The sequence below is a fragment of the Spinacia oleracea genome, chromosome 5 (assembly GCF_020520425.1).
Source record: "Spinacia oleracea cultivar Varoflay chromosome 5, BTI_SOV_V1, whole genome shotgun sequence".
Classification (NCBI taxonomy): Eukaryota; Viridiplantae; Streptophyta; class Magnoliopsida; order Caryophyllales; family Amaranthaceae; genus Spinacia; species Spinacia oleracea.
This window is the reverse complement of record NC_079491.1, coordinates 24,711,579-24,783,667: the sequence shown is the minus strand read 5'-3', so window position 1 is coordinate 24,783,667 and position 72,089 is coordinate 24,711,579. Positions and strand designations below refer to the sequence as shown.

Genomic DNA, 72,089 nt, shown 5'->3' with positions numbered 1-72,089 from the left:
TTCCATCAATATTTCAACTAAGTACGCGAGACAAAGATAAAGTACATATGCATGTAATTGTGATACTCTTTTGAGTTATGAGTTAATCTTGCTATTCCTTGTCTCCATGATTTCATACTTTGAAGTGTTCAAACCCAGACTCATTGAGAGGCGGGGAGAAGAAATATGAGTAGAAATCGCTAAGAGTAAACTCACGATAAACATGTGGACTTTCATCCGACACAACTCTAATAGGTCCGTATAAATTTTCAGAAGATAAAACACCCCTTAAAAACATTGACCACCACTGCAAACTCCATGAAAAACTCAATGTAGACATGAGCTCCTGCAATTGACATGAAATAAGCGTTCTTATAAGTTCTTAGTAACATGAATCATCATATCATTCCCTAAACTCAATTTTCAAAAACATTAAGCATTCAACAAATCCCCAACCCTAACTTTTTTTAAAAAAAAAAAATTGGGTTAATTTCATTGATTGAATCAATAATGCATCAAAACAAAAATACAAAATTCGCATATTCAAATCATTCACACACACATATTTTCTCAAAAACTGTCAAAATTATCAACAATTTAATCAAATGACTACTTACAAATTTTAATGCATAAGGATCCCATTCATTTTTTATTTACTGTACCTTGATTCTGCTTATTTCACCCAACAAATTGAACGAAAATAAAAAAATGAATGAAATCCATTAATCAATTTCAAGCTTTTGGGTGCAAATTAGTGATTAACCTTAAGGTTTGATGAACGCAATTGAAGGAGAAGATGAACATCGTGTACCTTATGCAGATTCTTATGTGCTAGATGTTGGAAGTAGGCCCCATTTCACGGAACAGTTAACGGTTTCGTTAACAGGTGAAAAAAAATAAAATTAATTTTTTTAGGTGGTAAAACACAAATTTGATACGGAGTTTTTCTTAGGTGGTAAAACACAAATTTTCCATATAATTACTCTTATTTTGGATAATTACCCTTTTTGATAACATTATCTATATGATATATGATAGTAAATATAGAATAAAAAGAGTTACTATATGATATAGAAGAGTAACTATTTCTATACGATAGAAATATTTACTATATGATATAAAACAGTCAATATCTTTGTGTATACATAATTAAATAATATGATTCTTATCAAAATGACATCAAAAATTTATTGTATGATTATTAGAGTAATTATATTACATATAAGTACAAGTGTACAACTATATCAACTTAATAGTTACTATATGATCTTTGCAATAACTATGCTACATATATTAATAATTATATTGTTAAAATTTACCATATGACTAGTAGAGTACCTATATTACATAGAATTATATACAACTATATCAACGTAAGAGTTACTATATAAACCGTGCGTTTTTTGGATCACATGTCTTTAAATGCTATAAAATACCTAAAATATCCTAATCCGCATTAATAATAGCATGAACATGGTCCATGTGAGTGAAATTAATACAGATGGTGATCATATCATTAATTAAGTCACGATTACCTTAAAGGACGAGGGGATTACATTATTCGGTAAGACTTCGAAATGGGTGTATGAATTTCAAAAGATTTATAATGATATTACTCACGAGTCACGAGTCACGAGTCACGAGTCACGAGTGTCTTGCTTTGTTGAAAATAAGAAGGTGATAAGAATAGGACTAGTTACAACCTTCCCCACCAAAAGCCATGTACTCTCGATGTACCACCAAATTTTAACTAGCATCCACCCACTGGCCACTACATGCCCATTTTTTCCACTTCTTTACACGTAAACATATATAATTAAATATTCTACTATTTTTATCTATTTTATAATTTGTCACTTTCTCAATAATATATTCTTCTATTTTATTTTTTTATGACCAACCTTCCCACAATATAAACTGGAAATAGTATAGATTTCTATTTGAGTGAGGTTAGTACCTAAGAAAGGTCGTTTATAAGTACGGCACTATCTTTTGGAGAGGGAAAGAATATTTATCAACCCCACTCTCCACCCATTTTCTTTTTCTTTTTCTATTGTATCATGTGATTGTGATAAGAACATCAATCGAATATCAACTCTCTCCTACACAGGTCGGGCAAAAACCAGCGATAACGGATACTTCCTCCGTCCCTTAATACTCGACCTGTTTTGATCGGATACGCTTGCTAATGCACAACTTTGACCACCAATTTCTTTAACTACATATTATAAAAACTTATAAACATATTATATTTTGAAAATACATATTAAGATGAAACCAACAATATATTATATACTAACATTTGTTTTCATATACTAGAAATAAAATAGGGTCAAAGTGAATTATGTGAATAGTGCGAAAAGTCAAAACAGGTCGAGTATTAAGGGACAGAGGGAGTACCTTTTGACAGTTGATAAATTGATATTTTTTAACGGTTGAGTAGCGGATAACCCCGGCTATTTATTAATGTAGTTGTTAATAGTATAAATGTTCAGCATAAGTAGCGTTTTAGACAACACAATACATAAAAGATACGTATATTCTTTTAAAAAAAGAAAATTATTTCTAGTTTTTGACAAACTCTACCCGCTACTTTTAAACTACAATATATTTACGTCAAAAAAAAAAGCTACCCAACGGATACCTAAACCGCTATCTTGCCTAACACTTACAAGTTTTACAAATAGTTATTGGCTATCTTAAATGCTATTGCCAAGCATGTCCTTAGTCCCTTGAAATAATGACGACACTGTTAGTTTTAACCTATAATAGACATGGTTATTGAACAGAGTAACCCATTGTGATATACTTCGTATATGATTAAGGTCATATCAAAAAGGATTTTCTCGGACATGGCTCTTACCAGACAAGGTCAATACAGGGATAAACAAAAGCCCAATAATTTTGGGGGAAAAAAAACATATGTAGTATGATTTAAAAAAATCCAACCCTTGTATACCTTCATACTGACTTGTACTCGGTTTTTTTTTTTTTTTTTTTTTTTTTTTCTGGGTTCATTTTCCTAGCTTGTTTATTGAAGCAGCTCCTATCAACCCATAATTAATTCGCCACCTGTTTTGATCCATTCAATATTGACTCGCTTCAAAATGGCTCTTTAATAACTCAACCTGATTTTGAGCTGCACCAATTCTGACTCAACCCCCGACAACCAGGTATACTTAGGTCATGTTCTTTAGAGCTGAACTGAACTGAACTGAACTGAACTGAATGCTCCTGAACTGAACTGAACTGAACTAAATTGAATGCTCCTGAACTGAACTGAACTGAACTGAATGCTCCTGAACTGAACTGAACTAAACTGAATGCTCCTGAACTGAACTGAACTGAACTCAACTTAACAGAATATATTACGGAGTAATTAATAATTAATAATAAATAATACGGTGTAATTAATAATTAATAATTAATAATTAATAATAAAAAATATTAACTAATAACTAAAGAATAATTATTAATTAATAACTAAATAACTATATAATAAATAATAATAATAATAATCTGTAATTGATTACTCAATAATTACAATAAATGATAAATATTATTAATAATAATAATTCATATTTAATAACTAATAACTAAATATTAAATAACTAATTAATAAATACTCCCTCCGTCCCGAAATACTCGACCCGGTTTGACCGGCACATAGTTTAAGGGACTTGAATTGACTTATTTAATTTAATAGGTAGTAGTTGATAGTGGAGTATTATTTTAACGGTTTTTTCATGAAATACCCCTGAGGTTTCACGAAATTCACCAAATACCCCTGCGCGTTTCAAAATACATAATATACCCCTATTTTTTTCCTATTGTTCACCAAATACCCCTATTTTGACTTTCCGTTAGTCCTCCGTTAAGTCATGTTTATAATTCACCAAATGCACCTATTTATACACTTTTTGCACAATATACACCTATTTGTAAACTTGTTTGCACCAAATACCCAAACTGCTTTTAAACTGCATAATTTAAATCTTACGGCTTTGCAGTTCTAATCAGAGCTGTTTGTAACAAATTAGAGCAGTAAATAGGGATTATATTCCATAAAAGATGATTAATTTGCATAGTAACTTTACAAAAACTTTGATTGCCATAATCTATTTGTGCATAAGGTTTAGGAATCAAAGCTGAATTTTGGTCAGTCCAACTTATATTGCAATGAGCTTTGTCTCCTGGACAAACATCAGCAATCTGGCTTTTGGATGGCACATCTTTTTGTGGCTTCCCTAATCTGTCCCAAACACTTTTCCATGGTTGGTTGATATCGGAAGACGGAACTACTGGAAGTATAGAATAAAGAAAAAAAATCAAGGGAGCAGAACGCATTTGTGAACACTTTGCTACAAACAAAAAGTATTAGAAGAAGGCAATGCTTGTGAAAGCCTTCGGTTGTATGACTTTGCAAACTTGACAAACCCCTGTTATTCCTTGTCCTAGATCGCAAGCCTTTTATTTTAGTTTAATCCTTCACTTGCCGCACAAGAGTGTGTTGGAAATTTATATGGAATAACATATGATGAAGTTTCATTTTCTTTTGAGAAAACGCAAACTAAGGATTTACTCTGATCTTCTCAAAGTTCTGCTCCTCATTTGATCAAGAAATTCCCATTAAAAGTTTTAATCTGTTTTTCGCAAAATATACACAATGGATTGACACCCAATCCCTTATATTATAAAAAAAAACAAAATCTCACTCTTAAGAACTGACTTCTTGCACCTCATATGACCAGAAATTTCAAATTAAAAAAGTGAATGCTGAGCACTTTTATTCTGATTTTAACAAAATATACACAAAGGATTAACACTCAATCCATGTTTTGTTTGATCTTGATGATCTTCTCAAAGTGCTGCAAGTCATTTGATCAGGAAATTCACATTAAAAAAAGTGAACATTGAACATTTTTATTCTGTTTTTTCCCAAAATACACACAGAGGATTATCATTCAATCCCTTTAGCAAAATACACACAAAAAATGACATTGAAAAGCCTGCCAATCCCTTGCAAACCAATTAGCTTTTCGAACGTGATATTTGATCAAAATAGTGTTGAGTGGTTCCGTTCGAAATTACAATAATGCAATTGCAATTTGCAAGGTCTTAGATCGCAATGTATTACCAAAAAGCTTCTTATACCTTCAGCTTGCTCAGCCAATTTGGCCAAGTACACATTCTCTTCCCGAGATCCTTCTACAGGCGACATTGTTTCTCACTTCAAGCAAAAATTAACGACCCAGGAAAGCATTCGGGTCAGGGTTCCTCCGTCTGGAGTTTGGTAGGGAGGAGGAGGTGGTTTGAGGAGAGAGAATTGAGAAGGCGTCGCCGTCTTCTCCTTCATTCTCTTCCGTCGCGCTTAATCCTCTCCTCCCAATGAATTTGTCCAGTAAAATGGATTCGTCGGACTTCCTCGATCTCTTCTCGCCGCCAGCCTTCAAGTCTTCAACCTTCATCGGCGGAAATGGTGGATTCGCCGGACTTCCCACCACCTGCACTACCCAATCACCGGAAGAAGAGGCTTGTATTTCTGGGTAGTTTGAGGTGAATCAATGGCTATTGATGAATTGGGGGTGAGATCGAAGATGGGTTAGAACTAGGAGATGAGAGGAGAGAGAAGAAATGAGATTTATTTTTTTAAGTTAAAATATAGAATATTAGGTAAATAAGGGTATAATCGTAAATTAAAGCTAACGGAGAACTAACGGTCGTTAAATACAAGGGTATTTGGTGCACTTTAAGTTTAAATAGGGGTATATTATGTATTTTGAAACGCGCAGGGGTATTTGGTGAATTTCGTGAAACCTAAGGGGCATTTCATGAAAAAACCGTTATTTTAATGTAGTTAGTGGGAGGTGGGTTAAGAGGTGGGATTGGGGGAGAGTAGGGGTTGAATTTTTAATTATTTTTTGTATGGAGTAGGGGGTAGGTGGGTTAATAGGAGTGGAGTGAGAAAGAATATAATATTGTTAGAATATTTTCATTTTTAGAAACATGTCAAGTATTAAGGGACGGCCCGATAAGGAAAACAGGTCAAATATTCCGGGACGGAGGGAGTAATAATAAATTATACTTTTGTCACTATTCATATAATCTACTTTGACTATTCTTAGTGTTTTTTATATTAGATAAAACATAGTCATGTGGGATCTTGTTAGATTCGTCTCAATATGTATTTTCAAAATATCAACTTTTTATAATTTTTGCATAAAGAGAATTTAAGATATAAATGATCAAAGTTGTGCATTGGCATGCGTGAAACTAACAAACGTTGCGAGTATTAAAAGACGGAGGAAGTATTAATTATTAATAAATAATTAGTTATAAATAATAATAATAATCATAAGTAATATAATAATATAAATATAAATAATAAGTAGGAAATTTTGGTATTTACTACCTTTAAAATACACCACTTTTGTTTTTACTACCTTATGAAATTTTTATTTTAAATTACTACCTTAAACTTCCAGATTTTTTTTATTTACTACCATTTTACAGTTTTCTCATTTTGAAATTAAGATATCTCTTTCGTTTCTTAATCGTTTAAAGTGATTCGAAGTTCATTATTTTCCTTTTTCTATAGGGATTTCATTGAGTACGTCATTTCAAAAAAAATCGTTTGATAATTCATAAATATTTTAAAATTTTAAAAATAATATTTAATTTGTTTAAAATTTTACGAAATGTTAAAAGGTAAGATCCCTATGGAATCCTTACATATAAATGAGAATAATGAGCTTTGAATCACTTAAAATGATTAAGAAACGAAAGAGATATCTCAATTTTAAAATGAGAAAACTGTAAAATGGTAGTGAATACAAAAAAAATGGAACTTTAAGGTAGTAATTTAAAATAAAATTTTCATAAGGTAGTAAATACAAAAGTGGTGTATTTTTAAGGTAGTAAATACCAAAAAATCCTAATAAGTAATACAATAAATAATAACATAAGTAATAATAATAATAATAATATTATTATTATTATTAAATTTAATTTAATTTAATTAAACTGAACTGAACTTAATGCTTCTGAACTGCACTGAACTGAACTAAACTGCCAAATAAGTCCTGAAACTGAAATTAAGCCAAAAAGGACAGGGCCTTATAAGTATAGTTATGTATATGATTAACTTTCAGAGTGACAATTTTTTTTTAAGGTAAGATGAAGTGCCCTACCGGCCGGGTCGGAATCCCGCACGGGTTAGCAGACTAGACACTTTGAGAGTGGGGGGATGGTAAGGGAAACCCTCCCTCAAAGTGCCCCTGATGGGGATTGAACCCCCAACCTTTTGGTTGGAAAGTGGAATCCTTTCCATTAGGCCAAGGCATTATTTTGACTTAATCCATGGACAGTTTCAAAAAGAAAAGGGTTGAAACTGAAGTATTATATATGATGTATTCCATACCACAAATTCTTATTTACAATGGGTGTACAATAAACATTGTACACCGGAGTAAGAAACATGCCGGCCTCCAAATCTTCTAGTACCAATTCTACTGCTGATGAACTCAAGAAGTGGGATGCCGAGTTTATGAATGTTGACCAGAATACCCTCTATGACCTTATCTTGGCTGCTAATTACCTGGATATCAGGAGCTTGTTAGATTTGACTTGCCAAACTGTCGCCAATATGATCAAAGGAAAGAATCCCGAGGAGATTAGGAAGACATTCAATATCAAGAATGACTTCACACCGGAGGAGGAACAACATGTTAGGAAGGAGAACCAGTGGGCCTTTCAATGATTAACTTCATATAATAGGAGTCTCGATCTTAATATCAGATCATCACGATCGATCGAGTTACTTAATTAAGTTGCTCTTTGATTGTTTTTAATTTTGTGTTCTTGCATTGGAAGTACAAGCATAACAATGTTAATTATCTTATCGTTTTCTTATAACGTACTTAGTGTATCAACAACTTATGATGGCCGGGTATGCAATATTCTGCTGGTATACACTGACAAACAAACAAATCCAAATAAATACTACTCCGTATATGTTCTATACTAAATCCATAAACAGAATGTCCTGTAGCAATTAATAATACTCCACAATTATTAGATGACGGAAACACCAATGTTGTGATTATTAGAAACGGGGCCGTAGTATCACATTGTTAATTCAAAGTGATATTTTATTAAAATACTACGTACATTATTGGTAAGTCACTCTTATTATTATACCACCTTATAAGTTGCCATAAAATACCACCTTATAAGTTTGGTAAGTCACTCTTATTATTACCAATTGGTTTTAGAGTGGAATTTCTATTAGACTTATAACTGCAATCGCTAACTGCTGTACCCGGGTATAGCCAGCTCTGGCTGTACCCCCCAAAAACGACACGCTCATATTGTTTGTTCATTCTTGTCGACTGTTTGTTCTTTTTTATTGTACTGTTTGTTCATTCTTATTGTACTGTTTGTTCTTTCTTGTTGTACTGTTTGTTCTTTCATGTTGTTTTTTAAATTCATCATCAAATTTTCATAATTGTCGTATTTTTTGTTCTTTCTTCTGGAATTTTATGTTCTTTTTTATATTTTTTGTTCTTTCTTGTTTATTTGTTTGTTTATAATAATCATATGGTTAATGTTCATAATTAAACTCTTCATTAATCTTTTATTCTTTCTTTTTGTATTGTTTGTTCTTTGATTTTATGTTCTTTTTTATATTGTTTGTTCTTTCTTATTTATTTGTTTGTTTATAATAATCATATGGTACGTTAATGTTCATAATTAAACTCTTCATTAATCTTTTACTCTTTCATCTTGTATTGTTTGTTCTTTCTTGTTGTACTGTTTGTTCTTTCTTGTTGTTTTTTAAATTCATTCATCAAACTTATTGTTGTATTGTTTGTTCTTTCATGTTGGCTTTAAAATTCATCGTAAAATTGTTCATAATTGTTGTATTGTTTGTTCTTTTTTCTGGAATTTTATGTTCTTTTTTATATTGTTTGTTCTTTTTTGTTGAATTATTTATTTTTTCTTGTTTATTTGTTTGTTCACAATAAATATATGGTTAATGTTCATAATGAAATTTTTCACTTCATTGGTCTTTTATGTTTTTACAAGCGCCTATATTGTTTATTTCCAAATAAATAAAAAAATGTTCATTTTCAAAATAGTAAATGTTCATTCCAAATAAATAAATAAATGTTCAATTCCGAAATAGTAAATGTTCATTTCCGAAATAGTAAATGTTCATTTTTGTAGTTTATTTCCAAATAAATAAATAAATGTTCATTTCCAAAATAGTAAATGTTCATTCCAAATAAATAAATAAATGTTCATTTCCGAAATAGTAAATGTTCATTTTTGTACCAGTATTTTTTCTTTCTTGTTGTATTGTTTGTTCTTTCATGTTGACTTTAAAATTCATCATAAAATTGTTCATAATTTTAGTATTGGCTGTTCTTTTTTCTGGAATTTTATGTTCTTTTTTATATTGTTTGTTCTTTTTTGTTGAATTATTTGTCCTTTCTTGTTTATTTGTTTGTTCATAATAAATATATGGTTAATGTTCATAATGAAATTGTTCACTTCATTGGTCTTTTATGTTTTTACAAGCGTCTATATTGTTTATTTCCCAATAAATAAATAAATAAATGTTCATTTCCAAAATAGTAAATGTTCATTCCAAATAAATAAATAAATGTTCATTTCCGAAATAGTAAATGTTCATTTTTGTAGTTTATTTCCAAATAAATAAATAAATGTTCATTTCCAAAATAATAAGTTCATTCCAAATAAATAAATAAATGTTCATTTTCGAAATATTAAATGTTCATTTTTGTACTAGTATATTAATGTTCATTTTAAACAACACAAAACGACATCGTTTTGGATGGGGTACAGCCAGCTTTGGCTGTACCCGGGTATAGCCAAAAATTTGCGTTATAACTGGACCAAACTCTCTTCTCTCTTATTGGATTGCCCAAGCCCATTTATAAGGAGGAGAGTTCGGTCCACTTATAAATAGCAGTAGAGTTTGGTTCACTTATAAATCCAATGGAGGTTCCACACCAAAATCAATTGCCAATAGTGGGAGTAACTTCACATGCTTATAAGGTAGTATTTTCTACCATCTGTCTCCAATGCGGGACAACTCACATATTTACAAAATAGGGTTCCAACGGTCTCATATTAGTTGTTAATTACATTCTCTACGTAAAATATTATACTATTTTCGTTTTAAAATGATCTTTATATTTTTTATTTGGGAAATTCTCTTTGGTAACCTTAAGTTTCTTAATTTTCTATCTGGTCAAATGAAAACAACAAATTTCTCTCTGGTAGCCTTAAGTTTGTATACATAATTAAATGATGGTTTTACCATATTTTTGGTTAAAAACTACATTATTAGACTAACTGTGGTTAACTATAATTAATTAACGATGAAGTTACCTAAATACCCTTAAAATATAGTTTTCCCTCCCATATGAAAATAGTATTTCCCTCCAAATCATTTCCTCTTATATAAACCCAAACCGATAAAAATTAACACCCAACTCATTATTGTGCAACCAAGTAGTTGCTTACATCATCAGAAATGTCAAATTTGCAATGTTTTTAAATAATCATCTTTATTTTCCCACATTTTCATTCGGATAACACTTCCATTGATTTGCAACGGTTTTTGTTTGAAACGCTTCAATCGATGAAAAGCCAGTGAGTATAGGTGAATGGTGTACTATCCCATTAAAGAGGGTACTTTGGTACATCCAGATGTTAACCATGGTTAATCAAATTGGTCAAACCATAATTAATGTCATTGTTTAATTATGTACAAAAACTTAAGGTTATCAAAGAGAAAATTCTTATTTTTATTTTACCAAAGAGAAAAATAAGGAACTTAGGGTTACCAAAGAGAATTTTCCTTTTTCTTTTAATATGTTTAATACGGAGTAATGTTTTTTCCATTGTGTATTATACTATTTTTTGACATAAAAATTTACTATATATCTTACTCTTCTTATCCCAAGACATTTATAACTCCACTTCCTTTTTCTTACTTTTTCTTCTTGCACTCACCCTACTTTTTACACATATATCTTACTTTTTATATTTTTATTTATATTCAACCTTTTTCCTATACAATCTCCCTCTTTTATCTACACAATCACCCTCCTTTTTACACATACATCTTACTTTTTTATATTTTATTATATTCACTCTCTTTTCTACGCACTCTCCCTATTTTATCTTTGTATTTGTGCGAAGTATTAATTATAAAGATCATCGATCATGAAACGGAGGTAGTATATTTGTATTTCCAATCGTACGTGAATAAAGTTTCCGAAAACAATTAGAAATTGACAATTCTATTTCTTATGTTATGTGACCTAGTGGCGGATCTAGGAATTGGGAACGGGGTACGAAATTAGACATTAAAAAAAAAATCTCAATATTATGTATTTTTTTCCAACTAAAACTTATGTCAGTAATTCATTCTACTATCTTTTAACCTTGTACTCCGTACTCGATCTGTAGTGTGTATGATTTTTCTAACAACGAAGTAAATAATTAAGATAAATAATAACAATGATAATAGCTTTCAAAAAAGACAGACGGTGGGTTCAATGGGTTAATATCTACTACATGAAGGGTCAGTCACCTGTATCGTGCAATATTCCTCACTCTTGCTCCTGGGCTTTGAAGAAAATATTGGGATGCATGGATCTTATTCACCAGGTGGGTGGGTGGGATAACACTGTGCAGAAGGGTAGATACTCTATTGGAAAAGTCTACAGAAGATTGCAAGGTGACCATGACAAGGTGTCTTGGAGAAGGATCATCGATCTGTAACAACAAAGCTAGCCCAAGGAGTATTCTTAATAGATTGTATACTGATGATAGGATTCAGAAGTGGGGTATCTCATGTTCTGACAACTGTGTGGTGTGCTCAACAGATAAAGAGAACATTGATCACCTTTTGTTTAAGTGCCCTGTATCTGCTGCAGTGTGGCACAAAGTTTTGATGTGTATAGGGGTGGATAAGAGAAGTTCTGGGTTTACTAATGAACTTGAAGCTGTTACAAAGAGAAGCAGGAAGACTGGAGATAGTTCAAAGTTGTATGTAATGTGTTTCATTGAGACAGTGTATCAGCTATGGCTTAATAAGAATGCTATTGTATTCAGGAAATCTGGGAAAACGACTGAGGGTCTTGCAAAGGAGATCTTATTCAGAGTTTCTTGTAGGTGTTCAGATAGTCTTAAGGAGAAAATAGTTTATGTGTAGTTTCTGTTGAGCTTGTTGAGATAGCTTGCTGTAATTAGTTTTTGGTGTGTTGCTTTCTTGCTTCTGGTTACTAATAGTTGTTTTGGGGGCTTGTTCCTAAACTGCTTTCCTTGGTTTGCCAAGGTCTCTCTGGTTATTAATACAATTAATTAATTAATTAATTGCCAAAAACAAATAACAATGATACTAATAATAATTTCATTAGCGATTACCCTTTATATAAAATTGTCAACTAATTTTTTTATTCAAGTTATGACTTTTTTATATATGTTAAAACATACACGTACGTAGCAAGATTAATTGGTTTAAATATTTTTTTTATTCAAGTTATGACTTTTCATATATGTTAAAACATACCCGTAGCAAGATTAATTAGTTTAAATAATTATACATATTTAATAAATTGTATTAATTTAACATATATGGAACAGTGAATTTTTAAATATTGTATTTGATATCTATTGGGGGGGGTTGAATTAATAACTCAATTTAAGAGAACACGTGCTTCAAATATCCGGTATGAACTTTTAAACAAAATTTTAAAGCAACAACTAGTCTTTTATCCATGAAGTTCAAACACCACGCGTCTCAAAGTATTAATCTCTACTAACTATGTCTAATGGTTAAGATTGAGAATCTGTGTATAATAGGTTTTTGGTTTGAATTCTCTCACCCCATTTGCAATTTATATTGTCCTCCTGCCTTATTCACACCAAAAAAACGTACCAATCTCTTAGTGTTATTAAGAATTTGACAGTTGTACCTCTATTCGCGATTATTTGAAACAACTGGTCTCTTAACTTTACGGAAGTACATTTTTTTATACCCCTTGGATCCGCCCCCTAATAGATCCGATCTCAATCGGTTTCGATTTCGAAAAGTTTGATCGGAAATCGCTGACGTGTCACTCACATAGAAATTCAGATGAAGTATATTGCAAGCACATTATTTTCACAACTTATTAAAAAAAACTACTCCCTCCGTCTCTTTTTATTCTTTACATTTGATATTTTTCACGTGTTTTAACGATTAATTAATTTGCATCGAGATGAGAAAGTGTATGTGCTAGTTCTAGGTGCTAGCTTACTGTCTCAAATGTTTTGTTTTTTTTTTTGGCAAGAGGACTAGAAAAGAACAACAAACAAAATCAAAATCTATAGCGGATAAGCTGACGACGCAGAGCTGAAGAAGCCAACACATGAGCTGACCGAACAGCATGGCGGGAGACCTTGCGAATGGTAAACGAGTCCAACGACCTGACCGTGCTACGAACATCCTGCGATGACCAAGCAATCGAGATGGGACCATGATCCTTCCCGGTCAGCAGGGCGGAAAGGCACGCCGAGTCAGAAAGCACAGACACATGAGAAAACCCCAAACGAATAACCATCCGCAACCCCTAGAGACAGGCTAATAACTCAGCTTGAAGGGAAGACCCCAGAACACAAGTCTGGGCCCCTCCTCCTATGTGACACAGGTTCCGGGGATCTTGAAGAATCCAACCTAACCCAGCCTCATTCGAAGAACGTAACCAAGCTCCATCAGTAATGAGGAAGACCATAGGAGTTGAAAGAAGATCCATACCAGTCCCAGATGGTAACCCATCCCTCGACAAGGAAGAAGTCTGAATCTTGAGACGACCGACATCATACGAAGCACGAGAGGTACGAACCACCGAGCAGTGGCGAGTCCATGGATCCACTAAAGCCCTGAAAGCTCCTGGATCCCAAACCTGATTCCGAAACCTAATGTTGTTCCGCAAATTCCAAACAGACCATAACGTGGCAATGAACTGGTCTAACAAAGAAACAGACGAAGCCGAGGAGGAACAGTTAGCCATAAAGCCAATGCACCAGTTCTCAATAGAACCTAAGAATGCGGGGGTGAATAGGTGAAGATCAGAGGAAGCCCACATAGGCCTTATTAAAGGACAATCCCGGAACAAGTGCTCATTATCCTCTGGAACCTGATGGCAAAACGAACAACACGGATCAACATGCATACCTCGACGGCAAAGAGACGAAGCCACAGGCAGGCCCTGCCTAAGAAGTTTCCAAAAGAAAATCTTGATTTTGTGAAGGATATCCAGGCCCCAGAAATGCTTCCACCAGGCCGCTGATGGAGTCGAAGAGGGTGACGCTACATTGTGGTGGTTGCGCAGGAGCATAGCATAAGCCGAACGAACCGAGAATGAACCATCACAGGAGAATTTCCAGTACACAAAGTCAGCCGTTGGCAACGAAGGCCTTTCCAGAGCCAGAATCTTGTGAGATTGTAAGGTTTGGTGTGTTTCACTACTACAAAAATGGGCAAAGAGACCCTTAGCAAAAGACCCGTTGATCGACATAACGGGTCTTTTTAGTATGAGAGATCTAATATTATATATAACGGGTCTCTTATGAGTTAAAGGGCCCACTTAAAATTAGAGGGAAAAATAAAGAGACCCGTCATCTGAATTAATGGGTCTCTAATGTATAAAAAAGGTCCTTTTTTTACGTGAAAAAAAAATGAAAAACACCAGAGACCCTTGATTTAACAAAATGGGTCTCTTATATATCATATGACCCACCTCCCATACAAATTAAAGTAAAATAATAATTAAAAAAAAAAGTAAAATGCGGAAAGACCCGTCGTTTAATCCAACGGGTCTCCACTTTCATTCATTTGCCCCCCAAACCTTCGCTAAACTGCTAAACCAAAATTCACCCTATTGTGTTTGCCTCTTTCTTCTTCCTTAGATTCAAGAGCTAGGTTTCAGGAAAGACAACCATTGGCGAACTCATGGACGAACTCACCACCACCGGCGAATTGCACTACCACCGGAGAACTACCGTACCATCGGCAACCTCACCATCGTTGCTAGCGAACTACAAATTTAGGTTTTTTTTTTCTCAACACTCTCTTCATTCTCTTCTTCTCTTTAATTTTATTTTTTGAATTTCTGAATACCTTGTGGGTTTATTCGATTTTCGATTTCAATTTGTAATTTCTGCTACAAGATTGGGGTTTTTTTCTTCTGAATTTTTCAACTTCAATTTCTCCTACGAAGTTGGGTTTTCCCCCCCTGAATTTGTGAAATTTCAATTCCTGAAATTTTGTGTTTAAATGTTCATGTAATTGCAATTGTGGGTTAGGATTTTTCCAGTTTCACGGGAAAATATGATTTTCACCTTGTCATGTTTACATACTTGTTCTACACGGGGACATTTTGATCAGCAATATGTTTCTGGGAAAATGCTTTTGTTGTACAGACTGCAGAATGCTTGTTCTGTTCCTCTTCTCCTTTTCCCAGTAAGATTAAAAAAAAGAGTCGAATGAGAAAGAGTATTGCAGTTGATAGACTGAATAAGTTCTTATGTTTTCTCCAAATTACATTATCTATTGTATTTTCCCTTTGAAAAACAATAATATGGCTTCAACATGTGTAAACCTAGATTAATTGTATGATTCTATTACGGTAAGAAAACATAGTCTTTTATCTTTTAGGAAAAAAAGCATAGAGCTCGGGGTTGAGAGTTTCAGCATAGAGCCCTGTCTTCCTTCTTTTCTTTTCTTTTTTTTACAACATTGACCTTTGTTGATTTTAATTTGTCTTCTTCGACCTGATCTGATAGTCTATTGTTGTGGCAGTGGCCAATAATATGTGTTCATTGTTGAGATGCAATTCCATGTCCATTTTGATCTAATTGGTTCAAATGTGTTGTATGATTTGAGTTTAGTTGTTTGCTACTGTGTTTTTCTGTTGAAATGTGCCAGGAAGAAATTTTGGCATTGCTAAGTTCAAACACTGTCATTCCCTTAAAAAAAAAAGTTCGAACACTGTCTTTGAAGTTCAGTTAAACCTTTTCTTGTGTCTATTTTTCAGCTGTTGTCAGATCAAAGTTTTGTTCTTTGGCATTCTGTTTATGTAATTTTGCAGTTTATGACTTTTTCCGATTGTAATCTATCATATGGACTCTGTACTGACAAGCATATACATGTGACACAGTGAGGCTATCTTCTTTTCTCATCCTTTCCCCTGGAGTTATCTTCTTTTTTGGCTCATTATGAAAATGAAAATATAACTTGAAATATGTATGATTGAGATGTGGGGACAAGTGTAGGTTAATACCATTGGATCTGTTTTAATTTCCTTGGTTGCTGCTTACTGTTATGAGTAGTCGATAGTAGATCTGCTATGTGTTTGTATTCTGGAAGTGTTTCCGTTGTTGCTGCATTATAGGCAGTCGATAATAACACTGCTACGTATTTGTGTTCCCATTGTTGCTTCTTACTAATATAGGCAGTTGATAGTCTCTCTGCTATGTGTTTGTTTTCCGTTTCCATGGTTGCTTGATATATAACTTATATTTTTCCTATCATACTCAGGTTACTTCAATAGAAAAGGCTGAATATGAGAAAATCTTAAAAGGCGCTGACAACAGAAGATAGTACCAATCTGTCTCGTTCGGCAAAAGGCTACAATCATAAGGTAGTTTCTTGTTGTTTGAGAAACTTGCAGATTGTTTCTTTTACTTATCTAAGAAGAATTGGCTGCCAATAAGGGTGATTAGCGTGTGATGTGTGGCTAGAGTAGTGCCTGCTTTAGATGGATGTAATGTAGATGAATGTGGTGATAGGCTTTTCGACGTTGAGTCGTTGACAAAGTATAAAATTCTTCCCTTCAGTGTGCATTTCACTGATCTATAAACCCCTCTTAGCTGAGTTAATTGGTGATATAATTCTATTTGTTATATGCATATGAAATTGAATTTAAATGAACAAGCTCAGGAGGTCCATTCCTGTGTTTCAAAACTTGTTAAAATATAAGATTTGCTATATATTTATGTTGTGAGTTGTGACGTTTAAGTGTAAGAAGATCCTAAAATGAAATTTAGCTTAAGAAAGAACATCTTTACCTGATGTTGTTGTTTGTTGATTTAGCTTGCTTAGGAGTTAATTGCATGAATAGGTTTTTGAGGACTAATGTGTCCAGTGGCAAAAAGCTTGGAGGAATCTGTGGAATAATGCAAGGCTTAGCTCTAGTAGTTAAATCGTATGATATTTAACTGTCTTATGTGCTTCGTGTTTCTTTTCCACATATAAGCTGCTTGTTGGATTCTCAGATCATATTTAAAATAGTATTGTTATCTTTATTCTTATGTTCTTGTTTGCGCTTTGCTGTAAATTTGAATCATTTGGAGATGAGTAAACACAAAGACAATGACTTGTTTAAGTGAATTGCATCTGCAGCATGGTACACTTCACATACTTGATTCCTTTCCCTTCAGCTTCTTGTAAGACTGTCCATTCTTTGTGATGTGTGGCAAACACCATACCTCATCATCCAAAGACGTATTTTCTTTCTTTTGATAAGCTGAATGAGCAAATTAACTTACTCAGCAGCTACAAAGGATACAGAAGACAAGACGAGACACCAAATCCAAGTAAACACAAAGACAAGACACCAAATTTTGCTCCCTTCCAAACACATAAAGGTGAGATACACTTACACTCACCACGACGTTCTTTCACCTCGAAAGCTTCACTTATTCTCTCGCTTATTATTTTGTCGTCCAGTTTATGTGTTGGTTTTAGCTGCTCACTGAATACTTTGTAGTCAAAACCCAAAGACTTGTCTATTTTGTTCTCATCTCATCCCTTTACAATCTTATATAGAGACCAATCTTAAGCTATATACTATAATCCAAGATTTCAGCATAACATATTTTCTTATCATAGGTTTATTTTAATACCCTATTGCAATTTTTTTGTGTTTTAAATAATGTACTTTGTATTCATATTATTTTTTAGTGTTTGATAAGTTTGAATTATAAAATTCTTCTATTCCACTTCCTCTCCTCACTTGCGCTATCTCTGGTGTTTCTTCTTCTTCTTCTTCTTATATCAGTAGTCCGACTTCATTGCACTAAACTGTATTTTGTCAAATTTGACTAAGTTTGCGCTTGTAGCTAGCTTCTAATCACTTAATTAATGGTTTAACTCAATTTTCTATTAAACTGTGTTAGCTCAATGCGCAATATATGATTAAGATTATTATCACACTGTAAAAATTATATATTTGATATAGTTCGGAGAATTTCTTTCTTTTCAAACAAATACTAACTATGCATTTGCTTAAATAATAGTACTAATTATTTTTACTTATTTACAGTTTTCTCAAGAAACTTATTCATCGGAAAATGTGGATGAGGTTAGAGACGTGTGGGTCGAGTATTTTCTCAAGCAAGATGAAGACGAAGACGAAGAAAACAAAGATGTTGGTATGGAAATAACTCCATGAGTTTCGATTCCAGTTATTGGTAAATTGGTGTGAATGATTAGATTTTAGAACCTTTTGTTTTACGTTTTTGGAAATTATGATGTCAAGCTTTTACGTTTATGGAAACTACAGTTAATGTAAAACTTTTGCGTTTTGAACATTATTTATTGGAAATATATTTTTGGTAATAATATGGATTATTATGGAATTGTTAATGAATTAATACGAAATGGTATAGCAGCAGGTGTAAGTTACAAGTTTAACACGACTTCTGAATGCAGCAGGTGTAAACACGTTTAACAGCAGGTTTAAAGTTTAATAGCATCAGGTTTAAGTAAACTACAGGTTTATACCTGCTATTATCTAATGTGTTTTTAAAAAATATAAATGAAAAAAGACCCGTTATGTATAAAAAGAGCTCTCTAGTTATAATACTAAAAAATTTCAAAGAGACCTCATATCTCAGATATGGGGTCTTAATTTCGTGAATAAAAAAATTAAAGAAATTCAAAGAGACCCCCTATCTTACCTATGGGGTCTGAATATTTTTAACAAAAAGATCCCATATCTCTAAAAAGGGGTCTCTTTCCCCTCTAAAATATTTTTGACAAACTTTATATAAGAGACCCCTTTTCTTACGTAAGGGGTCTCTAGCTTTTAACAAACAGACCCCCTCTAGGAGAGGGGGTCTCTTTTAAAAAGAGACCCCCCCATCTAGAGACCCCCTTTAAGGAGGTCTCTTCGGCTATTTTGGACGGGTCTCTTTGCCCATTTTTGTAGTAGTGTTTGGTGTGTAGTTGTAATCTTTATTCTTGGTAAATAATAAAATCTCTTATTTGCCAAAAAAAAAAACTTAAGGTTAGGGGTTCAAACCTTATACAAACCATGTGTTAACATATATTATGTATATAAAAATTTATATAGAGTGAAAGACTCGTAAACAGATCATCACGTGTAACACATACTTTCTTATAACGTTTTTTAATATATACTCCCTCGGAGTAATATAGCTGTATAGATGATACAATGGAAAAATGAAACGGTTCCTAGGAAATGTACAGTAGTATATTTTGGCAGGATTGCATAAGCTATCAAAAACATACTACGGTGGAGTACTAAAAAGTAGATAAGGGGTAAATTGGTAATAATAAAAAGGAAAGTATGAGTGGGTTTAACACTAAAAACGTACAAGAAGGGTGCACTTGAAATTGTCCTTTCCTTCCCCAAATAAACTCTCCCCCCAATAACAACCGGTCCAGTTCTTTTATTACATCTGTCTTCTTTTTTTCCCTTTTCCAAATTTCCAAGAATACCCTCCTTACAATTCTTTATTACGCATTGTCCTTGCTCGTCCTTACTCGTACGGCATATCGCTGTCCTTATCTTTTGTCCGTTTTACCCTTCTTTCTACGTTTCGAAACTTCCCTCATATGACCTTTTGATAGAGGCGAAAAGGTAAGCAACTGTGACGTTGCCACTCGAAGTTTGATGTGTTGTCTATTTTATCTAGTATCTAGACTATATTAACGTTAATCCTCACCAAAATTTACTGAAAATGAGGTGATTGCTACTCGTTTGTAAGAGTGTTAAATCGGGTGATCGATTAATCGATTCAGGAATAATAATAATACCGCACAAAATATGTTATTATTGAGTTAAAAAATCACCGACTTTACTCTCTCCATCAAAAAAATAGTTTAAAGTATCAAGTGAGTAAAAGTTCGTGCGAAGAACGAACCGAAGAAATAGTTAAATAAAAATACGGATGTAATAAAAAATGAGGGGAGTATCGAATTATACGGAGTATCTTTGGAAAACAGAGAAGGGGCAACTTTGTCCACAAACCAAAACGACAAAAGAATGACCTAACTTTTAAAAAGGGACAATATTGTAAATTTGACAGCACATTATAAGTTTCCTCTCCGATCACTCTCTTCTCTGCTCTTCCCATCAATTACCTCCCTTATTATCCCCGCCTTCTCTCTCTTCCTCTCTTTTTAACCGTTAACTCTCATTACAGCTACCTAATCAAATTTTCATCACTCCAGAAATTAACTTAAAAATCCTGAAAATTTCCACCATTAAATCTCAAAAATGAAGAAGCAGAGAACATCTACAATGGCGAAAACTTCATCTTCTTCACCATCCTCACCGTCTTCACCGTCAACTACAAATGTGTTCGATCTGATTAGTGAAGAACTCGTGTTCATCATCCTCGATTACCTCAACGACAACAATCCGCAAGACAAGAAATCATTCTCTTTAGTATGTAAGTCATTCTACTCAATTGAATCAAAGCATCGACGAACCCTAAAGCCTCTCCGCTCCGAACACTTACCTTCGGTTTTGAATCGCTACCCCCAAATTTCAACCCTAGATTTAACTCTTTGCCCCAGAATCACCGACTTTACTCTCTCCGTCGTCGCTACCACTGCCTGTGTTAACACGTTGCGTTTTGTTGATTTGTCGCGGTCTAAGTTTTTCACCGGGAATGGTCTGGCGGCGTTGGTGGCGAGTTGCCGGAGTTTGACGGCGTTGGATTTGTCTAATGCCACGGAGTTGCGTGATTTGGCCGCTGCGGCGATTGGGGAGGCGAAGAATCTGGAGAAGCTGTGGTTAGGGAGGTGTAAATTGATTACTGATATTGGGATTGGGTGTATTGCTGTTGGATGCCCTAAATTGAAGATTATTGGCTTGAAATGGTGTTTGGGAATTGGTGATTTGGGTGTTGAGTTGATTGCTGTTAAGTGTAAAGACCTCCGCACTTTTGATCTTTCCTATTTGCCGGTATAATTTCTTACCCCATTTTTTTAAATATAGGTTGCAAAATTGTGATTAAATTATGCTTTGATTTTCTGAGAAAATTTTATTTCCCATTTAGCTGCAAATTTAAGTAGATTTTTTTGCTGATTTAGCTCCCAAATGATTTATTATGCTTGCTAATCTCTCATTTTGAAGCTTGTTTTTGACTTTCTAGTATAAAAGGAGAATCTGGGGTAACTGGAATAGTTTTCCATGTTTTATGAACTTCAAAAAAAATAAAAAATCGAACTTTACTTTTATCTTTACCCTATTTGCCAATTTTCAAGTCCTGGATGGTGTGAATTTGTTCATACATTCGGTTTATTAACTTTTTATAATTTTTATTGGTACGTAAATGAAGATATTTTATTGGTTTAAGACGTGTCTCGGTTGTCATGAAAAGTTAAATTGGGTAATCTTTTTGGGATGGAGGGGTATCTGGGTGTATTGTGCTTGCCAATATTTCTCATGGTACATGTATGATTCTGGTAAGGAGTATTTCAAGCTGTTTTTTATTCGATATTGTGTTGGAATCTGATTTATATTTTTTGCTTGAAGGATGTAATCAGTTTTGTGGCATGTGCTTTTTCTGGAGTAGTCCGGTGATATTGACACCTTTGGTTTGTATTTTCCGCACTCGAATCTGTTTAGGTTGGTATTTCAATTGGTGATGACTGATGAGATAATATGAAAGCCCCTTTTTCTGATAATATTAGATGTTTTGTGATAGTTTATAGTTAAAGACGGTATTGGTATTCAGCTCTAATGGTTACTAATTTATTGCATGTTGAATTAGCAGTTCTTGATTATTTCAGGAAAGTAGCTTGGAAACATTTTCTTTTGTCCTTTTTACTGTTGACTTGAATCTTCAAAACATGATAGGTTGCTACTGAGTGAATAGGAAAGGCTGATTTTATCTTTTTCTTCTCGATTCAGATCACAAGTAAATGTTTACCAGCTATATTGAAGCTACAATATCTTGAAGAGTTAATTCTAGAAGGATGCTTTGGGATTGACGATGATAGCCTCACCTTGTTGAAGCAAGGATCCAAGTCGCTGAAGGTATTTCATAGGATTTCTCTTTTATCCTTCAAGATTGTCTAAAATCAGTGTGTATTTTAAAAATTCCTCTCTTGGTCAAATAACTTGTGCAAAAATTGTGGATGCAATTCGATGGGTTGAAACCCATTGAGAGTCATCTCCACACTGTCGGTGAATACTTGGGGTGGATTGATTTTATGTTTTGTTATATCCTGGTACATACAGCTTTGGAAAATGTTGAAGCGGGGTTTTATCACGATTCTCGAAAAATAAAGCTTACCCTTGATTCCTTTCATGAATGATACTATAGCTGTTCTGTAAGGTGCTACCTAAAAGAAAATGATTGTCTTAATTGAAATGCTTGTGTTTGTAGACTCTCGACATATCAAGTTGTCAGAACGTGAGTGACACCGGCCTATCTTCATTAACGAGTGGGATTGGCTGTCTGCAGCAATTAACTTTAGCATATGGTTCTCCTGTAAGATATTTTTACTCTTCGTTTCAAAAAATAATATGTATGTCATTTTTCCTGTTCCTTATCTTTTCTTGGGTTTCAGGTCACTCTTGACCTTGCTCGTAGTTTGCAGCGGCTGTCTAAATTGCAATCAATCAAACTTGATGGTTGCCTAGTTACATGTTCTGGTCTTCAGGCTATTGGGAATTACTGTGCTTCACTACGGGAGCTGAGCTTGAGTAAATGCTCTGGTGTGACGGATGAAGGCTTGTCCTCCTTAGTTAAGAAACAAAAGGAGCTCAGGAAGTTAGATATTACTTGTTGTCGGAAGTTAACCTGCGTATCTATTGCCCATGTTGCCTATTCCTGCACCTCTCTCACTTCTCTCAGGATGGAGTCTTGTACTCTCGTTCCTAGGGAAGCCTTTGTTCTGATTGGTCGGAAATGCCATCTACTCGAGGAGCTTGACCTTACTGATAATGAGATAGATGATGAAGGTTCGATGTTTGCATCTGTTATCGTCTTTTACTGAAGTTTGTGGTGCATTGTTGCTGTGAGCTTAAGACTGGCTTTTCTATGCAGGTTTAAAGTCCATCTCCAAGTGCTCAAATCTATCTGTTCTGAAACTTGGAATCTGCTTGAACATAACTGATGTGGGACTCAGTTATATCGGCGATCGTTGTTCAAAGCTTGTGGAAATTGACTTGTACAGGTTTGTGGATTAATGTATGCATTTCACTGTTAAGTTTAGGTGTCTGTACGTTTCTCAGTCCTAAGAGCAGTTGTCTGTTACGCGTAAAAATTGTTTCAAAAGGTACTGTGATTGAGAAGATAGAGCCACAAATTTTGTGTATTAGACGCTGCTTTACCAAGTATTTCCCCGTGAACCAGAAAACATAGAATATTCACATTCTGCTAAGCTTTGCTCCTACCATAATACTGTTCATTAATGTGTCATCTTCTCTTTTGTTAGATAGCAACGGAAACTTGTAATATATGGAGAAATACTAGAGAACAATGACATTTTCACTCAATGATTCTGTGAAATTAACTTTTCTTTTTCATATAGGGATTGAATTTACTGTAGAGAATCTCGAATAGAATAAAATATCCATTCATACAGAGTATCTGGAAGAGAAGGTCACTGGAAAACAATAGGCTTAGTTAAATCATGGTACCTACATACAGTTTCAAAATTGCTGGGTTTATAAAACTGTGTGTTTCTTGTAAACAGGAATACCAAGATGTTTATTAACTTCCTCAGTCTACTAGGTCTGCTTAAGCACTGGAGATGATCATTTATGTCTTGTTTTTTGTTTTTACTTTATTAATTACCCATTCCCCTATATTTATCTAACTGCTGTTTGCTTGATCAGGTCCATGGACATCACAGATTCAGGCATCACAGCAATTGCTCGTGGTTGTCCCAGTCTAGAAATGATCAACATATCGTACTGCCAACGCATCACGGATGCTTCTTTGATTTCAATATCAAAGTGTGCAAAATTAAGCACATTAGAATGCCGAGGTTGTCCTCTTATGACATCTCTTGGCATAGCAGCTATTGCAGTTGGATGTAAGCACCTCACTAAGTTGGATATAAAGAAGTGCTACAACATTAACGATTTTGGAGTCTTACCTCTCGCTCACTTTTCTCAGAATCTTAAGGAGGTATTTTCTGCTGCTTGTTTTTATTGTAAATCCTCAAGACTTCAACTGTTTCTTCCTCTCAATCCGAATGCATCGCGTCTACTGTAAAATATTGGGGCGAACAATGTTTGATGAGTATATTTTTGTGCGACTCACAGATCAACATGTCATGTACTTCCATAACGGATGTCGGCTTGTTGTCCCTATCTAGCATAAGCTGTCTTCAGAGCATGACAATTTTGCACTTGAAAGGCTTGAGCCCAAGAGGTCTAGCATCAGCCCTACTGGCTTGTGGAGGGTTGACAAAAGTCAAGCTTCATTCTTCGTTCAAAACCTTGCTTCCACAGCCACTTTTTGAACATCTTGAAGCCCGTGGTTGTGTATTCCAATGGAGAGAGAAGATGTTTCAGGTAAAATTAGTTATATCTGCTTCAAGCTTCATGAATTTATATGAATTTGGAAAACACGAGCCTGCTTAATTTTCAATAATCTACGAAGTATTACTTATGATAGTGTAGCAACTGTTGTAATATCATGTTTATATGTTTGACAGGAGTATTCTTGTGTACAGTAATTTATTTGTGTTTCTTACTGGTATTCAAATTTGACATTTTAGGTGAGAACCATATTCTAATGACTCATTATTTAAGTTAAATATAAGTGGTAAGATAAATGATAGTGGCTTTCGGGGGGATTCAGAAATTGCGTAGTGGGTGCTTTTGGGCCCATCCTGTCCGTGAAGGTGTTGCAATGTCAGTCCAGTGATAGGATGCTGTAGGAACCTTTACCTGTTCATGGGTTAATTGATAGAGTGAGAGATGGAGATTGTTTTGGTTTTCCATTAATTTTTTTTTTGTGAAACGACAAATTATAAGTTTTCTCTATTGATTTGTAAAGTATATAGTGAAGTCTGAACTTCCTAAATATATTGCCATAGATGGAGATAAGGTGGCGGTGTCGATGTTCTTATTCAAAACGATTAGAGATTCAATTATATTGATTTGAGATTAATACGATGCATATTGAACTTCTTCCACGGACTCGTGAAGATGCTGATTGTTTGTTGATAATGTTGACAGGATGAGTTAGAAGACTCCAAGTCTTGGAAACTGCAAGTAGCAGAAATGAACAATGACTCCTGAAAGTGAAACTCTTCTGTTTTTCGGCTTTTGTAGGTACATGTATTTTATGTTATATTTTGTATTAAAAATAAATCCCTATGTATATTACAATAATGAATTTAAGTTATTAGCATCGTTGGGATAAATAAAATTTTAATAAATTGTACATGGCAAAAGAAAGGATACAACTAGGCACATTTCTCATCTCCACAACAAAGGATAAGGTTTTTTGGTAGCGCGATGGTCAAGTGTCTACTTAATACTCCTTCGTCCGTTTCTTTATACTTACAAGGTACAATATGCCCCTTTGACACGCCATTTAAGGAGGACGATCTTTATGTACAAGTTGTTCATACTTTTCTTTATACATTGCAATATAATCCTTCCGTTCCTTAATACTCGCCCCGGTTTGATCGGTATAGTCGTAGATAATTTAATTGACTTATTAATGTGTTAGGTTGTACTATCTCCGTTCCTGAAAGTTCGTCATGCTCTTCGTTTAAGTCAGTTTCAAAAATTCTATGTGTGAATACAATGTTTATAATTATACTTTCTATTCTGATTTTTTTTATTCATCCACTTGCAATATTTATTGGTCCGTTGCATAACTATACCTAGGGGTGAGCACAACAGAGTACCCTGTTGAAATTCGAGGAACCAAAATCCGAACCTTAAAATGAGAACCGGAAACGGAACCTGTTGCAACAGGTTCCTGAAAATGAGAACTGGAAGTGGAACCTGTTGCAACAGGTTCCGATTCTGTAATTTTGAAAATTTAAGTAAAATATTTATATTTTATTGAAAAACTATCTACTTTATGGTTTGGGCTTTGATTGTTTACATTCTATATTTATATTTTCCAAAAATTAGCTTGGATTGTTTTATATTTTGGGCATATGAAGCATTTTCATATGACCCAGTTCCTTATTTTGGGTACTCACGTTAAAATTAGTGTGTAAAAATTTATTACCCGGAACCGGAACCTGTTGCAACAGGTTCCCAAATTTGTTACCCGGAACCGGAACCTGCACAACATGTGGCTTTTTCTGGTACATCTGTGTTCTCCAGGTACATCCCAAATTTCTTTTTCTGGTACATCTGTGTTCTCCTTAGCAAGAGTTGCATCATCAGTGGACATCAGGGTTCCATCATATTTAGTGCCACTTCTAGGAGTGATAGAATTGGCACTTTCTCTATTCTGACACTGGGGCGGAGTAGGTTGCCCTGGTAGTGTATCCGGTTGCCTTTGTGATAGAGTGTCAGCAAGTTGAGCAACTTGATTTTCCAACATTCTATTCCGATTCTTCAACTCTTTGATGCTCTCATCATGGTTCTTTTGAGCTATCTCTGCGGTATTCTGCATATTTGCAATGAGCTTATACATATCACCTATGTTAGGCTCTAGAGTAGCACTGGTCTGAGGGGGTTGTTGTTGATATCCTTGATGCGGGGGCCTATTAAACCCCGGGGGAGCATTATGTGAGGCTCCTTGTTGAAATGGAGGCCTAGCAACATGTGGCTGAGGTGGATGGAACATGTGGTTGTGACCATTGTTGCTGGGGTTGAGGATTCTGAACATTGTTGCTTCGATATGAGAAATTTGGATGATTCCTCCAACCCGGATTATATGAGTTGGAATATGGGTCAGTGGGTTGTCTCTGTTGAAAAGCATTCACTTGCTCCATTTGCGTAGTATCCTGCGAACTGTAAGAGCACTCATGACCAAAGTGACCTTGGAAGCCACATACTTTACAGTAAGAAGTTGTCACTGGAGCTACACTAGACATATTATTGATACTCATTGAGGGAGTACCGGACTGAGGAGTCTTCAAAGAATTGATCTTTAGATTCAAGGCTGCCACTTACGATGACAATATGACATAAGCATCGACATCCATCTTGCCCTTTAGATGTGGTTCTGGTGGTGATGTAATGGTTGACAGCTAAATTGGCAAGAAAATCATAGCCTGCATCCACTTCTTTGTCAAGAAAAACACCCCCAGCTGCAGAACCAACCGTGTTCTTGTATCATCTTACAAACCATGGTAGAAAATCTGAACCAAGAACCATTTTTCAATGTTATGGAGCGGACAAGACCGCTGCAATGCCTTGAATCTATCCCAGGCTTCTCTAAGTGATTCACCCTGACTGCTTCTTCTTCTGTTTCTTTTTTAGTTAACGAAGGCTCTTTCCAAGATCGGGATCGGGAGGAACCAAGGTACCCATTCTGGCATACTTGGGCATAAACAACAAAGAAAGAAAACGCAGTGAGATTTGCCTCAATTGGAACTGAGAGTTCCAATGAGACAATAGAAACAGTTCAAATAATCAAACTAAAACTAACAGAATCTAGTCGTCTCCCCGGCAACGGCGCCAAAAACTTGATGAGTTAAAAAGTGATACCGCAAGTACACGACATCTGTTGTTAGCAGATACTTAGCAAATACGGGTCGATCCCACAAGGAGACAAGTTCTATTAGTTTTTTCCCAATTATATAAACTATTTCAATAAAAGAAATGTGATTTTGATTATTAACTAACAAAACTAGAGCAATAATATAAATGCGTAATTTATCAATAAATTAAAGGTCTAGGGCGTCTGTTCGGTTCACCGTGCTTATACCAATCCAAGAACACAAATCAAATTGACAATGAATAAACTAAGCCGAGTAATTAAAATACATGTTAATCCTACAGTCGGGTCTTAAAACTTTCAATCCAACATATGCAGTACGGTCGCTAGCATAATCAGAATTACCAATTGCACCAAGCCTCTAAGAATATGATCTTTCAATTCTAATTCCTATTAGCTAGATAATCAATCAAGATATTGGCCAATTACATGAATCAACAATTAAAACAAATCAAATGGAATTACTCAAACAATAATCTATAAATTTACAAACCTTAATGCATACCGATCATGGTATAAACATGGCTTCCTTTACTTATTCCTAGAAAATGACTACTCGCTCATAATTAAACTAACAAGCACGAAATAAATAATAAGAACGAATTTTATAATCAAAGGAAAATTAATCTAAGGAACGAAAATAATAAAAATGAATTAAGAAAAAACAATTCTTGAATTACCTCTAGATTGATGAATTGGAATATTGAAAAGGTAGGGTTCAACAATGGAAGAGAGAAGAATAGAAAATGACGTGAAAAGGAAAATCTAGGAAATTAAAACATAAGGGAAATAAATTAATTCCCTTGAAGTATTTATATGCTTCCCAAATTCTAAACAAAATAGAAAATAGTAATAATTACATAAGTTACGATTTAATTGAACGATCACGAAACGAACGCACATGATTCCACGCGGAAGCCAGTTGGGCGCAGAAACCAGCGGGCCCGCTGGTCGGTCGCTGGTTTTCGCGCCGAAGGAGAAGAGTCGGGCCAGCATTGTGGGCTGGGGGCGAATCGGATAGTCGAGCCACCTTGTAGTAGTGGATATATATTGAGGATAAAATAACAAACTTACTATATTGCCCCTATAAATAGTAAAGTTAAATATTTCACAAATTCTTATTTACAAATGGACAATAAGTATCTCCAAATGCTTAAAAGTTATCTTCTTTTTAGTGATAACGTTTTTCATTTTAATAAAAAATATTTATTCAAAATCGTTAATAGTATTAAAAATTAATCATTTAACACTTTAAATGTCTATCTATCAATTTTTTTATATAATACAAAAGTTAAGAAAAATATATTAAAAGTTACAAAAAAAATAGGTAAAAATTACAAAAAAAAAAAACTGGGCAAAAGTTATCTTGGTATACAATAAATGTAATTTGCACTTTGTGCGTGCAAGATCTTTTATAAATATTTAATGAAAAAAGGAAGATTTCCTTTCTCAATGTTTTTATGAATGACACGGTGATAATACCCACATTCATCTCCAATTTCCTTTCTATCTTTGTCCTCCATTTTTGTAACTTAGAGGCTATTTTTTATTTTATTTTTCTCTCCCTCTGGCTCCTGCCACCAATTATTAGTCTCATTTATTTTCTATTTTTTATTTCTAAAGAACCTTCTACATATGGCCATAGGTGAGAAAGTATATAAATAAAGAGAATGAGAGAGGAGAAGTACGTATCATAATGCTTGCTTCTGGCCACTGGTGAGATAATGGTCTAATGATGGCGGTGGTTTGTGATCATGGCGGCGAGGGAGCTATACAGGAATGGGGGGCGTAGATACACGAGGAAGAGGGAAACGATGCAATTACATACTTTGCTTCTGAAGGATAAAATTGTCTTTTCTCATTTTGATGAGAAATCCTCATTCATATACCTGCCTGCCTCCCCCAGATATCAAATTCAAATAGGAGGAAATTGGGATAAGAGATTATTTTATCATATCTTTATCCCTCATGAATAATGGTTCTCTTGTAAACAAATATGCTTTAAGAGTGAGAAGGGATCAGAAATCATTATCCTTATGATCTAAACAAACAAGCCAAGTACATACTAATACTACTAAATATACCTAAAACTTACTGTTAATTTATTAAATATGTTGCCTAAATAAATGTGCAATGTCCAAACAAATAATCAAGTGTACATTCCTGTAAACACTAAACAGTGATGGGACCTTAATTTTTTTATTCGTTAGGGGGTCATATACTCATATCCATTGTACTTCAAGCACTAAAAAAATAGTAAAATCGCAATACTCCAATTTCACGATTTTTTTAATGATTATTTGTTAAATGGACCCATATTCAAAATATTTAATACTTAAAGGTACATTATGAAAAAAAATATACTTCGTATATTACAGATTTCAAACTCATAACCTCTATTACAAGTCTACAACCTAATATCTTATTGAAGCTACAATGCCTTCAGGTATTGTAGCAATTTGCATCGAGAAATGATTTTAAAAGTTGATTTTGACATTCCTATGGATGAAGTATAATATCTGATACGTATTTCACAAATATATATCACCCACTAAACAACAAAATAGGGAAAAGACAAACGCTAAAGGACAAAATCAATTTTTTTTAAAATGACATCCGTTTTTTGGAAAAAGGCATTGGTTTTTGAAAAATGGCATCAATTTTTCCAAAATGGCATATGTTATTTGAAAAATGACACTTGCTTTCATTTTTTCTTATTTCTATTTTATCGTTTAATGAGGTGAATACATATCAGATATTGGCCTATTCTCCCTCTCCTATGTGAGATCACAAATTTATATGCTCTCACAAATATGGTGTGAAAATAAATTCTCATCACCTTTAAATATACACCTAAATGCATTTGTGGTGGGGTTGGGGGCAACCCCAATTATTCAATTAAGGTCTCCAACTCCCATGCCAAAAAATTTAAAATGTGAAAAGGGACAAAGGAAAATTTTACTTTGAACAATTGGAGGACCTATTGAAATTGACTCGACTCGAATCGTTGATGATAAGTTGATAAGTAATGTCGCTATAAAGTGATCAAGATCATACTAAGGTAATTGAAAATAGAAGTGAAAATGAGAAATGCTTTTGAACCTCACCAAGGTACTCATCATTTTTACTCCCTCTGTCCCTTAATACTCGCACCGTTTTGACTTTTTACACTATTCACATAATTCACTTTGACCCTATTTTATTTCTAGTATATGAAAACAAATGTTAGTATATAATATGTTGTTGACTTCGTCTTAATATATATTTTCAAAATATTATATTTTTATAAGTTTTTATAATATGTAGTTAAATATATTGATGGTCAAAGTTGTGCATTGGCAAACGTGTCCAGTCAAAACGGTGCGAGTATTAAGGGACGGAGGGAGTAACTCGGATAAGACCATCAAGTGATCATATTACCCACATAATTGTGTTGAAAGAGTGAATATAAGATCCATTTAATGAATTACGCTATTATCTATTAGCTTAAGTAAGACTTATAACTTGGGGTATATTAGTTGGAGTATGTGAAAGGGATTAGAGAGGTATCTAAATGGACCAAAATTAATAATTTATGGCATGTATTCATGTGGTATAGAACTATAGATACTTCAAGGGTATCCACGTGACGTATTTGCGCCACTTGAATGTTGCATCATCTTTCTCATTTTGTCAGCTTGGTGGGTTGAGGTATTGTTTTCATCTCCTTAGTAAAGCATAGGCCACATTTGATGTTTGACAATACATTTATCATACTTTATAGGATTATGACATCATTAACTTATATTTATTATTTCTTCTCCAAGAAGTTTGTTACAAGGTAGTTAGTTAGTTAGTCAAGTTGTTAGAATAGTTGCTGACTCACTGTGTATATAAACACTAGCTCCTCTTATTTTTCATTCGATTGATTCTGTTTTGATTAATGAGAATGAGTTCTCCTCTCTCTTGAATCAATTTCTGTTTCTCAAATTCTATATGGTATCAGAGCCAAATCTCAAGCTCGAGATTTAGGTTTAGGTTATCTTAAAATTCTGAGTTCATACATTGAAAGTGTATGCATCTGTGACGGTTTTGCTGCGAAATTTCTTGCGATTGCGAAGTTTCTTGCGCAGAATTCTTGATTCATTTGTTAGCTGTGATTGAATTGATCGTCAAAGAAGTTGATTGCAATGACTTCTGGAGATTCAGACAGTAATCATCAACAGAGCTTTCAGCAGACTAATGGAGATAATGGAGGTACTTTTGATCCCTATTTTATAGCAAATTCTGATAATCCGACTTCTTCATTAGTATCTGTGGTATTCAATGGTGTGAATTTCATGCGTTGGAGTAGAAATGTTAAAAGAGCACTAATAGCTAAGAATAAAGAAGGTTTTATTAGTGGAGAAATTCAGAAACCTGATGTGAATCATAAGGATTATCTTAAATGGAAACGTGCTGATTTCATGGTGGTTAGCTGGATTCTGAGCTCTATGAACACTGATTTAGCTGATGATTTTGGATATATTGACAATGCTGGAGAGTTGTGGAAAGAATTGAATGAGAGATTTAGCTCTATTTGAAAGACTAAGAGTATTTGGATCTCTTTGCTTTGCTTATAACACAAATGTTCATAGAGATAAGTTTGATTCCAAAACTAGGAGGTGTGTCTTCATTGGGTATCCTGCTGGATATAAGGCATTCAAATTGTATGACCTTGATACTCATAGTGTTTTTGTTTCAAGGGATGTTGTTTTCTTTGAAACTGTTTTTCCATACAAATTTTCTTCTTCTGTCAAAAGCTTACCATCTGTATCTCCACCAATAAGTTTTGGTACTGAAATTTCTGAACAAAACACTACTGATTCTATTTCATCTTCTCCTTCTGATTCACATTATCACATTTCTCACAATTCTCTTTCTCCTACTCTTCAATGCTCAAATTCCATAAACACTAATCCCATAAATAATCCATCTTCTCCTTTATCTACTTCAAATTCTCCTTCTATACACACTTCTCAATCTATACCTGTGTTTGATTTGACAACTGCTCCCACTGAACCTGTCATCAGAAAATCCACTAGGACAATTAAACCACCTTCTGTTCTGAAGGACTTTGTTGGAAGTTATGTCCCTCACAGGGCTGTTGAATCACCTTCTACCACTGAGTCTGCTTCCTTTTCTGTTGATTCTTTAGTCAATGACATGGAATTTGATGACAGTTGGCTGATAGCCATGGCTCTTACCAATTATGATACATGGGAATCTTTAGCCTTTTCAGTGTTTCCTACATCTAATGATCCAAAGCATTATCACCAAGCTAAGCATGACAGCAACTGGATTGATGCTATGAACAAAGAACTTCTTGCTCTTGAGAGTAATGATACATGGGAGCTCACAGTTTTACCTAAAGATAAGAAGGCTATTGGTTCAAAATGGGTGTACAGAACCAAATTGAATCCTGATCATTCAATAGAAAGACATAAAGCAAGGCTGGTTGCAATTGGGTATCAACAAGTTGAAGGCAAAGATTTTACTCAAACTTTTTCACCTGTTGCAAAGCTGGCTACTGTCAGAATAGTAATTGCTTTGGCTGCCATGAGAGGTTGGCAACTGTTTCAACTAGATGTAAACAATGCATTTCTGCATGGTTACATTGATGAAGAGGTTTACATGAAACCTCCTCCTGGTTATGAAAAGGCAAAACCAAATGAAGTTTGCAAGCTCAAAAGATCCATATATGGATTAAGGCAGGCTTCTAGACAATGGAACAAAGAGTTAAGTAAGTTCCTGATTAGCTTGAATTTTCAGCAATCAAAACAAGATTATTCTTTGTTCACAAGAACTCAGAATTCTGAATTTACAGTTGTTTTAGTTTATGTTGATGACATACTGGTCACTGGAACTTCTGTAAGCCAGATTGAAGAACTCAAGAGGTTATTGGATACTGCTTTCACCATTAAAGATCTTGGTCAGCTTTCCTATTTCCTGGGTATAGAAGTTCATAGAAACACTGATGGTATTTTCCTTTCTCAAAGAAAATACATCACATATATCTTAACTGATGTTGGCATGGAAGATTGTGTAGCTGCTCCTGCTCCTTTGTCTTGTGGTTTGAAGTTATCCACTGATACTGGTGAGTTGCTTGATGAACCTGACACTTACAGAAGACTTGTTGGTCGTTTGCTGTATCTAGGTATTACAAGGCCTGATTTGTCTTACAGTGTGCAACATTTAAGCCAATTTGTTCACTCTCCTAGAGTTCCTCATTTAAGAGCAGCTCTACATGTGCTTAAATATTTGAAGGGAACTATTGATGAAGGTATCTGGTATTCTGCTCAATCTAAAGCACAGTTATCTGCTTATAGTGATGCTGATTGGAGCTCTTGCCAATTCAGTAGCAGATCACTCAGTGCTTATGCTGTTTTCCTAGGCAGCAATTTGATTTCTTGGAAAACCAAAAAGCAACGCAGTGTTAGCAAGTCATCAGCTGAAGCAGAATACAGGAGTATGTCTGCTACTGCCAGTGAGCTTGTTTGGATACAAGGTGTTCTAGAGGATCTGCAGGTAGCTATTCATTTACCTGTTCCATTGTATTGTGACAATACATCTGCTGAACATCTAGCTAAGAACCCAATGTTCCATGACAAAACTAAACATCTCAAGCGAGATATGCACTATGTTCGTGAGCTAGTGGACACTGGTTTCATACAAACAGAACATGTCTCTAGCCTAAATCAACTTGCTGATATCCTTACAAAACCCTTGCCTTCTTCTCAGCATAAGGTTCTTTCTGCCAAGCTTGGCCTTACTTCTAAGGTCCAGCTTGAAGGGGGAGTATAGGATTATGACATCATTAACTTATATTTATTATTTCTTCTCCAAGAAGTTTGTTACAAGGTAGTTAGTTAGTTAGTCAAGTTGTTAGAATAGTTGCTGACTCACTGTGTATATAAACACTAGCTCCTCTTATTTTTCATTCGATTGATTCTGTTTTGATTAATGAGAATGAGTTCTCCTCTCTCTTGAATCAATTTCTGTTTCTCAAATTCTATATACTTTATATTTTATATATTCTTTGTTTAAATAAAAAAAATTTGCAACAATTTTAATTTTGTCACTATTCATGAATTTACTTTGATCATATATTTTTACTAATTTATAAAAAAGATAATTTGTAAAAGATAATTCAACATTTGTTCGATTTTTTATAAACAGTATCATCTTGGATTAATTAAGAATAATCCAATCTTTGGGGAATATCTTCCGAAAATAGTAGATTTTACCTAAAACCTTAGTAGCATATTAACTTTTTGTTTTAAAGGTGCACGCTTGTGGAGGAGGAGAGAGGTTGTCATGGAGGGGAAGAAGAAGAAGAGAGAAAGAAAAGTGGGTTATCACCAGGTCAATACTATTTTAGGAAGATATCTTTCAAAGATTGAATTATTCCTGGATTAATCAAAGGTGATAATGTTTTTAGAAGATAGGGCAAATGTTGGATTATTCCTGGATTAATCAAAGGTGGTAATGTTTTTAGAAGATAGGGAAAATGTTGGATTATTTTTTACAAACTTTTTCTTTTATAAATTAGTAAAAGTATATGATCAAAGTTAATGTATGAATAGTGACAAAACTAAAAAGGTTACAAAAATTTTAAAACGAACAAAATATAAAATATAATACTTCCTCTGTTCTTAGTTACATGACACAATTGAGATTTTGACATTATTCACCCAAACTCATTTGACTTCCTTTTGTGATTTATACGTAAGAAAAAACATAGTCGCGTCGGGTTTTATTAGATTCGTCTCAATAAATATATTTTAAATATTAACTTTTTATAATTTTTTCTTATATATAATGGAGGAGATTGACGTTTGACATTGTATATTAGCAAACGTGCCTAAATAATTGTGTCATTTAAAAAGGAAATGAGAAAGTATATGATAAATGTATTGTCAAACATCAAATGTGGCCTATACTTTACTAAGGAAATGAAAACAACACCTCGACTCTCCAAGCTGACAAAATGAGAAAGATGATGCAACATTCAAGTGGCGGAAATACGTCACATGGAAACCCTTGAAGTGTATCAATACCACATGAATACATGAATAAATTTATTATTTTTTACAAATTTTTCTTTATGAAAAGTAAATGTTATTAAATAAAATGTTATTCAATTAATTTTATTATCTGCTTTCATAATATTAAATTTTAATATTTAAAAAAAATTACAGATAATTATTGTCAAAATTGTATCTTGACAAACGTACTAATATAAGGATTACAATCAATACCTAGTATATTTATAAAACATAACCATCATCATTTCAATGACACATAAGCCACTCCATCTTGAAGACACGTGTCCAAATCTTATGAATCTTCTATTTACTTTTTGTTATTAAAAAATAATAACCATTCATTATTCCACTTTATTGCAATTAGTTTTCACGTAGTATACTACTAATCCCTAATTTATTAGAATTGTACTCCCTCCGTCCCGGCCATGTTTATAGCCCCGTTGACAAAAAATACGGGTTTTAAGAAAAATGAAATATAGTACACGGGAAATTGGAATATAGTACATTAATAATTGATTTGTATGAGAAAGTGGAATATATTACATAGAAAAGGGAATATAGTATATGGGGAAGTTTTGTTGGGTTTTCAATGCATTTTAGATTAATATAGCACATGGAAAAGTGAAAAACTTAACGGACAAAAATAGAAACATGACTATAATTTTGGGACACTTAAAATAGAAACAGGACTATAAAAATGGGATGGATGGAGTACCAAAAATTAGGATGAATACTAAACTTTATTATGCCTAAACAACCGTCCCCTACTTCATCTTCCCCATTCTTCAACTTTCCATTAACTCTCCAGCCTTAATTATTTTCAATGTCAATTTAATTCAATCCCCAAATATTTTACCCTTCTCTTGTAGCATTCATTCAAAATTTAACCTCCCACTAATAGACTTTTTGACTGATCCGTGTAAAACGGTAGGAGATTATATGGTGTTTTAATTCAACATTTCGATTGTTTATTTTCATGCATGCAATTCAAGTTGTAGTACCACCTCCCCAACCCCCCCCCCCCCCTCTCTATCTCTAAGCACATTGTTCTTGATTTTTTATTTTTATTTTGGGACGCTTAAAATAAAAACAAGACTATAGTGAAGGAAATAATGCCCTTGGTCCAAGTATGCATTCAATGTTAAGTCTAATAAATGCGGTTCAGTATTAATTAACAAGTTAATAATTCAGTGAGATCAAGTGAGCTGAATGCCTAGCTAGAGGCCGCTTCAGTTCAAGTGGAATTAATGATATTAATCCACAGCTTACTCTTGACTGAACCCGTAGGGTCACACAAATAGTACGTAAACGGATCAAGTATTTAATGGCATTAAATACTCCATCTATGGATATTCGGAATCGACGGATCTTGGTTTCAGTGGGAGCTGAGATCGTCACAGGCAAGAAATGAATACTCCGGAAACGATGATATTGCCGGAAACGGAAATATGGATCGTATCGGAAATATAAATATTATCCAAGTCGTAGATGTTGCCGGAAACGGAAACATGGTACGTATCGGAAAATATTATCGGAAATGGAAATATTGCCGGAATCGGAAATATTGCCGGAAACGGAAATATTGTCAGAATCGGAAATATTATCGGAATCGGAAAATAATTCCGGAAACGGAAATATTAAATATTTGTTCGAAACGGAAATTGATTCCGGAATCGGAAATATTGAATATTGTTCGTATCGGAAATGAATTCCAGAATCGGGAAATTAATCGGAAGCGTATCGCACGAATTAGCATCGGACGAGGCCTGCCAGACGAAGGCCCAGCACGAAGCCGGGCCATCGCCCAGCAAGCCAGCGCGCCACAAACGCACCAGCCAAGGCTGCGCCAGGCCCACCGCAAGGCAGGCCCAGCGCGCGCCAAGGCTACGGCAGCGTGTGGGCTTGCGGCAGTGGGCTGCGAGCTCGCGGGCTGCGCGCGCGCGCATGGCGCCCCTCGTGGGCTGCTGTGCCTGCGTGTGTGTTTGTGTGCTACTCGAATCCTAAAGCTACCGGGATTTGTCATATGATTAAATCTAATCCTAAAAGATTTAGTTTATTTAATTAGAGTCCTAGTAGGATTATAATTAAATAAATTAGTATCCTAATAGGATTCCAAATCCTTTTCCATAACTCTATAAATAGGTGCCTAGGGTCACATATTTACATCGAGCATTCAAGTATTCAAAGTGAGTTTTTGAGAGCAAAATTCAGTCATACAATTGCCTATAAAGTGCCGAAAATTATAAGTACCTTAAGGGCGATTCTAGTTGGTCAATCTTAAGGCGGATCCGGACGTGCTGTTGACTATCTACGGAGGGACGACACTTGGAGTCCTAAAGACTTGTTCTTGTTCGGTTCGGGCGCAGCTAGGGAGGGCACGCAACAAAGAGTATGCATCTAAACTATGCTAAATGATTATGTGTAAATAATATGTTTTCCTGGCTTTATGGTTTTTCCACATGATTTATGAATTGTCATATGTATCATAACCTCACAGTGGTATCACGAGCCTCTTATTATTTTCATAATCTAAAATTGCATGAACATGGTTAAATATTACAAATTTGCAAGAATTAAAAGGGGTGATTAATTTTCGTAATTGTTAATTAATTGCAAATTGCGTTTATTTAATTATACGTACGCAATTTTTCGGCAGTTTCTTCGTTACTCATCCAAATCGAGTGATTTTTGTGTCAATTCCGCATGTAAAAGGCATTCTAAAATTTTGACAAAAAGAGTATTTTTCTGCCGAACCCAGAATTCTCAAATTCGAAGCCTAACTATGACTTTTCGAAGGTTTTAGTTTTTCGAATGCAAAATTTCGTAAATTTAAGATGTTAAATTAAATATTTGCGATTCTTGTTGATAAATCTTGAATTTTTTATTGACCTACTGTATATGTTTAACAAGTTTGAATGCCTAGCCTTGTTAATTATGCAATCTAATTTGTAATTATGATTAATTTGTTGAAAATTAGAATAATTTAGAATTAATTTGATTTTCATAATTAATTATAATTTAATTAGATACCTATGATTAAAAACCACCATAAAAATTGTAAATTTATTTTAAATTTTAAATTTTTATGACCTAGACTTGAATCCATGTTAATCGGAAATCAATTGAATAATAAATTTTCGATTTTTTCGCCCTAAAATTATGAAATTAATATTATTTATTAATTTGTCATTAATTTTAAATATAAATTTTTTAAATTTTATGCGATTCACTCATATAACTTGCACGCACAAAGCAATGGACGCTACGTGTTACCCTTAAGGGGTGTTATATAGTGCGGGCATGTGACGACGAGCAAGGGAGCTCGTCGCCCATGCGGCACGAATGCAATGAGCAAGGCCATGGTGCACGAGCACAAGGCAGCAGCCCTGCCTTGTGTCGTGGGCTGTGAGCAATGGACGAATGGGCGAGGGCGAAAGCAAGGCACAACAGTCGCGTGTGGGCAGCAAGCGAGCTGCGCCACAGCGCGCACTGCCGCGTGCAAGCGTGCGGAGCCTCGCGCGCAGCGAGCGCAAGCTCGCGTGCCACGAGTGCTACGCCCAGCGTCGATTCCTCGCGCAGCGAGCGAGGCTCGCAGGATCGAGCGCTGGCAAGCGCGCGCAGCGAGCAATGGCCCGCATAAAGCGAGCGCTGGCGAGCGATGGCTCGCGTGCATCGAGTGCTGGCGCGCGCAGCGAGCACCAGCTCGCGTGATACCTTGCGAAGGAGAGCAGCAGCAGCGATGCGACGCAGCGCATGGGCTGCGCGCACATGGCCAGCGATGGCTGTGTGCGTGTGGCCCATGGGCGTGCGTTGCGTGGGGTTGTTGCGTTGCGATTGGATCGTTTTGAAATTTTAATTTGAAATTTTCAGTTTACGTAATTTTAATAAATTTTAAAATTAATAATTTAAATTATTTTCTTGGATTTTAATTTTGAATATTGTAATTATAATAAATTTTATTTATTCTAATTATTTTACTAAAATTAAAATCATGAATTAATTTAAATACGACTGAAATTAAATTAAACTTTTTGGATTCAATTATAAATTTATATGAGCTTTAAATTTTAATTAAATTTGTATGTTTCCGGTTAGACTAGAAATACATTTTTATGTTTAAAATTAGTAAAGCATATGAATTTATTGGTTTAAGTGGGAGCCCTTTTAGTCATAAACTCTTGATTAGGTCTACAAATCCTTAAGGTTAAAACAACTTGATTAGAATTAATAAGGACTGAATAATTGGTAGATTATTGGTGCCCTTGATTAATTGCTGCAAATGTTTACGTGATGCATAATGTGTTTTACTAACCAGCTATGTGGGCCATTCATGATAATGAATGGGTGAATGGTATATATTGTATATGTACTGTTTTGCAGGTTATGAAGTGACTAGTATGGCCCAAATAGGATAGAAAATATGGTCTGCGTACCATTAATTTGAATGTAATTGGTCTAAAGTACCAAAGTTGTTTTTCAATTCAAATATGGTCTGCGTACCATCAAATAGTTGTAATTAGTTTTAATTATAGCTTATCCTATTTGAAGAAAATGGTGCCTCCCACGGAGATTTTCAAGACGGACTTTGAAGTTAAAGCTTCAAGATGAAGTCGGGCCATACTAGATCACATTTATCTTATGCATGTTTTAAGTTATTTATTGCTTTTAAATATGTCTTAAAATGCATGAGATCAAAAGCTTGATTATGTTGCATGATTAAGGATTTTAGTTCACTTAAAATCTAACCAACATAGTAAGAGCCTTAAGTTCCAAACTTAAAAATTGAGTTAAAAGGTGCCATGCCAAAATATACACTTGCTTGGATATCCTTTACATCAATCTAGTAATAGTTTTCGCTCAGCGAGGTATTACTTATTGGTCCTAAAGGGGCAAGGTACACAAATAATTGTGAGTACATGTTAGTTTTGGTGAAACTCAACGATATAAGTAAGGAGTCCTTTTATGTCGTGGCAAAATCGATAGGTTTACCTAATAAGTTCCTAGACGTACCTATCAACCAAGAATAGTTTCTAGACTATTAGCAAAAGGCTTTTGCTTACCTAAGATGTTTTAGGATTAAGTCGACAAACTGTGCTTAGTTCTTCAATGATTTTAGGATCTTGGAATCATTTTATTCACACCTGCCGGAACAATAAATTCGAATAAAATGCTAATAACTTGTTTGAATTGCATGATTGCTTTAATTTCAAGTTATTATTCATGATAAATGTTTAGACTTTGCATGCTTCAATGAATATTTTAATTATTGTTTATAATTAAATATCTTGCACTGCAATAAATCCTTTTAGAAAGGTAACAGTAAATTTCCTCGATTGGTAGTGAATACAAGAACGATTCACGGAAATGAGAGAAAATGAGCAATTTAAAATGTACGTTTCTTTTAGCGACTTTTATGGTTGTTTTTGAACATCAAAATCGAATGGCGAACCAATTGGTGCTTGTGAAATCAAAATACAATGTAGTTTTGAAATCATGAAGCATTGAGTTTAAACGCTCAGCCTTACCAATGGTTAACAACCTAATATCTTTGTCCATTTAATTCTCGAATGAGTCTAGTCCCTAGACATTCGAATAGATCGATGCTTAGAGAACTTTACAAGCTTCTGGTAAGATCATCTAGTTGAAGCAAAATATTCAACATAAATTAAATGGTAAGAACCTTGTTGGAGTGACATTGGACATGTCTAACAAAGTATAAAAGTCAACACTAAAGAATTCAATTCTTAAGACTATAAGAAAAGGTACAAGAAATAGGAAAACAAGGAACAAATGAAAGGAATTTACGATTCCGTTTCTACCTATAAGTTTATGTTTAAAGAGAAGTGACCTAGCAATCAAACCTCCTTGGTATCATATACCGCTTGAGGTTCTTACTTCGGTAATAACTCAAACAATGGAAGCTAGGCTACACTAATGACCTACAAGTGGGAAATGAAGCATGGCAATGCTACATTAGTTGTAGGGTCATCTAGTTTGTTTTAAGTCCTTTCAAGGCTGGAACTTAATGGCTATTTTGTTCCATAATCAGCATACCTAAATTTCTGCTTCAAACACAAAAAGACTCACATTCAGATGAACAAAAACAATGCTTGTTTGTTTGTTTATTTGAATAAAATGGTCATTTACGGGTTGAGTCAATATGCTTGATTAAAACAAACAACTCTTTAAAGAACTTTACTAGGTTCAAATCAACCCCTTGATTTGAGTTCCACTAATCTTTGGCATTGTTGCTTAGACCATATCAATAAGTTAACATTCAAAAGCTCTATTTTGATGGACTTTTGAAAGTTCATTGATTTCTAAATCAATTTAAGACAACTAGTCTTACTTGTTGAAAGTAACAAAAGATATGAACTATTGTTAGAACGCCTAGACAATAGAGTTCAAAGCTAAAGAAAGATTTTATGACTTTATTATTTCACATGGATTTGAGTGAATATAGGTTTATTTACTCAAATGTGATATAAGTTGAATCTGTTTGGCTAGTTCAAAGATTCAGAAGTATAAAAACCACTTGGAAAGAAATCATAAAGATCTAGGTTAGATCATGTTGATGATTACTTGAGACCAAATATGATCATCAATGATTGTGTGTTGTAATTTCACAATCTAGGTCCATAAGATATGGCATATCTTAGTTGGAATAATCGAAGTCAATTAGTACTTGATTCGATTAATGATGAATCATAAAGACTTTTCCTATAATTTCTAAAACAAAATGCTCAACTACCACCAAACTAAACCAAATTCGTCAAAGCTATTGAAAAGTAATTTCAGAATAACTTTTCATAAAATATATCTAGAGAGTTGCAAAACTCAGTGGGAGCTTAGTGTTTGTCATTCGACAAACTAAGGCCCAAGTATAGATATATGTTTCATTGTGATTTATTCAAATGAGACACAAGGGTATTGTTTCTACCACGAATTTTTGAGAACATAATGTTTGTTTGCTCGAAATAATGTCCTTTTGGAGATTCGTTTCCAAAATGACAAGTGGGAGAAAATAGACCTCGAAAGTCTTCGAGGCGAACAACAAACATAAACGGACATTCCTGAGGCTTTTCGAAGTGCTTCAGAAAATCCAAACTTATTCTTTAAAAACTTTAGAAGTGGCTTTAAAGAATAGACATCTCTTAGAAGACTTTACAAGTGCTTCAAGGAGAACAGAATATTCAAAGGACTTTCAAGTGGCTATTGATATTCTATTGTTTGATGTTCTATACCCAAGTAGGCATAGAGTTCAAATCACTAAAACTATGCAATTCTTCTATTAGATAGTGAAGAAACCTACAACTTGCACTCAAACTATTATCATGTAGATTAATGAGTTTGTGACCTGTAAGAAAGCTATGACGAAACCCAGATTCCCTAAAATGGTTAGAGGCCATATATAGACTCAAATGTTTTAAATGGTTAGAGGCCATAAAACATACTCAATGTTTTGATGACAAAATTGAAATTTTGTTGATTTGCAAGAATAGTTTCACACCTATTGGTTGCAAGTTTGTTTTAAAGGATAAAAACCATCAAACATTGAATTGTGTTCACACACAAAGCTAGATTAGTTGCTAAAAGTTACAAGCAAATTCACGGTGTGGATTGTGTTGAAACCTCATGCATAATCGTAATGCTCAAGTCTATATTCAAGCAATGATTGCATATTGGTACATATAGCAATTGGATGAAAAAACGTATTCCTCAATCAAATGTTGGAATAAACTATGTCATAGGATTTGTGGATCCAAATAAATGCTTGAAAAGGAAAGCTAGCTTATAAAATCTAAGTACAGATTTAAGCAAGCAATTGGGAATTGGAACTGTATTTTAAGTGAAGCTAATAAGCATTTTAGTTTCATAAAATATACATGATTCTTATAGATATATAAGAAATTTAGTGGGAGTACATAAAAACTTAATTGGTCCTATGTGTATCACACACATATCTCTCTATTGTGAAATAACATTCAAATGCTAATGACTTAGATTTGAAATTATTCATCAATGACGGACCATGGCGAAACTTAGTACATACTGGGTATTAAGATCTGGTTACAAAGATCTTATAATATTGTTTTAGATTAAGTAATGGAATTTACTAAATCAAACAAGAAAGACTCCATTGGAGATATTCGACCCATATGAATAAATCTAAGTAAAGGATGTTTGAACTATGTATAAGCATTTACTAAGTTAAACATCAAAGACTCTAAATGAGATTCTTAAACCTATATTATATGTCAAAGAATTTAGCTGGATTCAGTATCTGCTGAAATTGAATGAGCTAAAGTTACATGAATAGAATTCAATTGGGAATTATTCTGCAAAAGAATTTATCATGTATGATATAATATGAGGATCGCCAAAAACGTATCGTATGACTTTAGGCATGACGAACATATACCAATCTCTATTGATCTAAGTGAAGATCAACTAGATTGAGATCAAGAATACTTATGGTACTTGAAAAGGTACATAGGAATAGTTCTTGATTCAAGGAAATAAAGATATGCTAAATATTGATGCTACACGCATAAACACTGGCAAATGATCAAGCAAGACCCTTTGGAGTTAACCATTGACAAGGACGAGCTAAGAGCATCGTGTTTTGAAATGGCAACATGGATCGGAGACCATGAGTTGTTGCGTGGGAAATTAAATATGTTCTAAGATACAGTTGGAAAGTCTTCCACATATCTGTGAACTGCTTGGATAAGTAAATCCAAACAAAGCATCACTAGCAACCTAAATAGTTGAAGTAAAAGTAATTATTGCCTAAGAAGCAATGAAACAGGGTTGTTTATGTTAAAGAGTTCTTCATTGAACTTGGGAAGATCACATGTATGTTGATTTAATGGTTCTTCATTGCAAAATGCGTAGAACCACTAATGTAGCAAGAAAGACTAGATCACAAAATAAACATACTCAAAAGTTCTTATCATCATATCTCGAAGAACATTCGATGAAAAGGATGTTAAGATTGGCAAAGCGTGATAACTAAACCTATGCAACAAGTGAGAAGCAACACTCACGTTGTAGCACTGGAAATCAAGCATAGCTTTGAATTCCATGAACTGTTTTAAAGATGGGTTTGAGGCCCATGGTTGTAAAACAATGGGGTTGAACATTTATCATATATGAAATGTATTTTCATATTCCATTTAATCTTGGTTTAGTATTAAATGATGAGTCCCTTCAATTTGACGATATATTCAAGATAGACTGTCAGGACCAGTCCTGTGACTAAGAAATGTCTATCAAGTGAACTTGAATGTCAAAGGTTGAAAATGGTCCCTAGTCGGAGTTTTCTATAAAATTGGACGCATAGAAAACGTTAGACGATTAGAATGCAAGATGACTAGTAGTTCTGTTTCTTGAACTATGTGGACATGGCGATGTCATAATCATTTGCATAGATACTTACTTTGGGAAGACTAGTATCGGACAAGACCTATGAAACTTTACTGTAAGAGATGAAAATCTGTCATAAGTAAATTTCATTAAAATTATTAGACACTAAATCCTCAATACCTGAGTGATTTGAGATTACTTGTTTGAGAACTGGTTGCTTTGACGTTGACCAACCGTCGCACCGTAAAAGGAGGCTATAAAGGCAACGCTCAGGTAATCACCTATCAAATGAAGTCTAATCTCAAGATCGCAAGATTGGGATTGTCCTCCCATAAATCGGGATGAGATGCTTAAAAGTTGTACAAGGCCACTCGGAGAGCTAGAAACTGTGAAATGCATGGCCGTGCTCGGATGAATCATAGGCTATGATTATCTGTTTATTTGATCAGTTGAACTCTGAAACCGAGAAACACCTCTGGACATAATAAGGATGACAACTCTTACCTTATGTTCAAGAGCAAGCATCGAGCGACAAAGGAATTAGGAAATGCACACTTGTCCCTAAGGACAAGTGGGAGACTGAAGGAAATAATGCCCTTGGTCCAAGTATGCATTCAATGTTAAGTCTAATAAATGCGGTTCAGTATTAATTAACAAGTTAATAATTCAGTGAGATCAAGTGAGCTGAATGCCTAGCTAGAGGCCGCTTCAGTTCAAGTGGAATTAATGATATTAATCCACAGCTTACTCTTGACTGAACCCGTAGGGTCACACAAATAGTACGTAAACGGATCAAGTATTTAATGGCATTAAATACTCCATCTATGGATATTCGGAATCGACGGATCTTGGTTTCAGTGGGAGCTGAGATCGTCACAGGCAAGAAATGAATACTCCGGAAACGATGATATTGCCGGAAACGGAAATATGGATCGTATCGGAAATATAAATATTATCCAAGTCGTAGATGTTGCCGGAAACGGAAACATGGTACGTATCGGAAAATATTATCGGAAATGGAAATATTGCCGGAATCGGAAATATTGCCGGAAACGGAAATATTGTCAGAATCGGAAATATTATCGGAATCGGAAAATAATTCCGGAAACGGAAATATTAAATATTTGTTCGAAACGGAAATTGATTCCGGAATCGGAAATATTGAATATTGTTCGTATCGAAAATGAATTCCGGAATCGGAAAATTAATCGGAAGCGTATCGTACGAATTAGCATCGGACGAGGCCTGCCAGATGAAGGCCCAGCACGAAGCCGGGCCATCGCCCAGCAAGCCAGCGCGCCACAAACGCACCAGCCAAAGCTGCGCCAGGCCCACCGCAAGGCAGGCCCAGCGCGCGCCAAGGCTACGGCAGCGTGTGGGCTTGCGGCAGTGGGCTGCGAGCTCGCGGGCTGCGCGCGCGCGCATGGCGCCCCTCGTGGGCTGCTTTGCGTGCGTGTGTGTTTGTGTGCTACTCGAATCCTAAAGCTACCGGGATTTGTCATATGATTAAATCTAATCCTAAAAGATTTAGTTTATTTAATTAGAGTCCTAGTAGGATTATAATTAAATAAATTAGTATCCTAATAGGATTCCAAATCCTTTTCCATAACTCTATAAATAGGTGCCTAGGGTCACATATTTACATCGAGCATTCAAGTATTCAAAGTGAGTTTTTGAGAGCAAAATTCAGTCATACAATTGCCTATAAAGTGCCGAAAATTCTAAGTACCTTAAGGGCGATTCTAGTTGGTCAATCTTAAGGCGGATCCGGACGTGCTGTGGACTATCTACGGAGGGACGACACTTGGAGTCCTAAAGACTTGTTCTTGTTCGGTTCGGGCGCAGCTAGGGAGGGCACGCAACAAAGAGTATGCATCTAAACTATGCTAAATGATTATGTGTAAATAATATGTTTTCCTGGCTTTATGGTTTTTCCGCATGATTTATGAATTGTCATATGTATCATAACCTCACATATAGAATTGAGACGGAGGGAGTACCAAAAATTAAAATCAATACTCAACTTGATTATCGTTCTTCATCTTCACATTAACTCTGCAACCTTAATTATTTTCAATGTCAATTTAATTCGATCAATCCCCAAATCCACTCTCATTCTTCTGTGGCGTTCATTCAAAATTTAACCTCCTACTAATAGAATTTGTACTGATCCTTTTTGAAACGGTAGGAGGTTATAGGGTGTTTTTAATTCAACGTTTTGATTTTTTATTTTCATGCATGCATTGTGAAGTAATAAGCCGAGGAAGGAGATTCCGTAAGAGAACTATGAGTGCAAATAAGCCGATACTTTTATGAACAAGTCGTGTTAGGAATTAAACGCAACTTAATTAAACCAATTAACAAGATTAGATCTTGTAACGAAGTATGAAGTCAAAGCTCGGTTCGGCGACACACCAAAATGTCAATTAAGTGGTATTGCGCAAGAGTAATACTGACGCGGGATTATTTCTTTGTTAGCCTCATGGCCCTCATAGCAACTTCGTACTTAAGAAGCTGCATGAGGCAAACAAAGAAATTAGGCAATTTTAGTGATTTGGCAAATCTTATTTATGTACTATTTCCTAGTTTAACATTTATTGTAATTACGAAATTTGATCTATTTTGGTATGTAACAATGTCTAGAATCATTTAGACTTGGGGAGCAAGTATAATTTTAGTAAACGAGGGTTTCTAGGGTAGCCTATAAAAGTGGTTTAGATCTAGCTAGAAACTAAGAGGGAAAATACATTGGTGAGAAAAATCATCAATTGAGGGGTTATTGTATTATTTTGCAGGAACTTAATAATATGATCATATTTGAGGGGAGGAAATCTAAATTTCCTCACAAACACTTATGTCCTTAATTATTATTTTTGCTATTTGTTCTACATTATATTTATAGGGTTTGTTCCTAAAGTCTATTACACGCGTTTGGTTATAACAAGTCGCGAACAAACTCGTTCGAAGCTCGAACGAAGCTCATTCATTAAGAAAACGAACAAGCTTGATCAAACATTTAAGACTGGTTTACTAAACAATCTCTTACTCAAACACCATCATGTTCGACTCGTTAGTATTCACGAACAACTCGTTATAGCACGCTAATAGCTCGTGTATTTTAATAGAATAATATAAAACTTACGTAGTATATGTTTCTCAAAATATCTTATACTTTGTACGGAGTAACTAATTATAGAATATTTTATTTAGTATAATTGTAAAATCTAAAATTTGTATGGAGTACCTATTTAAAAGTTTCTTTTATCTTAAATAAAAACAGAATGAGTTGCAAAGCTTGTTTGATTTAGAGCGAGTTCGAGGTCAAAATACAAACGAGCAAGCTCAAGTTGTGCCCGGCCAAGTATTTTGCTAAACGAGCTCATCTCGAACAAAAGGAATTAAAAGCTCGTTCAAGCTCGAGCATGCCCAAACACTAATATTTCTTAAGAAACTTAGCCCGATAACGTTTTTACTCGACTTATTTACAGCCCTAAAGAGAACTCTTGAGGATTTGATTTTCCCTAATGAGTACTACATATTTAATGTGTTAAATTTGTTAAAATAAAAAAGAAAGTTAATTCACCAATTTCTAGAAGATCATTTCAAACCGAAAAAATAGAATCCTTGCAATTAAAGTTAACGCAAAAAATTTCCCACTTTTATCCTATCTAAACGGAAATACTTCGTATAATTTTCTCTACGATACTTTTTTTAGAAAAAAAAATTGTACAGTATCTTTTCCACACCCTTTTTCTAACTTGTCTCCTTTTTTAAGATCACTTCCTTATAAATTCTCTAGTTTGACCATTTTAGGTCCATTGACTTGTCGTCGCATACAACGATGACAACGAGAATAACTAACCTATATTTTGAGAAGTTATTGTTGCAGATTATTGTCCTCTGATGGTTTTTAAGACTAGATAACTAGAATTATGAAATATGATAAATAAAGTTGGACTTAACATAGATCAAATTAAAAAAAATCCTTTGGACTTAACATATATCAAATTTAAAAAATTACATTTAGATTAGTAAGTTTGATTATTATGCATTTACAGAGTATATATTTTATCCATATAGGACAGTAAAGGCATCTAGATTCAAGACATATTATAACAGAAACATTATTAAGTTTGCAAGCTACTACGAGATTTTACAAGCTTAAATAATCGGTTGAAATAAATTTTGTTAAGTTCATGAACATAACACAATTTTAGAGTGACCGAATCATAAACTTACCATATACTTATAGCTTGGTTGTTATTCTACCATGTACATGGGAATCTTCAATTTTATGTCTTAATATGGGGTTGTAACAAACTGTATTAGTTTTAGTTGTTTTTTATATTTTTAAATAGCACAAATTTCAAACTATGTACCTTAAGATAAGCTTCACTTTTAAAATATTTTAATACTAAATAGAAAACACATTTACTCTTCAAATTACTAAACAAGGCTTGGTGTGATTGGTTCGCGATTTACCTTGTAGCCTCGAGGTCACAATGTTAAATCCTCTGAGCAACAACCAATTAAACCAAGGCGTATTTGGTAATTTTACCTTTCCAGCCATCAGCTGTGAATGTTTGGGATGTATTCATTTACCTTTTCTCTCCAACTTCAAATGCTAAGACACACAAAAATAACCTAAATACGTGTAAGTGTTGAAGTTCACTTAGGATCGTCCTCCTTACCATTTTTCCCTATGCTAATATCGACTCATCTCCTATGCTAATCGGATTTGTCCAATCTCTTCATTGGTAGGATCCTAATTGCTCACATCAAGTCCCCCACATAAGATTGTTGTGGGTTGGGTCGTGCTTCGCCCCGAGCCCATATGCTTTGGGTTGGGCATGGACGGTCCCAACCCACGTCAAATCCACTTTTCACGTGGGGTCGGACCAAAAATTTCATAAAGGAAGCCTAGGCACGACCCATGTGCCCTCATGGCGGGTCGAATCGGGTCGTATCGCGTATTCGTGCTTAAATCTAATTTCACTCAATATAACTTGATTCATTGGGCTTTTTCCATAAACAAATACGACCCCACCCTAGCCCCACGGCCCACGATTTTGTTCTCGTGCCAGGTCGTGCTTTTCCCGTTCCCATGGCGAGTCGTGCTTTTTGTGTTGGGTCTTGTTGGGCCTTGGGTCGTGCTGGCACAATACCATCTTTACCCCCGAATAGCTTGCCTCAAACACCAGTTCCCTAGCCACCTTACCTTGAAATAAACTTGATTATTAAAATCACACTTGTAAGTTGTACCTTTCCATTTTCATCACTAAACAAAAACATCTTAATCCCTAAATTACCACGCAACGTTTTGTTAGTTAGAAGAGAACTTATGTTATAATTCCGAGGTTATAAAATTAAATTCTCCAGTCCGAACTACAACCCTTATGTACTTATGTAGTTGGGGATGGACATTTTGTATTCCTCTCCATTTTCAAGTGCTAACCCACAAATACAAATGAGCGTAAGTTCATATAAGATCATCCTTTATAATTATTTTATTTTCTCTTAAAAACCTTCTAAAATAATCTACAAACACAAGTTCATATAACAGTGACGTGCCGTGAAATGCCACGTGGCTCAATCTTAAGGACGTTCCAAAGTGCCGGCTCTCCATGGGCACTCCTCATTAATTTCCAAACTCATCGCCCCACACATGGGACCTAGAAAAGAAATTGTTGGCCAAGTCAAGTCAAGAACACAAGCTTTGACTTCAAAATATATTTCCTCCTCAAAATAAAAATAAAAAAATAAGAAGAAACATTATTTCTGTAATTCCTAAAATACCCTTTTCCACGGTCAAAGTTTTCCCTCACCTCACCTCACCTCACCTTCTTAGAAAGACCTCTCCAAAGACCTTCATTTTCAAGCCATCCATCACCACAATCCCACTTAAAAATATTTCTCCTTGGGTTTTGTTGTTTTTCCAAACAATCCCTTCAATTCCTTACCTCTTTATCTACTCCTTCCTCTTTCAAACTTTCAACTCATTCTTAAAAATACTTCCATTCTTTCTCTCTCTTCTCTCTCTCTCTCTCTCTCTCTCTCTTAAACTTCCTACAAATAATGTCTTCCTCAGTTGCAAGCTTAGAACATTCCCTTTCCTTCAACACAAGTAGCTTCTCCTTCACTAACCTCATGAACTCCTCTTCCTCCTTCACCGACTTCTTCGCAAGCACAACCAATGATGATCAACATGTTTTGGAGGGTGATTACAACACTAACACAAAAGAGAAGACTACTACTAATAACAATAACAATAACAATAACAATAACAATAATAATGACATTAATAGTACTAATTGGTCCGGATTTGATCAACTCATTGAAGTTCCTAAGTTCAAGTCTATGGCTCCTTCTTCTCTTTCTGTCACCGAGACTACTCCCCTCGCTTCGTCTTCTTCGTTTTTGAACACTCCTAATGCTTTTAGTCCTTCCATCTTCTTGGATTCGCCTCTCCTCAATGTAAGTCCCTTTTCTCTGTTTTTCTCTACAACTTTTTTTGTAATACTGATAAGGTTGCATACATCTGAACCTCCCATTCTTTGGACAGGCATCGGGTTTACATGTATATTTTATATGGTTACTAATGTTGAAGTTTGTTATATATGAATTATTATGTGCAGAGTTTCCCATCTCCAACTGTAGGAGCCTTTGGTGGTGAGGGATTCAATTGGACTCAACTAGGTGCTAATAAGGATGAAGGAAGAAACAACAATTTTACTTTCCATGCTTCTTCAAACAACTCAATTGTAAGTCCTTTTTTTCTCTTTTATATGATTGATTAGCAAAAAGAAGAGTTGATTTTTAATGGATTTAAAGCCAATAATACAATACATTCATTGTATACAAATTTTCGCGATCCGATAATGATCCACCACATGAGTTGGTTGAGAAGATACTTGATTAATTGAAGAGCCGTGCAATCAATAGAGGCGACTCTGTTACACGAATGTTTAATTTAATGCCCACCAAATAGACTTTGTACAGTAGTCGCTGCATAGGCAAGCCAAGTCTAAGTCAATGCATGAAATGCCAAGATATATAATATTTAAATAATCTTGAGAGCCGCCATTAGTTCTAGAAGCCCATTTTTGTAATCATTTTTAGAAAATATGAAATTGTATAAAAACGAATATTTTCACCAACATCTATGTTCCCACTTAAATAAATAAGATTTGATACTTTTCTGACATTTTTGTCTGAAACCAAACATGTGCAGGAAGGGTGGAATTTGGATGAACCGAAGAAGCAAAATGAGATGATTAACAACAAAGATCAAATCAATTCAAAATCCGAGTTTACTACTGTTAATCAAACCATGCCATATGAAATGAACACAACAAAAACAGATGTTGGTACTAATATGCAAAGAGGGTACAATGCTCAACCAGTTCAGATGAATCGAGCACAGAAAAGAGCTGAAGATGGGTATTGTTGGAGGAAATATGGGCAGAAGCAAGTCAAGGGTAGCGAAAATCCTCGGAGTTATTACAAGTGCTCACACCCAACTTGTCCTACGAAGAAGAAAGTCGAGCGATCACCAGAAGGTTATGTTACTGAGATTGTGTACAAGGGAAGTCACAACCATCCGAAGCCTCAACCTGGTAGAAGATCATCTGTTCAGAATAATAACAATAATAACAGTGGGTTTGATGGTTCAGAGGGTTCTTCTAATACAGCCCTTATCATGTCACAGACTGATAATTATTCTTCCTTTACTCCTGAGACATCCTCTGTTTCTGTTGATGAGGAAGACGAGTTTGATCAGACTTCCGCCATGAGTAAATCAGTTAAAGAAGATGATCATGAACCTGAATCCAAAAGATGGTAAGATTTTTCATTTTATTTTCTTTTGTTCTAGTTCCTGTTTTTGTCTTTCTGTATCATTTTTGAGGTGCAAATGCATGTTTCTGATCATTTTCGGGTTCTTGATTCATTACAGGAAAGGAGAGAATGAAGGGGAAGTGATGTCAGGTTACGGAAACAGAACAGTGAAAGAACCAAGAGTAATAGTTCAGACAACCAGTGAAATTGATATTCTTGATGATGGGTATAGATGGAGAAAATATGGGCAGAAAGTAGTTAAGGGAAACCCCAATCCTAGGTAAGCACACAGTTATTCTTTATAAAAATTTCCTCCTAAGATGTTATTATGAGTAGAAAGTTCTAATCTTTAAAATTGATGGATTTTATAGGAGCTATTACAAATGTACGAGCACAGGTTGCCCAGTAAGAAAGCACATAGAGAGGGCATCCCATGACATGAGGGCTGTTATAACAACATACGAAGGAAAGCACAACCACGATGTTCCTGCAGCTCGTGGAAGCGCCAGCTATAACAATGTCCCGATGCCAGTTAGGCCATCAGCCATAGCCAGCCAACCTAACCAGATAATTGGCCTAAGACCTATCAACAACAACACCAACAACAACAACAACAACAACATATCAAATACCTCAAGACCAGAAGCTCACCAGGCACCCTTTTCATTGCAGATGCTGCAAAATAATACTGCAACCTTTGGGTTTTCAGGGTTTGGAAATCCTTCTGAAGCCAAGGAAGAGCCTATCGACAACATGCTGTTAGAATCTTTTTTTCGTTGAATTTCAAAAACAAAGCGCTTAACAATTAGGTTTAGAATCATCTACTTCTTTCATGTAAAAAAAAAAGTATACACATCTTCCAGACTCTATAAGTCTTAGCTTTTACAAAATAAGCATAGTTAGGTAATTTGTTTATTTGTTAAAAGGCCCTTAAGCTTGCTTTTAAGCTTCCCAGGCCAATAGAAAATTTAGGTTTGTAATATTACCATCAAATTGAATATCAAAGTTTTAGCATTTACATTTTTTAACCAAAACAGCAAGAAGAACCCTTACTGTAAATTAGGGAACATGGACAAATTTCGGTCAAGAACTGAAACAAAGCGAATATGTCAACGTGTCTTAAACAAACTTCAGTCCAACCCTTGACATTTCCAATAATGAAAAGAAAACACAGAACAACAAGAACAAAGAGAAATGATGTTTAACTTTCTACAACTACTTTAAACACAATAACATTCAGCAGAGACAAGTGAACAACTGTAGGTGTGCATTTCTAATCTCAAATCAGGTATACTAATTTACAATGAAGAAAGGCGAGCTCAGTAATCAAGTATATGATATGCAAAGACTATACAGTGTGTAAAGAATAAAGTTGAAGAATGTATACATTATTAGTAATCCTATTTGATAAGAGCAAGTTTTCATATAAATGATTGAGTGGAGAGCTTATGAAATGAAACAACAGCTGAACATGCCAATGAAATGAAAGCCAGAAGAGACATGCTTATGGCTGCTGCGGATGAATCTGTGAAAATGTTGTCTGCTCCCTCCCGCATTCTGTTTGTAATAGGAATCGCCGAAGATGCTGATGACAGTAAAAAGTATGCCGTTATCTGCAAACACAAACTTGTCTCAGATTTCAGTTTAGGTTCTACAGATCAAGAAATTTCCTGCTAAAATGTATCCAGATGGGCTTTTTTTCATTGAAATTACTAACTAGTAAGTAATGATTCCATTGAAAAGCTTAATTAACTAATTTAAGCAAAGTTGACCATCAAAAAAGCATGAACGACGACTAGCAGCAAGTCAAGCCTTGAAATCCAAAATTTCAAACAAAATACACTGACCTAGTAAACAACATATAATATCATGTCACACTAACACAAATAAACATAGTTTGCTTAGAAAATTTCAACTCTTGTCCACCAAATTAAGAACTATAACCCATAACTATTGGTCTTTACTCTTTAGTTATACATGTTTACAAAACTCAAGATACAAAGGAGACTTGGTCTCCCCTTGACGAATCGGTGCTTGCATTACACATAATTCGAATTTGCGCCTTTTATATTATTGGTTTCACATTGTAACTTTAGTTCCAAGGTAGTACAATAGCTTAATTATACCCAACATCATACAGTGTACAAAAATAAAACATGAAGTATTAGATTATACTACACAAAAAGTATTCCCATTTCTCAACATTCCAAATTAAAAGGGCACTTTTAATCAAAAGACCTTCCAAAATTTCCAAAAGTTCTTCAACTACATTGCAAGATCATACAATTCATAACTCTTCACTTGAATATATGTAGTGCAAAACACGCGGGTGTACTTATAGCTAGGCGTATATTCGAAAAGTACATCCTTATAGTCTTATACTATAAAAGTGTTAATGTACATGGAACATAAGACAATCAAGAAAAGTGAAAACAAAGGGACAAAGATTCTTCTAGAATTATCCATTCTACACTCTATCCAAGAACTGAAAAAGTTACATTTAGAAAATTGGGAAAAGAAACCGACCTGATCTCCAACAAAATCAATCAAAGCTGAAGTCTTGAGATCAACAAATTGTTTCCCACTGGATAATTGATGAACATGTCTAAAACATTGCAATCCTGTATATATGGACGATAATATTGCTATTGCCAACAAATACCTGCATTTCCGATAAACATCCCAAATTAATTAAATAATTAAAACCCCAATTCAACAAGATAATAATAAAAAAACTAATTCTATTGTCAAAATCGAAAAAAACCCGTATTACCTATATTCTTCATAATCCCCGAATTCTTTCCCGCCACCATGATTGTTACTCGCCATGATAATAAAGGAGAGTAATGAAAACACAAAAGCCAAAGCTCTCAAAGCCAATGACCCTTTTCTGATAAAATCATCTCTCTTCCATCGCCGGAGAACTGACCCAACACCGACCTCTGTTCCGCCAGCTTCCGTCGTGGGAGGTCCTCTCTCCATGTCATTTTCCGGCGTGTGCCTTTTTTCCAATTCTAAACCTTGGAAATTCGACATTTATTGATCAATTGGAATGAATTGAATTGTTGAAATTCAGATTCTTTAAATGTTGGAATTCAGATTCTTTGAATTTTTGGGGTGAAGTGGAAGGAAAGGAAAGGGAGGAGAGAGAAAAAAGAATAAGAAGAAGAAGAAGAAGAAGAAAACAGAGTGGATTTGGTAATTGTGTTTGTATTGAGTGAGTGTGATTTGGTGTTTTGTGTTTAATCTGGCAGCTTGGAAAATGGATGCCGCTAAAAAAGAAAAAAATAAATAAAGTAAAATATAAAAAGATATATTTTCCCATTTTTAGGGTAATTAAATTTAGTGGAGGTAAAGGGAGGAGAAATGTGAAATAAAATGGGTGTTTCATTGTTTTGCGATGCAGAGTAAAATGACTAGATGAGACTTCATGATAGATCTAGAAGCTTGTGTACCGTGACAAAAGAACCAATTATGACAAGTTCGTAACAATGTTACCTTAGCAGAGCAATCTATTATACATTCCAAGGTTTTGTTTGTTAACGATATTGTTTAATGACGGGGTTCTGTTATGTTCGATTTATTTCAGACAAAATAAATTCAAATAATATAAATTCAGAAAAAATAAGTTTTTTTTAGACATTTTAGCACACAAATAAGTTTAACTTCAGTCAAAATAAGTTTTTCAAGATAAATAAGTTCAGATAATATAAGTTGACACAAAATAAGTCGAATAGAACGAAACCTTTATGTTAATCACCAAAAGTTGCATTTGTTGACATGAATTACAATGAACATTAGCTCTTATATGAATGTTGGTAGAAAGAGTAGTTACATAAGCTCTTCAATTCTTGATTGTGCAAGATAAATTTGGTCGAGTGTTACGTGGTGAAGTTGTAATTATAGACCTTAGACACGATCCAAGTATAAAAAAGGCGAGCATGATACAAAATAACACAAAAAACAACTAAAGTGAAGCGTGAAAACGGAGGATTATGTTTTCCGGCCATAGCGACTAACTTATAATTAAAATTTCACCCCAAAAAAAAAAGTGATTATAGTCTGTGTTTACTTAGGGAGAGCATAAACTGTTTTGTCTCTGAAATTGCTTTTCAAAATTCAAGAGGTCAATCTCTGCTTAAGCTTTTGACTTTTCTTTATGCATGGCTTTGAGAAGCAATTAGAACACACCTACGATGATCTGAAAAGAGAACAACTCTTGAGTCTTGAGTCTTGAGTCTTGAGTCCTGATCCAAGCTACCAATCTTTATTTCATGATCATGCTTCAGCCTGTCGTACTTGTTGCTCTTGGCTAGCAGTCTAGCACTGCTTCTTCAAATGTTTCTTCATTCTCTTCCTTCAGATTTCTGATTTACCTGGTGCATTATTAGAGCACTATCCACTGCAGTTAGTTTCGCTAGTGTTTCGGTTTATACATGTGTTTCCAAACACAAATTCTGCTTCAGACTTCTCCCAAACCTGCTTTTTAGTAAATCTGAAACAAAACTCACTCTCTAACTTATTAACCTCGTCGAAAATGAGAATCGACTTATTAAACACAAACCTAAATAGAGAGCATCATACAACCAAAAAACATATATTAACTTGACAGCTTTCACCCCAACATAAACAAAATACATGATCTTGAATGAAGAATCAAGAATGACATGAAAAATGCCCACTACTCAATTAATAGGAGCAACAACAAAGCTATGCTGGCCTGATTATCACAAACAAGAGCAATTTACATCATACTATGATGTCTTCTTTCATTATAATCTACAGAACATAAACATCAAAATGATTACTTTCAAATTTTCTTTAATTTAATACATCAAAATAGGAAAAGCGAAACTTAAACCAAAAACAATGCTGGAGGTACAATTTGACTCAAGAAATACTTGCAATCCCTCCTTTATCTCAATAATTAGATTTATTAATTGAATGAAACGACTGAAAATGTTACTAGAGAAGATTACCGCACTGTTATCACTTGCAATCCTAAATCAATCTCCCCTCATTTTTGTAAGGGCAGAGATAGTCCCACGTAAATTAGCATCACAATCATATGTAATTATCTAAACCCAAAAGCATAAATATTAAGTGCAAACAAATCAGGAAAGAGGATTTCTCCAAACTGACATGCCCTATATTATTTGGACTCGAGTTCCCGTGTCCGACATGATACATGTCTAAGTGCCTGGCTCAGCTATTTTGTGCAAACTTTAGCCCAAAATGAAGTGCCGAAGTGTCCTTATTCATATTGTAGTGACGAGAATGAAGTGAAACGAAGAGTACGAGTCACAAAGGTTATGCCTACTCTCTAAAATTCATCATATTGTAATTATTTTCCCCCAAAAATTTTCTGGTGGAAATTTATCCCCTAGTTTAATTAAGACATTTTGTATCATCAAACGTGCTCATAACCACCAACCAAAAGAGAGACCAAAATCACAACAAGGCCACTATATAGCAACAAAAACTAACAGGACTTAAAGCTTCAAAGAGAAATCCATTTAAGTAAGTTTCAACAACAACAAAATAACCATGAAAGCCTTAATCCTAATGATGGGGTTGGCTACATGAACCACGATTTTCTTGAATCTGGGAATTCTACAATAATACAAGTAACCAGTGAAACAGAAAGAATCCTATCAAAATTGTTAAATTCATAATAACTAAGGCAATTTGCTTCAAAATGGATGTGGATATACGTTTCCAGGTTACCTCACATAAAAGGGAATTATAAAAAATAAAAACACAATTTCAAGCATGATAGGGAATACTAGAAATGATTGACAGAAATATATTTACTTCGTAAGATATTTTTAGAAACCGGAAGACAATCTCTCTCACTGGTTATTTCAAACATACTTCATTGAATCCAACCAATAAGACATATTTAGGATACAAACACTAATTAACTGATAACTGAAACGACACTCATGGGACTGTATTCTGATACATTAGCCGAAAGATGCAAACTTATGGTGTTCACAGAATTGAAGAACTTCTCCAGAGTTAACTGCATTTAGGATTTTCTAAGCATGACAATAACTAAAGATATATATCTTGTCCAAATAAATGGAATATGCAGAAGCGTCTTACTTATTTAGACAATTAACAAAATAATGTGCCAAAGCCTACGTGGCTCTATGAAGAAAAAACAGGGTATATCACTATAAACCCGCCACTCTAGCCCCAGAGACACCCAAACATTCAGGTTCCCACAGCTTTCATGTATTGAATAGAAAGCTAACCGCAAAGCAGCCAAACACGTTTGAAAATTAATCAGTTTTCCAAATTATACCCAACAAATTAACTGGATATCTTTACTTTATCATTCTCTCTAATATCTAATTATCGAATAAACAAAATAAGCATCAGCTTTGTGGTAACATGGCACAGAAATCAACAACTAGTTCATCGTACAAATAAGTGACATTATGAATCTAATCCTGCCTCAAACTTTAGAGATTGTGAAAGGAGTGATAAGGAACAAAGTATATCCTTTAATTCATGTGCAGTTTCTCAATTTTAGCAGTACCAGATGTGTGAAGAATTAAGTATTTGGAATGCCGTGTAAAGAAAAATATGAAGCCTCAGCTTGACAAATACAGCACAGAACCAGATTATCATCAAATACAATATCTTATTATACTTTAAACATCCATAAATCTTGAAATTCAGAAAAATCACTTTCCTTAATATTGATACTGAAATGAATTAAATAAAGAAAAACACAAATGATTTAAAATTACAAGACGTTGATCAAATAACACTTATTCAGAAAAGCAGACTCAAACAGATATGACGATGATGGTTAGGACTTAGGACTTAGGAGAGAGGAAGGAGAGACGTAGAGAAGGTAAGTTGGAAAATTAGAGTCAAAAGTTATCTAAGAAGGGAACAGGTTAAGTAGCAACCTATTTCCAGTAACTATTCACTTGAAAAATAATGCAGTGGAATTATTCCTATTCATTGAAACCGTAAATGGTTAGCCATTTTTCTAAAAAGGGATAGCGAAACCCAAAAAAAACACTATCAAGGACAATAATTTGAACAGGCGCTCAGAGCCCAGAGGTATACCTCTTATGTTAAGGCCCCTGTTATATGTTTTTGAGTACCAAACCTGGGCAGCGTCAGAAACAATCTTCCCTTTGAGCCTTGTGCTCGACTGCCAAAACCTGAGGCGCAAATTTCAACACAAGGTTAAGCTAGCCAACTTCGAATATCAATAACCTAGTACAATTTCGTTTATATTATTTATTGACATTTACTATGATCCGCTTGGTACCAGTGTTCAGAATCAAAACTATAGATGAATGTAAAAAGCACAGAATGTAGTGATCGTCCTGAAGGTGAGACAGCAATTCTCTCACAAACAGAAAATAGGGCTTTCCAATGAAGTCCGAATAATAGAATAATAGAAAGGTGGAATAAATTACTCATACTTGATATACTATTAGACCAAAGAAACTTTATTGCAGTGGGTGTTTAGAATAGTTCCTAACTTCCTACCCGTTCATCAATCAATAACCAACATCTGGAACAAGGCAGTGCCATAATATTACTCTGGATTAGATCAACTATTTAGCTCCTATAAGAAATGATTTAGCTCTTATGAACAAATAAAAGAAACCTTCCTCATTCTAGTACACAATACGAAATTTATTCCATCAGGTGCAACTTCAAAATTCTAACAATTGAGGCAAGCCAACTTGAATAGTCCTGAATCAAGGAGCCAGATCAAGCCAGAAGGAACATTGTGACACAAGGGCGAATGAGATTTACAACATTCTTAATGGAAAATGCTCTGCGGAACTATTTAAGATTATCCCAAAAACAGTCTGCTGAAAGTCAAAGCTAGCCATACGAACATATGGTCTAGAAATATATTGATTCCTACGTAAAGATTGTACAAGAATATTCCTCACACACAAATAGTCACTCGCTACTTCAAGTAATACGATTAAAAGAATAAAGGACAACTGAAATGCAGAAAACTATCCTGCAAGTAGCTCATACACATTGCTTTGCTACAATGACCTTGTTTCACAATTCTGTTAACAATACTAGCTTAAAAGTGCTTGAAAAAACTAGAAGTTCAAATTGTTTAACAATCAAGACAAGAATCATGTTAAATTGTGTCTTCCATGAGTGTAATCGTCAAGGAAATACCATATTAGAACAGCTATATCTTTATGTTGCCTATAAGGAATAGCTAGCTTACCATAGGATAATTGTGCGGCGGAAAAAATTAATTCCAGTACATGTTTGACTTAGTCAAGCAGCTTAATAAGACCCAAGAATGATCTGCACACCGATATGGTAAGATGTATCAACAAAGGTCAATGATAGCCTATAACATTTCCAGCAATATTTAGCACTTACGCAACATATTTTCTGCATGATATGTCCCAATATGTTATGAAACAAAAATGCATCTGAAAGTCACTTTTGGGGTGTTAAAAGTCTAAAAGGCCGCTAATATGAAGACCGCTAACATGAAGACCCATTGTACACAACATAACTACTTACTGCTATGATTAAATAACAACCAGGATAAAATTGCTTCACATTCTAGAGAAACCTACATTAACTAAAGTACGACATCATACTCAGGTATGTATCTGCAAATGCTGTCAGGTCAATACTTTTCAATCTGCAGACTTTTTATGTGATTTAGAGGCGATTGATGATCAAACCTTTAAATTCCACGAAATCATTGCAACTCATAATATACTGCTTTTATAAAACTTTCTTCAATATTGCCAACCAAATATTCTGGAACTCCCACATCAACTTGCAATTTGTGGCATCACCAACAGTCACACTATTCAAACATTTATTACAAAATATGAAGCATTTCTAGACCATTTTGTCAACTGTAACTTCCTTTCTAGCACACCTAGCTAGGTCTCTTAAAATACAAGTTTCTCATAATCCCAGTATAACACATAGGCTCCTTGGATCCTTCATTATCGTGACCCCCTTGAAAGTCGTTAGGAACTTAACCACACAGCAAAGAGGAAGTCTCGCGTCTACCCTTCAAGCATCTGATTAATGAAGCAAAATATTCTTGGAATTTCCCTTTCCCACGCATAGCACATAACAAATACAGTAAGTATAGTGCAACTGTGCTAACTACAGGAGATCTGCAATATTTAAAACTGACATGATAAGAGTAAGCCACTGCAAACACCAAGATAAAAGATGAAGAATTTAAACTACCAATCAACCTAATAAAGTAGCTCTAAATTCAAGCAAGACGCCTTCTGACCTCCTTTCTTTAATCCAATCTCCATCAATTGGGAGGCCGAAATTTACAGAACACCACAGATCTATTCTAATCATCCATAAAGTTATTTTACATTTCAAAGAGCTATGTCAAAGCACCAAAAAAGTTGGAGAAAAAGAATAAAATAAAGGCCACGTACAGGATACATTTTTTAAATGGCCAATGAAAACTGAGCTTGCATCAAGATTTAAGAGCCTTGAAATTTACCATATTCGATTCAACTCCTAGCAATTTTAGCTATTGATAATTCCAACCACCTTTTTCTTCCTCGCACGACCTCCTCATGTCTGTGTTTTCAACCATTTCTATACTCTCCACTTCTTCACAGTTATCCATATCCAGACCCTTGCTCTCCACTACCTTATCCATCATATCCCCGGCCTTCTTTCCATTATAGCTTAAACTACACTCACAAGTACATCCTCTCCTCTCTTCAAGCTCCTAGTCCTCCCTGTACTCACATTAAACTCTGGCTTCAATTTAATATTTTCTACACTGCCTCAGTCTGACCAAAAAATTTCCAACGCTAAACTTTCATTTTCCATCCTCTAAATTACTCACTTTCTTCGGCTTCCCTCTCTCACGTCCTCTTTGATTACGTTTAACCCCCTTTTCCGTATTCTCTTCCTTCATATTTGAGCAATCTTCTTCTCGCAGGTCCACCTTATTCCCCAAATCCATACCACTTCTTGAATCAGCTTGCCTCCCAATGTTTCTTTTGTTGCTATTCCCTTACCATATATCAACATTTTCCCCAAAGTTCTAAGCCTTCTCAACCTTACACCTAAAATCAATACCTCCTTTCAAAGCAGCTCACCTTCTAGGCTCATACAGCTATTGATTTCTTCCCTAATTTCAACATTATCATCTCAATTCTAACCCTCCTCTCAACCTTACCCTTCAAATCAGTACCCCTTAGAAGCAGCTTATCTTCTAGGGTTTCTACATATACTAATTTGTTGCATAATTTCAATAGGTTCAACCCTAAATGAGGTAAATTCGCCTATAATAATCTCATCTCTATAAAAAAAATTAAAAAATCAAATGGGAGAGGGGTTTGACTTGTGAGGAGTTCACAATAGTCAATAGTACCAACAGAAGAATTGAGGTCTGCAATTACCCATTTTCCAGAATCTGAATTGAGCTTATTTTCGAGGTGTGTAGATGAAATCCATGGATCTTTGATTGGTAAACTGTTGATTTGCACAAAGGAGGAGTCAGAAAGTTGGGGGAACAGAAAAAGAGATGGAGTTGATTAGTCTGATAGTCTTAAACTCCCAACACTTTGTTAAATTCAACATACTTTGTTGAATTTTGAATAAAATCGTCCAAACAACTAAAGGGAACAGCAATAAGAAGTTAAGAACAAAGATGGAGAGATTAACAAACCCTCTTAAACTACATTTTGAAATCCTCAGAAAAAAATAATTTTAGAGTCTCAAACTCTAGATTGCAAAGACAACTTCTACTTCAGCCTTCTCCCAACCTACAGCAGAGTCCAGCTAGTAAGGATATGCACTTGACAAACTTACATTGAAACAATAGTTACTTCCTCTAACTTACCCTTATTAAAAATCAAACCCAAGTTATTCAAATAAGGTTGTCAAAGATCTAAACGCAAATTAAATTTAATATACAACGCCTTCAACAAAGTAAAGCAATTAAAACTTGAGAAATTTGACGAGAATTTAACACAAAGGACAGGATCATGATGCGGTAATTGTCACCAGTTCACCACAACTCCACAAGTGCCATTTTACAACCTATGCATTCTTCTTCTGTCGTAATCTATAAACGAATTTGGAATGGGAAATTGAAACCAAAAACACAGGCGGAGGTAGAATTTGACCAAAAAACTCTTGCAATTCCTTATTGAATGAAATGACTGGAAAAATTACTAGAAAAGATTAGTGAAGTAATCACTTGCAATCCTCTAACAGACTTACCTCATTTTCGCAAGGATGGACAAAGTCCCACATGAGTTCTACATAATTGAATGATCCCAGGAGGGCCACGCAGCCACCCCTAAATCCATACTCTATAGTTTATACTACCCTTGGCACGACCTTGCAAGTAATCATCCACCCGATGGGAACCACGCACAAACCCAGAATCATTTAGTTACATCTAGTGATTCCAGGGCTACCTGATTCGTGGTTCGCTTCGGTACAGGATACGAGTTCGGGTTCGCGATTCGCAGGTTGGCTGGTTTTAGGTTCGCAAGAGGGGTTTGAAACTCTTTTTTTCCAGGATTTTTGAAACAAAATTGTTCAAGATTTTATTTTAATGCTCATACATTCATGCTCAGAATCTCAGATAACATGTTATTTCCTTCCCAAATAAAAGCTCCAACATATATTTCTTCTCTTGTCTTCATAGCTATAAGTAGGGTTTCGGATTCGGCATGACAATACCAACGATTTGGTTCGCGAACCACAGCGAATTGGGTCGCCGGAGAACCCGATTCGGTACGGGCGAACCGGTTCGAGATTCGCAGGGGGTATCCGCGAATCTGGTAACACTGAGTGATTCTCTTGATAAAGTGAAACTCCAAAATAAAAGTATCAATTTGATAAATGAAAAAAAAACACAGATCAAAATAATCCCAAATGTGACGTTGTAGCCATCCAGTGACTGCCCTCTTAAACAAGGTGACACCTATTTTAAGATTTTGATCTAATGATAGTCCACAGGAGTTACTTGGTACCACATTGGTGATGCTTGTCCAGTCAAACAAGGAAATTTTTTTTGCAACCTCATATGCAAACACCACAGTACAATAAACCATACTCAGATTAAATTTCTACTTAAATATAGTCAAAAGCATAACAGTTTAAAGAATCTATACCTCTATTTTGCAAGGGTAGAAGTAATAGACTAAAAACTCGGATTGTAGGAATGAGGAAGAAGAAGATAATTCGAGTGGAAGTTAAATACTCCCTCCATCCCAAAATGTTCTTTACATTTGATATTTTTCACGCAATTTAACGACTAATTAATGTGCATTGAGATTCTTCTATTTTTTTAATCAAACAAGGCAAATTACGTTTATTTATAATGTTTTCACTTTTATCAAAAAACTGACATTGGGAAAATGGAAAAGATTTAATGTCCCAATAGAAAAGTGTGAGAGATTAAATACCCCAATGAATTTAATTGGTTAAAACAATCCTTGACACAAGTTTTGATAGAATATTAAAGCATCTATGTGATTATATAAAAGAAAATGTAAATAACATTTTGGGAAACCCGTAATGGAATACGTAAAGAACATTTTGGGACGGAGGGAGTAACTGATTGCATTAGTGCTGCAAATTACTATTTTGCATACAATCCCAGGCCTTCAAGTGGCTGTAAACTCTCACTAAAAAGCGAAAAGAATACAAACGAAAACTCTCAATAATATTCGTCATGGTTTCTTTCACTGATATTCTCTTTATATAGCATTTCTATGTCTACTAACTGGCTAGCTTACACACACACACACAAACACCTAGAAACAAAGGCCAGAAATAGTTCCTAAGTCAAATTTCACAATTTGTTAAATCAAAATTTTGACTCAAATTAAACAAGACAACTAGCAAAAATTATGAACAGTTGACCACACATAGTCATGCAAAATAGCAAATTTGAAAAGAAAAAAATCAATGAACTCGGACCTAAAAGTTTAGAACAAGCAAGGAGCTCAGATTTAGGTAAAAGAGCAACACAAGTTACACAACATAAACGGGTAAATGGAATTGCATTCAACATTACAACTTACCTCAAAATCATTTCCCTTAGCTAGTCCATCTCTCCTTGCGATATCACAGCAACTGGAGGGCTTTCCAGAATCCTGTTACCCCACTATAGAAATATAAGCAAGCAGACCCCAACCTTCATCTACACTTATAAAATGCGGGTAAACAATATATGATACTTAAGCAAATATAAATATAAAAGGGCTAACTGACCACCCGTACCTACCTGCTAGCTCAATACTCATCAATAATCACCTCCTTAACTAGAAATATAACCAATTACTCCATAATTTTTGTTTAAAACAATTTGGAGTATGCATATGTATAGTACTTGTTTACACAATTAATCTATGTGGAGAGAAAAAAAACAAGGTGTTGCACTTTAGACCGGCCACCCCTAACCCCTGAGTCACCCAAACATCTATGTTCACACAAGATCCAATGAAAGTGAAAGGTAAATAACCACAAAGCAACCTGACACATTTGAAAATTAATGATCACCTGTCCAAAATATAACAGACAAGCAAATTCACTGGATGCCCTTTGTAAATCACCTGATCTTCAAACAAACAAATCAATGGTCAGCTTTGCAATAACATGGCACAACAACCCACAACTGATTCATCATACAAACCAATGCCAGTATGAAGCTGTTCCGACCTCGAAATTCCCAAATTCTTAAAGACATTAAAGCCTCAGTTTAAAATACACAGGCTAGATGCTGAGATGGATTCAAGTAGCAACACAAAAAGTTAAAATCACAAGATAATGATCAAATAGCACACATTCACAAAAGAAGATCTAAATAGACATGATAGCAATGATGATGATGATGATGATGATGACGATGAGATGAGGTATCTTGGTGATAATTAGCTCATCCAATGATCTTTTGACAGTTTTCAACCAAATACCTCCTGCAACTCTGCAAGAAGGGTAAGAGGAGTGAATTGCCAACCCACCAAACATTAAAGCCATGGCTCAATTGGCAATAACCTGACTCTCACCTCCCATAAACTCTGACAAGCATATCACATACTCTGCCCCACAGCTTGCCACAATTACATACCTAAGGCATGCTAAATAAATATTTCTTGTCCTCCATCAAAATAAACATATCTTGTTCACAACCACTAAGAATTCTATTCACATGGTTTAACATATTTACATTATTACATACTCCATAGTAGTTAGGCTCTTTACAGTTCCAGACAATGATAAAACTAAAAACAGCTTGCCACAATTTGAAAACCTCAGGAAATCGCTAAAACACCATCTCCAATAATAAAAACTGTTCAAACCAAATCACATACTCCCTCGGTTTTTTTTTATGTTTTCATTTACTGTAGACTCTTGTTTTAAGGATTAATGACCGAGTGTAAGAAAAAGATGAAAAAAGTAAGAGAGATGTAATAAATTAATGGGTAATAGTGGGTAAAGTAGGAGAGAGATGATGAAAAGATGGTAAAATATGATTGCCAAAAATAGAATAAAGTAAAAGTGGATACATAAAAATAAAAACATCCTCTTTTTGGAAAGGGGATACATAAAAAAACAAACGGAGGGAGTATAAGGTTTAACTATAATCACTGAACTAAATTCCACTACTAACACAAAATCTCCACCAATTTAAAAACTATATCTTCCATTACTATCACGTACTCTGTACATATATTACTCTTTAACAAAGACGAACTACAAATTACTCAAAAATTAAACATATGAGAGGATACATACAGCCAACCCTAAAAATCAGAGTGAAAGGAGAAAGAAAAGGAGGAGGGAGAGAGAAACAAAAAGAAAATTTAGTCCTAGCACAATTTATAGATTGTGAAAAACTATGCACATTGCCCTGAATATAAACAAAAACAGAATAAAATTGAACCAAACAAAGTAAAGGCAAACACAATAAGAATAAAGGTGGAAGAACTACCATGAGACACACAGAGGACAAAAAACAATAGGCAGTAACTGATAACACTTGATAAGCTGGAATTGTCAAGGCTGTCATAACCCAGTGTACATCTTATTGAAGCATGTATCTGCTATGACTCACGCGATATAACAAATCTATGCTGTCAGGACTACAATTTTCAATCTGCCGACATTTAAGTGGTTATAGCCTATAGGGGAAATATCCACTGGTAATCAGATCTTAAATCCCCCCCCCCCCCCCCACACACACACACACACAAATATGGAAGTATGATGTCTACTCCTCGGGCATATCATTAGCGATGTGAAACATTCTAGAAATTGAACAAATAGAATGGAAAAGAAACATGAACCAAGTTTGTTCGACTACAGTAAAACTAATTACAATCGTCAAAACTAGTTATGATAAGAGTATGTCTCCAAGACTCAAGAAAAATAGAAGATAACAGAAAGAGAAGATAAAGTTAATTCTACACTACTGCATTTACTGAATCTCCATTAATAAAATTACAACATAAGTGGCTTGGAAGCCTAATTTACAGAGAACTTCAGTACAAAATGAGTCATCTACACAAACTGATTTGACATAAAGCACCGATTATATTAAAAGGAGCAAAATAATCAAACAAAAGGACAGGTTTAAGGAATTTTTTTAAGAAGTTTAGCATAAAAGAAACTGAACTTGCATCAAGATTGGAGTTTACCATATTCGCTTCAATTCACTGTCTTTTCTGCGGCAGAAAGGAATAAGCTTTTCTGTTTCTGCTGCTGCAACATGAAATCCTCAAACCGTGCATTTTCTTTTCGCATGTCCTCAATGATCTCATCTCTTTTGGCATAAATCTGCTTAGGCAAATAGTCTACCAAGAATTCCAACCAATCCCCTAGAGTCATCTTTGCAAGGTCAGGCACAATAGTACTATGACTACTATCAGAGTCTTTGCTTCTATGATAACAGTTTGCTTCTGACACCAAATTACCCTCTTCAATTTCTGATGCTTCTGTTTTCCCATCATCAAACACAGCAACGCTCTCTACTACATCACTAATCCCTTCTTCAACTACCAAAGGGCTTACAACAGGATTGTGCTCTCTCACATTCTTAGCATTACACCTTTTCCCAGTCCTCTTTGCTGGCACTGCTTCCCCTAAAATTAAGAGGTCATCCTCTCCTCTCCTGGAGCTTCTAGTCCTCCTTGTACTCATACCGAACCCTGGCTTCAACTTATCATTTTCTACATTCTGTCTGATCCCTGATTTCCCAATGCCAACATTTCCATCTTCTAAATTACTCGCTTTTTTCGGCCGCCCTCTCCCACGTCCTCTTCGATTACCTTCAGCCCTCTTTTCAATATTCTCTTCCTTCAAATCTCTAACCGCAGAAAACCCCTCTTCCTCCGAATTCAAACATTCTTTTACCCGAACCTCCACCTTGTTCCCCAGATCAGGAGCCTCCTCGTCCTTCTCCCCCAAATCAATTCTACTTCTATCAGCAGCTCGCTCCTTAGGGTTTCTGCAGTTGTCGGTTTCTTCCCTACTTGCAGCATTCTCACCCAAATTCGAACCACCAGTACCCCTCTGAGAAGCAGCTTTTCGTCCAGGGTTTCTACGTACCTTAACTTGTTCCCCAATTTCAACCCTAATTCTGGTTAATTCGCCTATAATAATCACATCTTCATCCGAAATTTCAAATGGGGAGTGGGGTTCAAGCTTAGCAGAGTTCACGAAAGTGCCGTTGGAAGAATCGAGGTCAGAAATTACCCATTTTCCAGAATCTGAATTGAACTTAATTTCGTTGTGTTTGGATGAAATTCCATCATCTTTGATCGGCAAATTATTGCCTTTCACAACTCTTCCGATTCGAATCTTGGATCTAGGCTTGAATTCTAGGGTTTCGCCATTTCGAGGGCCCTTTTCAATTACCAGCTTAATTGAAGACGCCATTGTTAAGAGAGAGTGAGGATTGAAGGGTAAGTTGACTCGCAAATTGGTCTTATTTTTGGCGCTCACTCGTCATTTCGAAATTCAAAATCCCCTTCTTCAGTTACAAAAAGTTCTTTCGCGCACAAGGTGTATAATAAATTTATTGTACACCAAGATAACTTTTATGCAGTTTTTTGTAACTTTAACCTACTTTTCTGTAACTTTTATATTATAAAATTAAAAAGTTGATAGATAAACATTTTAAAGGGTTAAATGATTAATTTATACATTATTAGTGATTTTGAAGAAATAATCTTTATTCAAATGAAAAAATTTATCATTAAAAAATAGATAACTTTTACATATATAAATGTAACTTTTAAGCATTTTAAGTCAACTTTTACTCCGATATACAATATTTATTGTACACCCATTATAAATAAGAATTTGTGCTTCCGTTATTATACTCCGTACTTATCAACAGTCATAGAGCACTTTGTTTTTAAACGAATCTAATCTAATATATATATACTTCCTCCGTTCCGGAAATATCGCACTATTTGTTTTTCACACTATTCACACTACGACTTTGACCATTTTTTGTGATTCATACGTAGAGAAATTTTAATCATGTAGGGTCTTGTTAGATTCGTATCGATATATATTTTCTAAATATTATTTTTTTAATAATTTTTACTTGTATACGATTTGATATATTAAGAGTCAAAATAATGGTTAAATAAGGAAAAGTCAACCATGGTGCGATATTCCCGGAACGGATGAAGTATATAAAGGAGGCATATTTGCTGAACTATTAGAGCGTCCCCTTCTTCAGTTATCATACTCCGTACTTATCAACAGCCATAGAGCACTTTGTTTTTAAACGAATCTAATCTAATATATATATATATATATATATATATATATATATATAAAGGAGGCATATTTGCTGAACTAATGGCTTCGGCCAATGAAAAATAAGATTTCTAATTTATTTTTGAATTAAAAAAAATCGAGTGCCACTGTGAGGGGGTCGAAAAAGCACGAGGCTAATGCGTGACCTCGTCCCTCGTGGGCGTGACATTGTCAGATCAAGTGTAATTGGATTTACTGTGAGTTTACACTCAATCGACTATTTATATAGGAGTCGCCATTCAGTTTTTAACGACAATGAGAAAAACTGACAAAACCCGGTTATCGTGACATAAAGGGAGTGCCATTATGTTCGACCACGACGGCCATATTGTGATCCCTGGTGTGGGGATCGCTCAACGTACACCCGCAGGGCAGAGATTGAGAGTTCGGGGGACTGTAACTACCGAGAGGAGTGCTCATCGATAACTCCAGAGGCAGGTTATCCTTACTAGCTCAGCATAAATAATTGAAGGGACATGCGTTAAACTATTAAACTATTCTGAATTGATTTTAGCAATATGCAACACATAATACTAAATCGATCGTGATTATCTTATTTAGATTGATTTAAGGTACCTAGCATGATAATTCAATTGTCTAAGGTATTATCTTATTAGGCGTGATAGATCAATCAAATTAATAGTTTAATAGTTTTATAAAAGGGTGATGAAAGCGATTAAATCATATGAGGGACACATTACAACGCACCCTTGAGAGGTGCGTTGTGGTTCTTAGAAAAACTAGCCATTTTCGCTTTGCTATTTCTCCTTTTATTTAACGAATCTCGGGTTTCCAAGCAATGTTCCAATATTCAGGCTTAATTCTTCAGCTACAAGGGGCAGGCTGCGTTCTGTTCGACTTTTGGATCGATTGCGACAGAACGCGGGATCAATTTCGCAGCGTGAGGCTTAGGCTTAAGGCTAGAGTCAATACTCAGATTATGGAATTGTGTGTTCTTTTCACGTCGGTTTTTAGGCTGTATTTATAGGGAAAGAGTGTGTGGAAAGATAGATTTTAAGATACGAATCC

At 34.8% G+C, this 72,089-nt stretch overlaps 4 protein-coding genes across 9 annotated transcripts; 2 read left to right on the top strand and 2 right to left on the bottom strand.

The window, feature by feature from the left end:
• The first annotated feature begins 20,401 nt into the window (after nt 1-20,401).
• LOC110800299 (F-box/LRR-repeat protein 3) lies at nt 20,402-25,742 on the top strand. The gene is made up of 8 exons (XM_022005607.2): nt 20,402-21,281; nt 22,233-22,358; nt 22,711-22,815; nt 22,895-23,288; nt 23,374-23,503; nt 24,168-24,462; nt 24,600-24,851; nt 25,521-25,742. The coding sequence occupies exons 1-8, from the start codon at nt 20,589-20,591 to the stop codon at nt 25,581-25,583; spliced, it is 2,058 nt and encodes a 685-aa protein (XP_021861299.1). The 5' UTR covers nt 20,402-20,588; the 3' UTR covers nt 25,584-25,742.
• A 25,597-nt stretch (nt 25,743-51,339) lies between these two features.
• LOC110800300 (probable WRKY transcription factor 33) lies at nt 51,340-54,280 on the top strand. The gene is made up of 5 exons (XM_022005608.2): nt 51,340-51,884; nt 52,046-52,171; nt 52,642-53,249; nt 53,365-53,526; nt 53,618-54,280. The coding sequence occupies exons 1-5, from the start codon at nt 51,486-51,488 to the stop codon at nt 54,024-54,026; spliced, it is 1,704 nt and encodes a 567-aa protein (XP_021861300.2). The 5' UTR covers nt 51,340-51,485; the 3' UTR covers nt 54,027-54,280.
• Nucleotides 54,281-54,496: 216 nt separating this feature from the next.
• Nucleotides 54,497-56,608, bottom strand: LOC110800301 (CASP-like protein 4B1). Its single transcript, XM_022005609.2, has 3 exons — nt 56,020-56,608; nt 55,773-55,908; nt 54,497-54,859 (listed from the first exon to the last, which is right to left on the bottom strand). The coding sequence occupies exons 1-3, from the start codon at nt 56,280-56,282 to the stop codon at nt 54,668-54,670; spliced, it is 591 nt and encodes a 196-aa protein (XP_021861301.2). The 5' UTR covers nt 56,283-56,608; the 3' UTR covers nt 54,497-54,667.
• Nucleotides 56,609-57,188: 580 nt separating this feature from the next.
• Nucleotides 57,189-70,256, bottom strand: LOC110800303 (FHA domain-containing protein At4g14490). 6 transcript variants are annotated; one of them, XM_056829152.1, is made up of 6 exons: nt 68,927-70,256; nt 66,789-66,846; nt 66,311-66,393; nt 61,480-61,562; nt 60,336-60,433; nt 57,189-57,741 (listed from the first exon to the last, which is right to left on the bottom strand). In XM_056829152.1, exon 1 carries the CDS (start codon nt 70,164-70,166, stop codon nt 68,937-68,939), a length of 1,230 nt encoding a protein of 409 aa, XP_056685130.1. In that variant the 5' UTR covers nt 70,167-70,256; the 3' UTR covers nt 57,189-57,741; nt 60,336-60,433; nt 61,480-61,562; nt 66,311-66,393; nt 66,789-66,846; nt 68,927-68,936. The 6 variants fall into 6 exon arrangements, with proteins under 6 accessions (XP_056685130.1, XP_021861304.1, XP_021861305.1 ...); XM_022005612.2 differs by having other exon boundaries at nt 66,311-66,382; XM_022005613.2 differs by having other exon boundaries at nt 57,189-57,641; nt 66,311-66,382.
• Between the last annotated feature and the right edge of the window lie 1,833 nt (nt 70,257-72,089).

What these genes read in the sequence shown, in the direction of transcription:
- LOC110800300 (XM_022005608.2), top strand. Translation starts at nt 51,486, where the DNA reads ATGTCTTCCTCAGTTGCAAGCTTAGAACATTCCCTTTCCTTCAACACA. An exon ending in GAACCTGAATCCAAAAGATG is followed by an intron (nt 53,250 to 53,364) that starts GTAAGATTTTTC and finishes GATTCATTACAG; the next exon opens with GAAAGGAGAGAATGAAGGGG. An exon ending in AAGGGAAACCCCAATCCTAG is followed by an intron (nt 53,527 to 53,617) that starts GTAAGCACACAG and finishes TGGATTTTATAG; the next exon opens with GAGCTATTACAAATGTACGA.
- LOC110800303 (XM_056829152.1), bottom strand. Translation starts at nt 70,166, where the DNA reads ATGGCGTCTTCAATTAAGCTGGTAATTGAAAAGGGCCCTCGAAATGGC.
- LOC110800299 (XM_022005607.2), top strand. Translation starts at nt 20,589, where the DNA reads ATGAAGAAGCAGAGAACATCTACAATGGCGAAAACTTCATCTTCTTCA. An exon ending in TTGATCTTTCCTATTTGCCG is followed by an intron (nt 21,282 to 22,232) that starts GTATAATTTCTT and finishes TTCTCGATTCAG; the next exon opens with ATCACAAGTAAATGTTTACC. An exon ending in AAGGATCCAAGTCGCTGAAG is followed by an intron (nt 22,359 to 22,710) that starts GTATTTCATAGG and finishes TTGTGTTTGTAG; the next exon opens with ACTCTCGACATATCAAGTTG.
- LOC110800301 (XM_022005609.2), bottom strand. Translation starts at nt 56,282, where the DNA reads ATGTCGAATTTCCAAGGTTTAGAATTGGAAAAAAGGCACACGCCGGAA. An exon ending in GGGGATTATGAAGAATATAG is followed by an intron (nt 55,909 to 56,019) that starts GTAATACGGGTT and finishes TCGGAAATGCAG; the next exon opens with GTATTTGTTGGCAATAGCAA. An exon ending in TTGATTTTGTTGGAGATCAG is followed by an intron (nt 54,860 to 55,772) that starts GTCGGTTTCTTT and finishes TTGTGTTTGCAG; the next exon opens with ATAACGGCATACTTTTTACT.